The 72,089-nt window shown below is 46.6% G+C and overlaps 1 protein-coding gene across 1 annotated transcript; it reads right to left on the bottom strand.

Annotated features, from left to right (window-relative positions):
- Positions 1-48,769: 48,769 nt before the first annotated feature.
- Positions 48,770-63,903, bottom strand: LOC115328676 (RING finger protein 151-like). The gene is made up of 3 exons (XM_042294855.1): positions 63,726-63,903; positions 55,082-55,334; positions 48,770-48,777 (listed from the first exon to the last, which is right to left on the bottom strand). Exons 1-3 carry the CDS (start codon positions 63,831-63,833, stop codon positions 48,770-48,772), a joined length of 369 nt encoding a protein of 122 aa, XP_042150789.1. The 5' UTR covers positions 63,834-63,903.
- Positions 63,904-72,089: the final 8,186 nt, after the last annotated feature.

Here is a 72,089-nt window from a genome sequence, read left to right as displayed (position 1 = left end):
ACCCGAACCGCACCCCCCAATATTCTCAAACTATTGTATCCGCATCTGACCCGCAATCCGCACATTCATGCTTGAACATAAAATAAAGCTTGAATGACAAGAAGAAGAAAAAAAAGCATCTAGATGGTACTTTATAACTTATCAGCCGTTTGCTTATTTTGTACAAACAACTCTTCGAGTCAGAATACGGTGAAAGTAATCTTTTGATTATAATGCAATCAAATGCAAAGGTGCAAGCGAGCCGGACAAGAATGACGCTCCACCTGTAATGGAGGGTCCCGGGTTCGATACCCGGACCAGGGTTTTTTTTTCGGTTGCGCACCAGTCACCTAGCTGTGTTTGGAGATTTATGTTTGTCCTTTGTCCCTTTTGTTCCCCTTCTCCAGGGATTATTTTCATCATGAAAGTCATCTTACCGGTTTTCTTCTATCTTCCAAAAAAATGTGCTAAAAATATAATTTTTCGTAACATTTATAGCATGTGCATATTTTATAACCATGAAAATTAATGATGGACAGACTTGTAACTTTGTAATATTTTATTTAAATCAAATATTAAAAAAGTGGGATTTAAATCAAATATGAAAAAAAGATCGAAGTTTTTTGTACTACAGTTCTTGTGATGAAAACAAGTATAAGCGCTTCTTTCGTTGCGGAAGCATAATCTGCTTGTTCGTTTGTTTCGTAGACGTAGTCGCCTCTTCGGTAAACAAATTGGACTATCCAGGCAATTCTGATCGAATTCTAAAGATACAGCTCAGGGAGATGGAAAAAAGATTAGAGTAGTGCAACCTAGGTTTTGACCTGACTTACATGGAGGAAGGACATAAAGTAATTCAGTTATGACCACGAATTAATGTATGCAGACAGCATTGTACTTGTATCAGAAAGTCGTGAGACAATACAGGAACTAATTAGGATTTGCAGCAGGCAATTTGAGACAATACAGGAACTAATTAGGATTTGCAGCAGGCAAGGGGACAGTTCAGGCCTAAACTTGAGCAGTCGGGTAAAATAGCTTTCAACTACGAGAAAGGAGAACCCCTGGAGATACAGGACACAGTGATAGAACACGTAAAAAAGTATGAATATCTGAGAGTATGGTTAAATGAGGCAAGAAAGGATCTAAAAAGAACATGAAGATACTGTCATAAACCAGAGGAAACGAGATTCAGCTATTATGAAACACGGGGCACTGGAACTATAATAGATATGAAGTCGTTAGGGGTGTATGGAAGGGAGTCATGGTGCCAGGACTGTCATTTGGGAATGTATGAGGTCCGAAATCCAGGCAGGTTTAGAGATACAGCAAAGGAGTGTGGGTAGGCTGGCATTGGGCACACCTGGGAATACACCAAAGGAGGGAGTACAGGGGGTAGGGGTTGGGCATCCTTTAAGAGCGGAGAATCAATCGGTAAAGTAAACTTTGAACAAAAGCTAGCCGAATTTAAAATACACGGTGGGTAGGGAAAGTCTACATCTAAATATTGAAAGTCTAAACACTAAGTGGACAAACCGAACCCACAAGCTGAGATTTAAGTACATTCAACGAGATGGGGCCGATCAGAGCATATCGGTAGAAAATGGAGTAAAGGAAATCGAGAGGAAATTGTGAGAAGAGAGAAAAAGCAGCTGCTTTCTCTAAAGGAAATCAGCTTCACCAATATACAGGGCACAAAAGCAAGAAATAAAGAAGGAACAGTTGATGATACCTTTTTGAGGAGCTCATTGCTGCTTGAAGCTAGAACGGGGGTGCTAAGAATGAAAACATACAGTCACGTCGCCAGGATTTTGGTTCGGGGGGGGGGGGGGGGGCGCCCTTGATAAGTTCCTGTATGAGGGGGAGGGGAGGGGGAGAGGAGGTCCCAGCAAAATGAAAGATTTCGGGGGAAGCCCAGGCCCCATGGGCCTCCCCCCTGGCTATGTGAACATATTGGGCTAAATTCCAGGAAATAGACACTGTACGCGACTTACGCAACCGCGAAAGGGAAACTATAGACCTTTCCATCGCTTACCACCCGGGCGAAAAATACTGAGTCGCTGAGCTGTGGGCGCATGCGCAGCGTCTGATATGCCTCACAACAGGGCAACAGCGCATGCTCAGAAGGGGTTCCACAGACCAGAAGACAAAAGATGGCGGCGCGCAGAAGGCGATTTTTGCAAAGGTCTATAGAACATGTAACTTTAAAATGACAAGGCTTCGTCCCACTCTCTTGAGGGGGGGGGGGGGGGCGGGGGGGAGAGAAATGACTACGGATTTGGAGGGGGCCCTGGAATTTGCAGACACGGATGGACGAATGGATAGGGAAAGAATTGCGGTAACTAAGAGGAAATGGGAAGATCGGTGGAAAATATCTAGGGAGGGTGAAAATACAAATAAAAATAAGCAATAGGAACACTTTAAAGGGGAAAGGGATGTGTTAGAACAAAATCTATACAAATTTTAAGAATCAAGGGATGACGATATGTTAAGCTAGGGGGTGCAAGATGCCGCCCATTACAAAGGGCCATTAACATCCATCCATCCATCCATCACCTGCCCCATACCTTCCCAGACAAGCCATGTCACATTCTTGATCCACGTGAACGTAATAACATTATTGAACGCTCATATTCTATAGGCTCATAAATGCTCGTCATTCTCGCACGCTACGCACTATACGCCGCTGCTCTCATTTTCTCTCCTTCTAGCCTGCTTCTTGCTCCTATTGGCGGTGTGTGCGAGCTACAGGGGGCGCTTCTCTAGCTATAATCAACATTGTTTGTGATGTCACGGGTTGCAGACTGGGACAGACCCCGCAAATCTAGGATCCGTCGGCTCGTCAGCTCGCTTCATGCGATGTTTGGGTAACGCGCAGCAAAGCATTTCACGCATTGTGTTTATTTGGTGAAGTGATATTTGCAGAAAGACATTTTACCAAAGCTCGAAACCGCACGTGGCACGCGCGCAGTCTTGCTATACTTTGTCTCACCTATGTATGGACTATTGTTAGCCGTGCGTGCTAAAAGCGCGAGCTATAGCCGCTTTGAATGAAGCCGCGGCGGCTGCACGAGCGCTCGTGCAGCAAGTGCTCTAGTCAAGGCAGTCAAGGCTGGCCGCTCGCACTAGCACAGCCTTCGCGGTTAGTCCATGCTAGGGTGAGACGAAGTATAACAAACACTTTTGGCGCTGAGGCGCCGAAGCGCTCGGATGGTGGTGTGCTGTTCTCTACCCCAGTTCAAAAAAGCTGGATGATAAAAATACAATATACAGCGCTTTATCCCACTACATCTACCACGGTGAATAGTGTGTATTTTTTTATTACAATTCGGTCAAAACAAAATTAACAAAGGAATGCCTTATCAAACTGAAAATAAGAAAGCAAAATTCTAGAACCTCTCGCGGGTGTAGTAAACACTTCAGTGAAAGCGATTCCGTGTATCATGTTGCTTCCAATGTGTTCTGTGAGAGATGGTTTCTTATTAGTTCCAAGTTGATTCCTTTTTTTAGTTTTGTAAACTAGTAGACAAACATTTTCTCAAAAACACAGGCCGAAAGAAGCGGTGGCTGGCTTCCGGAGTCGTTTCAACTTAATCCCTGCTTATTCACCCGGTCAACGAGGAACGTGCGAGACCCCCTCGCGATCGAAGTCTTGAATCTAGTAAGTCGGTGACACTTCAGTGCCTCAGAAAATGAGGAATACACCTGCCATGAATGACCACCGTTTGTATGTTTCATTTTCGCGGACCCAAATGCGAATAATACGTGATGCGCTACTCAGTGAGCGATTTTAAATTTGTAAACAATTCTTAGTAAAAATGCGATAGAACAAATTAATCAATCGCCTGAATTTGCCGGGCCATGGCCTACAATTTAATAATTTATGAAAATTTCTGCTTTTCGCTCGAGCCAAAGTCGTGACGTGACAAGGTTCTTTGCCACGTATTCGATTCGGGAAGAGCGAAACGTCAGTTGCTGGCGAGCATTTGCTCGGCAGCAACTGTCAAGTCAGGCTTGGATAAAAGCTACAATACCGGCAAGCACAATGTAGCTAAAACAAGTGTGCTGCGCTTTGCAACACAACTGTGCACCGCACTCATAGCTAAGAGGACAGCACAACATTTACTCTGGTGAATGCAAAACTTTATTCTACAGCAGCCTCCAGAGAGCAAAAAAAAAAGAGTCAGAGAGGCTGTGAATAGCCCCGCCGCACGCCGCACAAGCTGTAATATGAAGCTCCAGGCTTGTTTGCGAAAATTTTAAGGTTTTTCTAAGACAAAATTTAGCTTCGAGGCTGCTGTTATTCATTATAAATATCACTCACAAAAACGTTATACACGTTTTATAAATAAATAAACCGTTTTTAATTGGCATAGATGCGAACTAACATAGCCACTCCGTGCATCGACATAGCGCGTCGTCTGCTCGCATCCTTGCAGCTGCGTCGCAGGAGGGCGCCCGTGAGGTGGCGCCACCAAAACATCTCGTCGCCAATAGTCTTTCGAAACAAAGGATTCCATTAATGACGTCGGCGATGTCGAAGGCTTTGTCGGCTCGAAACGCGGGTGGGGAATTAGGAAACTGATGGCTGAAGCAGACTGAACGAGGTAATAGCCAAGTGGCGAGTGCAGACAAGAGATGGTCGGAGTTGCGCCACCGTACCGCTAGGGGCATTGGCAGATATGTGAACGATACATGGAGATGCGATGCAGACTACGTCACCGACCCTTCAAACATGGCGGCCTTCCACGAAACTGACGCATTGTTTACAAAACAAATTTATCAAATTGCCCTATATATATGCAACATGCTTAACCTAACCACTAATAGTTTATCGCACGGTTACTTTATTAAATTCACTATAGAAACAAGATAAAGATTCAGTACACACCTTGACATTTCCTACCATGTTCGGATAAGTGGATGGGCGGGCACGACGGAGGTAGCCTGCACAGACGAATCCCGGAGAAAAGCTCACCGGAGAAAAACCCACCGGAGAAAAGCTCACCGGAGATAAGCTCACCGGAGATAAGCTCACCGGAGAAAAGCTCACCGCAAAACCGGCGGATGCGGAGAAAAGCTCACCGGCCATTGAGCGTATGCGGAGAAAAGCTTACCGATATTTTTTCTTCTTTTTATATGGAGGCTGTCGGATAATGCGTAACATACATCAATTTATAATCATTCAAATTCGTCAGCTTTGTAAAAAAGAAAATGTCCTTTTTGTATTATTTGCTAAGCGTATTGGGTATATTGCTCCGAAATTAATAATTGCGGGCGAGTGTTTTCTGTGGTTTACTCTCTAGGCAACAAAAGCCTAACTAGAACTTTATGAACTTGAAGAACAGGAAAAAGTTGAAAAATTTAATGATGTCTGCCTAAAACCTTAAAAATCAAAGCTGTAACTGCCGAAAATTCAAAAGTGCATGCGCAACAACGCGGTGCCTGAAATTCTTTTTGAAGCTTTTGTTAACCATTGAAAACAGGATAAAACAGTCAATAGGATATCGAGGCTTCTTTCTTCCACGGACATGCACGCTTTCTAGCCGTTCGTGCTGGTATTTTCACACGTTCCCTTTGTGTGATACTGAGTGCCCTTCTACGGTGAGCCACCCATGACCTTCGGAGCTGCGCAATGGCACCGTTGTTACTCGTGAATCCCGGACAAAAGCTCACTGGACAAAAGCTCACCGGACAGAAGCTCACCGGACAAAAGCCCACCCATTTTTTCACAGACCCGGACAAAAGCTCACCATATGAAAATTTAATGTGTGTCTTAAGACGAGTGCGCACAACTTAGGTGCTTGCCTGCGACACTAAAATGCAACGATAAATTTAATCTGACAGGCGCATGGTATGTTGATTAGAGTAAAACAAGTTTATTTATCGATTGGTTAGAAGCGAATGCATTTTCCTACTAGCGCCAGCAGTCTTGGTAGATCAAGGTGCACCTCTTCGGGTTCAAAAACTCCGGTTCGCGAAGTTTCTTGGGCGATACACGAGAGTACTCCGACATACCTTGAAAGTTAAGTCAAGCAAGCTTAATCTCAGCTCCAATCACTTTTGGTTATCTTAATTTTGGTCCCAAAAGTTGTTTCTCTGCCTGTTATGGCTTATTTGTCGACACCTTTGCATGGGATGGGGTACCACTTCTCCTAAAAATGGTGCCATGACCATCGCGTCCGCACGTTATCCAAGCCCTTGTTTCGCCCGGGTAGCGAAAAAAAAAGAAGAGGTGAGCTTTTGTCCGGGTCTGCGAAAAAATGGGTGAGCTTTTGTCCGGTGAGCTTCTGTCCGGTGAGCTTTTGTCCGGTTACCGTTACTCGTAACCTATAGAAGAAGTAGTCTTCTGTTATGCAGCGAATAGGGCGAATCGGTAAACGTTATACATGATGAAAACCGCTCAAACGACGACGACGGTGTGAAGAAAACAAACACGACAAGCGAAGCTGTTCTCGCAACTAAAGTTTTTTTTTGTGAAATGAACAGAAAGAAAACAGCGTAGCTGACACTGATAATATCAACAAACACCTTCTTATTCATTAGGCGCTACACAATATTTGGAGCTGAACTGGTTCACACACCGCTATTCATTATAGCTCGCAAAGAACATACCTCTTTATCTGACAGAGCTAGCGACAGCGCGCTGTCAGCTGTCAATAAATTGTTGCCTTTTTTTTATCGGTGTACGATGTTTTGATTTTATGCTTGAGGCTTCATTAATTTCTTGAATGGGTGATTACTAATTTCTGAGGAATTGGTAAATATGCCCAATGAACTTCAAGAATATTACAGAAAAGGACGTATTTTTAATGAAGTGACGAATGCGAATTGCGTTAAATTGCCACGTTCGAAGCAGAATCAAGCTAAGCTAAAAAAATATCGGTGAGCTTTTTTCCGCATCCGCTCAAAGGCCGGTGAGCTTTTCTCCGCATCTGCCGGTTTTGCGGTGAGCTTCTCTCCGGTGAGTTTATCTCCGGTGAGCTTATCTCCGGTGAGCTTTTCTCCGGTGAGCTTTTCTCCGCCGCCCGCACAGACACCCGGCACAGGGGACAGGTGCTGTTCGTGCGCAGCCACAGTATGATGCAGCCCCTGCAGAAGACGTGGCGGCAGCGGCACTCCACCGGTACTCGCAGCAAAGCACGGCAGATGGGGCAGGTGAGCTCGTCGTCGGGTGGAGGGTCGCAGTCCTCCGGGAATATTTCGGGAACTGCAGTGTAAGGTCCCTTGAGAAAATTTGCACGCCGCAATTCAGGGGCTCTTTGACCGCTCGCTGTTCGTCTCACTCTAAATACTTTCTTGAATTAATTGTATTATTTGAAAAGTAATTCCCTTTCCTTTGCTACGACATGTTTTGTTTTGTTTGTGGTAGATTATAGCGTTGCGACTAGGGAGGCACGAACTCTCACTTGCTCCGCTAGTTCCCATTTTGTGAAAAGGCCATTATAGGTAACACGAGTTCTATGATGCTGTCTTGTTAATAAGATAAAAAAAGCAAAAGTGAAAAGAATCTTTAAAAAAAATTGTATACTTCTTTTTATATGGGACCGGACATTTCATCGAAGCCGTTTCATCGAACGCCGTTTCGTCGAACGCCGTTTCGTCGAACCCCGTTTCATCGAAGCCGTTTCATCGAACGCCGTTTTATCGAACGCCGTCTTATCGAACGCCAGGGTGGCATTCCCGCTTCCTGAAGCTGGTCGGAGGTGCCCATCTCGGGTTCTGGAAGTTTTTGACTTGCATCGCCACAGTACATCAACTGACGGAAGACAAGCTGGAGGTGATGCTGAGTTCCCAAGAGCCTCTTCGCCAGATGACCATAGCGGCAAGAAATGAGAAGGTCCGCCTTTTTTATGAGGACGGACGGATCATGCCTGTGGAGAACTTTTTGAGAGCAATTGCTCATCATTTGAAACGGTGAATGGCTGTTGCACGAACACATGAACCCCCCAAAGTTTTCAAATAAAGTTTGAAGTGACGTACTTACTTTTGACTTCATTGAGTCTTAAAAAAAATGTTTCGTTGTAGTTTCCTAAATAGCACCTCAGCTTTAGCTAGTGCAAGCTTCGGGCAGTAAAAAAGTATCAATAGAAAGACATGAGAGGCTAGGAGGCTCACATGGCTAAAGTTGTTGTGCCTGCGCAAAACCTAAGTCGCCTTCTGGCCTCCATGAGTTGGAGAGCGCTCTTACCGGTAGTGCGACTTTTTTATTTATTTATTAAAATACCCTCAAGGCCCATCCGGTAATACAGAGGGGTGAACAGATAAGCAGAATGTGCGAAACAAACAGAAAGATCGGTACAAATATCCTCATGAGTTACTTGCATCAAAAGAAATTGTAACAGCTACAAGTTTGGATATTAAAAAACCTGACGATGAAATGGGGGAATGACACGAAAATGCACTCGATCCGTGTATAAAAGAGCATCTTTCACGCATTTTATTTAAGACATTCGATGAAACGGCCGTCAGCGATTCGATGAAACGGCGTTCGATGAAACGTCTATTTTTCCGATGAAACAGCGTTCGATGAAATGTCCGGGAACACTTTTTATACAGCTCCCCAAATATTTTCCTAAAATCACAAATTTCCAGCACAAATATTTTAATGATTTTACCTAAAAGGCTTAACAAAACTAGTACAGTGATGTGATTGGCCTAAGCCGTTTTGGAGAACGTTCTGGAGCAGCCAAAACAGAGTTTTGGAGCAGGACAACTGGATTTTGGAGCAGCTAAAACAGTGGTTCGGAGCAGCGAAAGTGGCTTTTGCAGCAGATATTCTTAGAAGAAAAAAAAAAGATATTAATTTCAAGTGGCGGACAAACGAAGGACAAGTTGCTCGCTGCAATCAACCAATTATTGTCAAGATAGACCACCTGGGAGTCTTTCAACATGTAACTGAAATGCCAATGACATGACACATTTTGCAATGCTTCAGTTAAATAATACAAATATATCGGACCAAACTGCACATATTAAAATTTATTTGAAAATGACCAGCTTAGTAGTAAATATCACATCATTAGGTTGACTAGTGATATAATAAATGGAAGCAGTCTCCAACTGATGAAACACGTAACTATACTGCCGTGCAATGCGAAATTGTCGCGCGAGCGGAGATGGCTGTTCGATCGAAACCATGCTACTCCGCTCGGTCTCCAACTAATTCCCAAAATTGTATGCAAAATGTAACTGTCCAACATACGACAAAAAAAAAAAACAGTCTAGCTGCACGGGCCTGCCAGGCCGGCAGGCGAAGTACAAACTAAACACAAAAAAAAAAAAAAAAAAAAAAAAAAAAACCTGCGCGCATTGATGCAAGACATTCCGAGCCAAGGTAAAAAAATTCTTGGAGCGCTTTGTGCAACGACTCAATTGGAGACAAATAAGCACGCTGTGCGGGTTCCGCATGCGGACATTGCCTTCTTTGCTTAAGCTCTCTTCTCTTCACTATCTTTCGCGGCTGATTTGTTTCACGTACCAGGGTACGTCTCTAAGGAAATACCGAGAAAAACTTAGGTAATCAATACCTCGACACAACAGTTTTTGAGCTAAAGGGATGTTTGTAGTAGCGTATTAAACAAGAACAAGCTTATTGATGAACATGCGGCAGTGCTTACGTTTCAGTTTAGAAAGTGCCATAACTGCAGTAACGTGGGGACGGCCACATCCGACGTCGAGCGACCATGGTGACTGGCAGGCAGGGACCAAATATAGTTTGTCCACGGCCGTTGCTTTTAGGAGCGAGTGCTTCAGCCCATAAAGCAACCCCCGCCGCGCAAAAACATGGTTTAGTTTCACAGCATGACGGCATGGCTGGTACCCAGCACGCTAGCGTCGGAGCGTCCGCACACGCCCACGTCTATCATTGAATTTTTTTTCAAAAAGACGCGAGACAAGAGACGGCGGGAAAAACCATGCAAGACCGGATGAACGATTGATGCAGGGTACTTTGTGTCGGACGGCTGCTTGCACCACCTAGCTCATGTGTGCTCAATTACGGTACTCAGTTTAGCTTCGGTTTTCAGAGGCGACCAAAATTGATCCTTTGGCGCAGGCTTGGTGCAGATTACCCATATTTTGGAAAAACGTAGCAAGATGTAGCAGGGTTAGCCCCTTGGCGCAGTTTGGCGCAATTGGCACAGCAATCACATCACTGCTAGTAGTTCCTTGGCACTTTTTATATTCACGAGAAGTTTCGAACGCAGGTTTAATGTTTGTGACAAGATATTTTACTGAAAACATAGGTAATATTTTATCCATAGTAACCACGAGACGTAGAAAAAAAAAAAAAAAAACGGACAGTACAACGAAGTCTTTAACACAGCTTGAAAATTTATTTAACAACCATCGTCTTATATACATGTCACCGACCTCCAACACAAAGCAAAAGACCTCCTCGCCCGCTTCACAGTGTACGCTCGCCCTCAACATATACCGACGAACGCACACAAAAGCGAACACGCCCGAAACACAAAGGGACACTAACTTCAAAAGAGAATGCCGGAACTTCCGCACTTGGCAAGTTCAGACTGAGCCCAACAACACTTACAAACTCTTTTGTTCCCCTATCAAGAGACAAACAAGGTTGCCCGAAAAAAAACCACAAAAAAACCACACCCAAAGGAAGAGAAGAAACCCGGACCGGCGAAACAACTGACCCATCACTTAACAAAAAAAAAAAAAATTATAAACCTAAAAACTTTTTTGTTCCCTTATCAAGGGGTAAGGAAGGTTGGGATACGGTTCATTCGTCACATGCGCACTCGTCACAGGATGATTGGTCACAGGACGATTCGTCACACAGGAACATTCGTCATAGGATGACTCGTCACGCGGCCAACTGGTCCTACAATAGTTCGACCCCCCAAAAATATATTCTCCAATTTGGTTCGGGCAGACAAAGTGGCTCATCTGATATCTTAGTATGCCTTTGGCTTCTGAAGGGCGAAGAATTTGTAACAAACGTTTTGGCTTCTGGTTCGGTCCCGAACATTGAAAGTTGGTTCGGCCTGACAAAGTGGGTCACCTCTTATCTTAGCATGTCTTTCGCTTGGCTGTAGGACTATTCGTCGAAAGACAATTCGTAGCAGGACAACTCGTAGCAGGGCAATTCGTCGCATAGGGCAATTTGTCATAGGGCAATTTGTCATAGGGCAACTCGTAATAGGGCAATTCGTAATAGGGTAATTCGTCCAGATGACGATTCGTCACCCTATTCATAGCTTCTTATGTGTTTAATTTTCACAGTTTTTCGAGCATATTGCTTCAAATTTATTATTTACGAACGAAGGTTCTTTTTCATTGGTGTTTTGATTCGTAGCATAATGTTTAAGATTTGGCTTAAATGCTCTACTTTCGCAGTAGACGCTGTCTACTTCCGTCGGTAAACGACACAACAAAGTTATAAACATGTTTCAGTAATTTTTATAGGACAACCACACAGGTGTTAGTTCACGAAAAGAGTTTCATTTGCATCAGAAACTCTGCATATAGGTGGTATTCACTGAGCCTGCCGGTTCGAGTTTGCCAGGGAGCGCAACCGTCGATCCGCCATCTTCGAGGTCGCGGTTTGACGTTTGACTGCCATGGGTACACGGTCGTCCGTCGGTTGTGTGTGCTAATTTCATTCCGTTGAAGAAGCTTGGTTGAACAGAAAAGAGAAAACAGTTTATCTCGGGGGTGGGCCGTTTTAATTCCTTTGTTGCCGCCGAGTACCATGTGTAAAGGCTGAACCGCACGTAAGCAATTTAGCGAGCGACGAAAGGAGCGACGACGACCCGTTTTGCTGTCGCTCGGTCACTCGCGCGACGAGGCAAACCGCATGAAAGCGACGGGAGCAGGCGACCAAGGCGATTAGCGACGTTTTCTAGAAATCCAAAAACCGAGCGACGCGACGACGAACCGTGAGAAATCTCCGTCGCTCGTCGCCGATTCCCGTCGCTGTCGCCGTCCTCGCTAAGTAGCTCACATGCGGTTCACCCTTCACTGTCGCGTAGCTATGTTTTTGGATTTCTAGAAAACTTAGCGCACATCGCCTTGGTGCTTCCGTCGTTTTCATGCAGTTTGCCTCGTCGCGCGAGCGACAGCGAAGCGGGTCGCCGTCGCTTGTCTCGTCGCTCGCCGAATCGCTTGCATGCGGTTTTTAAATAGCTTGGACTAATAAAAAAATACGGCGCATTTTCCAGTAGCTGCGCACTCGGCGAGCCGCACGGTATGTTTCTGCACAGGAGCGAACACCGAAGGCACTGCGTACGACACAGAGGCGATGAAGCAACACGGTTACACGACCGTACTACAGAAAATCCGCTGGAGAAAAAACAATAAGGAAAATAGCAAAACAAAAGAGAGTAATCACACCGTGCTACCCCAAAGTAAAGCCCCAAAGTAGAAAAAGTTCTCGCAAAAGAGCTACCGCCGTGGGCACGGCGCGCGACACGGAGCGCTGCGAGCAAGGCGGCCGCGGTGGAAAAGTCTGATAGCGACAAAAACGAACTAGAACACACACAAAAGATATTCCTACGGCGCTTGAAAAGCGCCAAAGTTTGAGAATAACCCCCAGTTTCGGCCAAAAAGACCATTTAAAGTTGTAAAATGCTGCTAACCGACGCTGAAAGGTCCGGCCAGACGACACCTGACACGCACGTGGGATAGAAAGAGACCTCGAAGATGGCGACCGTGGTGGCTGATGCCAGCGCACCTAGCGAGTGACGTCAAGTAACTATCACCTATACATCTGCGTTTACAATGTTACGCTTATAGCGCAAGCCTCGAGGATGTCCCTGTTGTCTGTGTTTATTTGTGACTTTAAAAGAACTGCCACAAATAACCCCGGCTTGACTGTGGTTATTTGTGACTTCAGCAACGTGAAGCTTAGAGACGTAAGTCATGATCTTTGTAGGTCTTTCTTCTTCGACATACCCAGTAGATGCTTTGCTCAGACCTTCGGTTAACAGTATATAAAAATCCTTCGCAAACCAGCATCTCCCCGCCTCTTTCAGTCCTGATGACTTCCATAGCGACTGCCAAAATAAACGCTTAGACCAGTTATTTTATAGCATTTGGCTGGTGTACGAACGTGCCCTCGGAACTAAAAGGATGTGGATGACAAAGACGTTTTATGAACTTTATCTTGTAAGTCTCCAAAGTTCGTTCTGGACTTTCCGAAAAAAAAAAAAAAAAAAAAAAGATAAGCGAAATCTGAATAACAAAAAAATAACAAAAAAGTCGCACGCTTGCTGAACCACTCAAACTGTTGGCCCGGCGAACATACAGCCTCCCGTGCACTGTCGACTTAAAGATGAATAGAGTATCGAAACCGGACAAAGGAACGTGAACTATACAAACAGGATACAACACAGCATGCATGTTTAGAACAGCCTCCGACCTTCCCGAAACTCCAAAAGAACGCGGACATCAGGGCGGTGTTCAAACTTTTCTTGGGAGGCCTTCTGAACTTCATATTTATACATACACGTTCCATCCTCTCCCCCTCCCCCTTTCCAATTCCTCTAAACTTTCAAAAATAAAAAAATAAACTAGGAAAAGAAAACCCAGTTTTCGACTAGATGCCCTAGCGACGAATAGCCCTATGACGAATTGCCCTACGCGACAAATTGCCCTGCTACGAATTGCCCTGTTACGAATTGTCTTTCGACGAACGGCCCGTAGCCCCTTTCGCTTCTCGAGGTAGAAGAATTTGTAACAGACGTTTGAGCTTCTGGGTCCGTCCCGAGCGGTGAATGCGAAGGCCATAGAAAAGAGACTATTTTTGAACTCGGACTACATTCAAAAGGATGGAGGTGATCGCAACACAGAGAGGTGGAGCCATGCAGCTGCACGAGGGGTACTTGTACACATGGAGCAGAAAGAATTCCGATACTTATTGGTTTTCTCGAAGAGGTGTATGCAAGGCAAAGTAAAAACTGATTTGGCTGCCAGTCGGATTATTGCTCGTTCAAGCCAGCAACTTAGATCAACCTGCTGAAGTCGTTATATGATGAAAGGAAAAGCGGATAAGTATTGTAAGATTAGTTTTTCTAATCATTGGTTTATGTCACAGTGGGAAGTCGTGAAACTCCTCATCAGGGAATGTGGGCAGTTGTTGAAATTTACAATTTACTATCGTCCCCTGCCCGATCGATGTGACCAGTTGCCCGCATGACGAGTCATCCTTTGACGAATGTTCCTATGTGACGAATCGTCCTGTGACCAAACGTCCTGGGACGAGTGCACATGTGACTAATCGCCCTCATCTCAGGAAGGTTGACTGATACAGTTCCCGAAGCTTAAAATACGCGAAGTTTCCCTTAACACTCTCCTATGGCTATTCTCTTCATGTAAGACTTCAGTGTCCTCCCCCTCTGGTACACAGTTGTTGCATTCGACTACATGTTTAGCAATTTCAGAGTTCGGTGCATTATATTTAACTGCCCTTTTGTGCTCTATTATACGTTCGGTTAAACACCGACCAATTTGTCCTACGTATGAAAACCCGCACCTCAGAGGAATATTATATACCTTTCTGACAAGGCACCGCTGGATGCCAGTGTTTTTTCATACACTCCAAACACACCCCTGAAAAAGGCGTCAACCTTTCGAGCTTGTTCTGCGCTTTAAACACAACGTTAACGCCAAAATTTGACGCCACAGTCCTGACATTGTGTGAGATGGCATGATGAAAGAGAACAGACACCCTATTTTTAACACTGTTTTCTCCGGAGGGGCAAAGACAATCCGGTCCAACGCTTTTGACACCACACTGGATATAACCACCTGTCTGTAGCCCGCTCCCAAAAGGCGCTCCAGCTGCAATGTACACATGACTTTTTGCAAGCGTTTCCTATAACCAAAGCAATCACGCCTCTCTTCACAGTTTTCGAATGGCAACCGTCGGCGGCCAGTAACAACTTTGCCGCCTCTTTCCCATATCTCCAGCAGAGCCCACTGCTGGTATACAACCTTAAACCCAAATACTGAATTTCGCCATGGACAGGCTGCTCCTCCGCGAAAGTTAACCGAGGGCATTGATTGACATCCGGGTTTCTCGTTTAGATAAAACTTAAGATAATCTAAAAGAACATGAAAAACTGTTTTGATGCCTTATTGCACCAGCTCGTGCGAGGGCGGAAAATTGCTGATTCCCAACGTTCAGAAAATCGTTGAGGGTGGCGCTGACTCCTCTATTATAATCATTGTCAACTTTTTTCTAGCTCTGCAAGCCGAAAATGCTCGCACAGTTTACTGATGCAAGGTGGTGCTGCTTCCTATATACCGATTATGCTGCGCTTTATGAGCAACTGAAAGGCCCATATCATCCTCTCCAACCGACCATTAAAAATATATTTAGCTCCCAAATGTCTGAAAAGCAGATAAAGACACGGGCGCATGAGCATGTAGCACAGTGTAGTGCTTTGTCTGCATGAGAACTCGTGCATATAAGACACTTCCCAAAACCACACACTAAAGAAATTACGTTGCTTCAGACTTATATACCCATGACATTATCCTTTCAGCTCCATTATTTTGATATAATACACACTTTTCTATTGTAAAATTGTGTGCTGTTGCATTGATCCAACAACCTCTATCTTTAAAGGCTGTAAAATTAATGTGAAAAAGAGTGCCATGATAAAGTGAGGCAACCTTTTTTGTTTTAGCTATAGCCTAAAAAAAGCATTGCCTGTACCAAAGCTTTTTACGTTCCGTTCCTTGAATGTAGATATATTGTGCATTACAAGAATTATTGACTATAACGAGGCAATGTACGTGTAAACTTCGAAATCGCGGAAGTAGTCAGCCGCAAATGATGTATTTTTTAATTGTCGAGTACATGAGGCGGCGGAGCTAGCGGTTATCAGGGTCATGATTCCTCTCTCGTGAGCGAGTCCCTACCGCTGCATTTGCTTTTTCTGAGCATGTAACTAATTTATGTGGTGCATGTCGCTCGTAAACTTGCTGCTCCTTAAAAATAAAATCCCCTGAATGACGCTAAGGTCATTTGCCCCCTATATTTAGGGTGTTCGCCAGCATCCTAAGGGAATGTGTAACCCCATTCGGGTGCTATAGCCTTGGAGCACCCGTCACCTAAGGTTACGGGGTAATAATAGTTTGGTGGAAAGTGTTCACTGAGGACGCTCAGTCACTGGATGCTAAGGAACTGGCACCATTGCCTTCCCCGCCTGTTAGCAGGATGCAAGCATGTACAAACATATAGACCACCAAAACACCAAACGCAATTGGCTAAACGGTATTTGTTGCCATAGCAATCAACATTTTCGTCCTTTTGAAGCTTTGAATGGATCATTCTGAACCAGCCGTGCCAAGATCACGATGGCCCGTCACCGTACTGAAAGCGTTCCTCGCCAACGTAAGCGTCCTTGGCACTGTATATGTAATCAACTGATCCATCTCGCTAATGCCCACCAGTGTTGCGGACTTCCACTCCGGAGTTGGAATTATTCCGACGCCGCTTTCTGACTTCCAGATTCCCAGCTGTGCTGGCCAGATTGGCGTCTCTAAAGGCCCTGTCACACTGCAGAAACAGTCGGAGAACTTTGTCCTTCAACACGAGGAAAACATGTTTTCGGGGACCCTGTCACATTGCGGAAACAGCAACAGTCCGGAAACATGTTGCTGTCGTCCGAAAACCATGTTTCCCAACTTGTTCTCCGACACTCGGGGAACATCCTGTCACACCGAGAAAGCGTGTTCGAAGAACACAAATTGCCTCCTCTCCTGCGCGCTGCCTCCCTCTCTCTCTCGCCCTCGTCTACCCGGCCGGCTCGGCTAAGCTACAAGCGCGAGCTCCGGGCTTTCAGCATCCCTGCCAAGCACGCGCGCTCGTGCAGTGCAAGCACTGTTCTGGGCCAGATGTTCGCGCTTGTAGTATCGGCTGCGTCTGGACCGGAGCTGAAACGAAGTATAGGCGGCTAGGCTCAGATCCGCTGGCTCCGCTCGCCCCTTGAATCGTGGCCATTTTGGATCGCCGTCTCATCGCCGTCGCTCTACCGCAGTCGATTCATCAGCCGCGCGAACCATCTCGTGTTCTCTGGATTTGGCGGTTGCGTTCTGCTACAGGGCTAGACCCTTGCAGGATGGCATACGCGCCGGCCACAGCAGTAGCTTCTGCTTTGGTGCTTCTTTAGCTCCTGTCATATTGAGAAAACACGGCGGAAACATCAACAAAACATGTTTCTCAACAGTCGGGAAACATGTCGGCTGTCGGCTCTGTTGCCCGACAACCCTGTCACATTGAGGAAACAGCAACACAACACGGACTACAGCGACAATGTTGTCTCGGTGTGACAGCTTTTGGCAACGGAAACCTCGGCAACTTGTGTCGGACGACACGTGTTGCCCATTTCGGTGGCTGAGCGAATGTTTTTCCAGCAACACGGCAACATCTATATTTTTCTGTACAGATAGTCGTACGAGAATGCTTCAATAATTGACAAGTCGCCATTTCTAAGCACCCCCAGCACTATTGCAATTAGCACATCCCTTCTTGCACTGTGTGGTTTGTCGGAGCGGTCGAGTTTATTCGATCAGTTTAGTAATTCGCTCGAGATGCCGTCGAACCCTTTTTTCGATGCGCGATTTCACCCTTGCTAGGAGATCCTCAAAGGAGCCGGTGCCCATCCGAATCCAACGCCGGTAGGCCTCGGAATCTTCCAGAGCCAGCTCCCGCATCAAATTTTCATAGGCACCTTGTTGATGCACTCTTGCGAGCCACTCGCTGGTCCATTTTGAACGCGGCTTCTTGCGCGGCAGCAGCTGATCGTCAGAATCATCTGAATCGATGGCACAAAGAAGCACCAAAGCAGAAGCTGCTGCTGTGACCGGCGCGTATGCCATCCTGCAAGGGTCTAGCCCTGTAGCAGAACGCAACCGCCAAATCCAGAGAACACGAGATGATTCGCGCGGCTGATGAATCGACTACGGTAGAGCGACGGCGATGAGACGGCGATCCAAAATGGCCACGATTCAAGGAGCGAGCGGAGCCAGCGGATCTGAGCCTAGCCGCCTATACTTCGTTTCAGCTCCGGTCCAGACGCAGCCGATGCTACAAGCGCGAGCATGTGGCACAGAACAGCGCTTGCACTGCACGAGCGCGCGTGCTTGGCAGGGCAGACGAGGGCGAGAGAGAGAGAGAGGCAGCGCGCAAGAGAGGAATCAATTCGTGTTCTTCCGACACGCTTTCCCGGTGTGACAGGATGTTCCCCGAGTGTCAGAGAACAAGTTGGGAAACATGGTTTTCGGACGACAGCAACATGTTTCCGGACAGTTGCTGTTTCCGCAATGTGACAGGGTCCCCGAAAACATGCTTTCCTCGTGTTGAAGGACAAAGTTCTCCGACTGTTTTCTTAATGTGACAGGGGCTTTTGTACCATCGATTCAGATGATTCTGACGATCAGCTGCCGCCGCGCAAGAAGCCGCGTTCAAAATGGCCCTTCACGCTTATTGAAGTATTCTCGTGCGACTATCTGTACAGAAAATTATAGATGTTGCCGTGTTGCTGGAAAAAAATTCGCTCAGCCACCGAAATTGGCAATACGTGTCGTCCGACACAAGTTGTCGAGGTTTCCGTTGCCAAAAGCTGTCACACCGAGACAACATTGTCGCTGTCGTCCATGTTGTGTTGCTGTTTCCTCGATGTGACAGGGTTGTCGGGCAACAGAGCCGACAGCCGACATGTTTCCCAACTGTTGAGAAACATGTTTTGTTGATGTTTCCGCCGTGTTTCCTCAATGTGACAGGGCCTTTAGCGCCCTTGTCGAGCGGTGCGCGTGGTCGCATACGAAGATCTCCACAGCGTTACGGATAAATTTCGTATAGACCAACTCATGTTTACAAACAAACCGGAGCGCCCTCAGCGGACGCCACCGGCGCCGCGCATGCGTGATGGAGTGTGGGCAAGAAGCTCGCCGTCGCCCATACACAAACCATTGAAATGTGATGTTGCCGGCGTCATATGGGGAGTCCCCGTGCTCTTTTTCGCGTTGGAATTGTTGATTCTACGTCTTCCTGGCAATGTCTGACTGCTTTAGTGGCCTCAGTGAAATTAACGAGGCTCGCTACACCGCAGAACATCGCGTGAATGATGCGACATGCCGCGATTCATTCCGCGTGGACGCCGCAGAATGCACGCTAAAGCCTGGTTCACATGGTGCGCTTCCGCTAGCTATTTTCATTCCTGACGTCACTCGGGCTGCAAAAGCCTGAACCGTAGCTGAGATGTCGACGTCGATACTGAAAATCGCAAGCAGAATCGTACCGAGTGAACCAGGCATAACAAGTCGGTGATGGCCACTGGTAACAATTATGAACATTTCCTTATATCTACTGTTTACACCGAGCCTACTTACCCGAAGCCACCTTTAAACGTTCAAACTTAAACATCTTTTGAGTTCTGCACTTCTTATCGCAATTACCAAGTCAACGCTCGGTCTACGGACTGCTGTCGTTTGAACGAGCAGACGACAAGCAGAAACGTTTGAGAGAGCAGACGACAGCTCGAACGATGAGGCGGCTGTTTGAACGTGATGACGCACTGAACGTAGTCCGCAGGTGGTCCGTGCAACTTGACGGTTTTTCCGCGTTCATGTTGGAATAAAACAAATAAATCTGACGACCCCAAGTATCCGTGAATTCAATACAAAGTGCTTCCCGCCCAAGCAATCGTGGTCCGACGGCGTCTGGTTTTCCCTTTTCACGGCACACATCCACGTTCTGGGACGAACCGAGCACATGAAAACTGACCTTCGAACCTTTCTCGACTGTTTTGGTAAAACCTCAGTCGCAGCGTTTTGACGAGAAGGCAGGTGTTTGTCAGGTTCCTTTCAAAACAATGCAGGAATACACGTCTCACATGGGGACACGGGGCCACATGGGCACCTATCACAGTGCACTGTGACAGGTGCCCATGCCCAAGTGGAAAAGACAACAGCTCTGGGCAGATACGCAAACAAAACAGCGCGAGAAATACACGAGGCATTCCGCATAAGAGAGCAAGGGGAGACTCTGTATGAGTACGCCGTCACTACACTTAAAGCCTAGTTCACATGCAGCGGTTTTGGCCCTAGAGCGGCGCGATTTCTGCCGTCGCGGCGCTCTGGCCAGCACGAGCGGTTGAGCGGCACGAGCACCGCGACGGCAGAAATCGCGCCGCTCTAGGGCCAAAATCGCTGCATGTGAAACCCGCTTAACAGATAAAGAGGTTTTCTTTTTGAGCCAACACCCAGATAGACGGTATTAATAGTCAATGTTTGTTTTAATAAACCTTCAGTTGAGAGTGTGCTTCGTCTCTGTCCCCTTCTTCGTCCTTGTTTATTCGGCGCTTTCCATTCAGTTTCAGAACATCGCAGGAATGCACGTCTCCCATGGTGTCTTCCGCACACAGCGCCAGACCGGAAGTGCGCTCGACGCGCCACCACCGCGCCGTGACGTAACAAAGTTTAGTTTGTGTACACGTGGTATTCCAAGGTAAACATAAACAAGTAATTGTGAAACTTCCTGCGGCCGAGGTAACTTCCGGTTGACCAGGTTCTTGTGTATGATGAGCAAGAATGAACAGCGCGTCCTTTACATTTTTATCGGCGGAAAATGTATGTGGAAAACCGGACGCAAGACAGATTGGTGTATGTTTCTGGACCATACGGCTCCAAGAAAAAGCACCGCATCGTTTTCTTTGGCCTCCGTGGCGAAAGTGACGTGGCCCTACGTGACGGTCTGGTGGAAACTTGTGTACATGTGAGACAAGACGTCCACAGATCAACCGAGCCGTGTAATTGTTTCGTGTTTTTCGTGCAAGGGAGAGCAAGTGCGAGTACAACATCACCATGAACTGCGCGCGCCGTCGTGAGTGTTCAAGCTGGCCAAAGCGAAACTACAGGCTACGCCTGCCAAACGTAGTTGAAGGAGGGTGCGAAGTATTGTGCCACTCGTGGTTGGTCGTACCCGGGAAAAAGCGAGCGGTGCATTTTCGACGACGAGTAGAGACATCGTGATAAGGACAAAGCCGTCGCTGTGTGTACGATTGCGCCACTCGTTCCCCGAAAATATCAAACTGCGTGTTTTCGACGGCAAGTGTAGATATTGTAGCGGTGCTGCCAAGGCGCGTGCTTAAAACCCACCGAGGACAAAGACGAAACGCGTGCAGACGGCGCGTGACACACTTCTGGTCTAATTTGGTTATGGACGTCCTCTTGTAAATTAAAAACGTAACAATATCATGATTGTGACAACGTCGACCTGTCGCGACCCAGGCGATAAGATAAGACAACGAGTTTCGCGTCCGACTTGCTACGATCGCGCGACACTCGCATGGGGAGATGTCGCATTTGTTCGTGGATGAAAATGCAAAATAATTAGGTGGTGGTAGCTTCTCGAGAAAGATGCGTTTGCAAAACTTAAATACATAGATAAAACTGCAGGGTTTCTATGCATCCGGTGCTACGGTGTGCGGAAAGTGGTAAATGTTTCAAGACGAAAATTAAAAGAAAGTGAACTTACTTGTTGATATGTTACCTCTTGCTCTCTGAAGCAATTTGCAACAGTTACTTTTTAGTGATTTAACAGTATTTAATTTGAACCACAAAGCACAGAAATAAACGCATACAAATTACGAGCTAAAAAAAATTAGTACAGTATTTGCAATAGAGCATTTGAATTACGTACGAGTCTGCTCCATGTCCATTCTTTGCAGGCTTTCCAAGCTCTTTCGGTATACTTTCGGAGTCGTCCGGTTGCCGGCGGGGGTAAAAGTGGGTGAGGCGGAGTAGCAGATTCTGGGCGCTGAAATCTGGAGTCCCCAGTGAAAGATAGCGAAAGAGCGCGGCAGAACACGAGAGAAAGAAACCAGTGTTGCCAGCTGAAGCACGACAGTCGGAATGGTAATCGGGACGACTGAAAACTCTCAGCAAAATAATCCGTGGTAATTTAACTTTGTAAACTAAAATCTGAGCTACTCTATCGCTTATAAAAAGCAATATACTCTATCCGCTGCATTAACTTCCCTTCTGTCGAAATCTCGGAAATCTGGTGTTTACGCGGTTTCGTTTTCTCGGGGCGCGCCTATCAAAACCATAGCGCGAAGCTGCTTATCTTGTTTAGTTTTGGGTTGACGCGATGCCACACCTGCGAGCTATGCAAAAAGTAAGCTTCTAAAGGAACGCCAATATCTTTCCACCGGTAAGTACGTGGATTGTTCGTTGCGGCACAACTGAGCTGCAAGTCAAAATCGGCGCCATGACGAACGGCAAGTCGTGGCTCATACGTGCTGCAACTCTCTGGAAGTCACTCCCCCCAAAGATGACAGAAACTTTCCCCGACCTCCGTGCTGACATTCGGGAGCTGTGCAGAGCAATCGCGTCCCCCATATAGTGCGTGTGTGTGCATATATGTGTTGCTTAGGTACTGTACATTATGCGTGCCTAGACCTTTTTGTCTGTTCCTGACCGATACTTATCTTCGTTTTTTTATCTTCGTGCAGAGCAATCGCGTCCCCCCCTTTTTTTTAATATTTATTTTTTTTCTTTTTTTTTCCTCTGTCAGGGGCACAAAACGTGTATGGGCGCACTGCCTTTCCCTGCGTACCTGCACACCGGGCGGCACTGTACAATAAAAGTGCAATACAATACAATACAAGTGAATGTCACGTGATACCCGGAATGTGAGGATGCCCGGTTTGATTACGTGGCGCGCGTGATCGCTTGCTTTCGGACGCGGCGCGGTGGTTCTTTATTGTTCTTTCAATGGTGGCACAGTTCATGCGACCGAAAAAGGTGTAAGTATTCATCACTGATCTCTATGCCTATTTGCTGGATCGCGTTTGTCCACTCTGCGAATGCGGCCACTGGCGGCCATCTTTTTGTTAGAGTTATATTACCTCAAGCCATATAGTAGTATGGTGTAGCAAGCTGCCGCCCGTTAGATAGGGTACAGTTTAGGGGTGTCGCAAACCGGTCGAGGTTCGAGTTCGACCAGGTTTGACTTTTCGAACTTCCTGTGAAAAGTTCGACAAAGCGTATTACAAAACAGCGCAAAAAAGACGGGACACGCTGTTTTGTAATATGTCGTTCAACCAACCAGCCCAGCAAGCTAGCCTGTTCGACAAAGGTTCGACTCGGATTCCACTTCTAAGCACATGCGCGACAGGCTTGCCAGTTGGCTTCGGATTGAATGGTGATGGCTAAGGGATGCATTATGGGCAGCACTGGTTGGTTATTTCAGTTAATATACTAACTTCTTCAGTGATTAGAATTAGTTTGTTTTAATTGCAACTGTTCATAAAATCATAATAACCCTTTGTATAAAAAAAAAAAAAAAAAATTCTCCAAACCTAGACATGCTCGTATCAAGGACTGGCCACACTAACCGAAAAATCGAACCTGTCGAATCTGGTTAAAAGGTCGAGAGTTCGACCTAAAAATTCATTTCGACAAAAGTTCGCGACATCCCTGGTACAGCGGGTGCAGTCACTATCACCCATCCATGGCAGACAGCAGTGTGGCAGTTGTGGTGGCAGGCTGCCATAAAAATAGCCATAGGTGATATTTCGTGCTTGAGTGAAATTGTTCGACGAAACGTATTGTTAAAACCCAGCGTGAACGGTAGCCCGATCCAGTGATTTCAATTACAATTGCTGGATCGCGATTCCCGCTCGCGCGAGTGAAGCCACCGACGGCCATCTTGCACGTAGACGATTCGCGGTTTTGCCAGCTTTACAGAGGTTGGCGGCAGCGTGCTGAAGGCACGTTTTCTACTGGTTCGTCGTCATTCGTCGAAGAAAATTTTTAAGACCCTGGGTAATTGTTGGGACTTGCCGTTGAGAACACGTGGAAATCTTTACAAAATCGCAGTGCATCAGGAAAAAGCCACAAACGAAATAAAGATTTTGTCCTACTGATTTGATTACCATAAGCGTCTAGTAAACAACAACAAAAAAAAATCGCACCTGATGCCGCCCCTTTCCCCCCCCCCCCCCCCCCCTCTTCCGTCACCACTAGACGCTGGATCAAGCTCGTTTCTGAACCGCGAGTGCCGCAAGTTACAGATACAGTAGTCAGAGTAAAGTAAAACGCTGCCCAGAGGGAGAAATGGCCTCACGCACATTGCACTTGCAAAACACATTCACACGGCGCCGAAACGAATCTTGATCGGTATCCAATTGCGTGCGAAGGCACAGAGACGCAGCACTTTGGCGTGCCAAGGTAGCTTTGATCTCGCCGCGATACCGGTGAAACTTGCTTTCGACGAGTTGTGCCTTTTTCCTGCGACACTGCGCTTTCGTAAAAGTTTCCACGTGTTCACAACGGCAAGTCTCAACGGTTTCACAGGGTCTTAAAGAACATCTTCGGCGAATGACGATAAACGAGTAGAAAACATGTCTATAGCACGTTGCCGCCAGTCTCTGTAACGTTAGCAAAACGGCAAATCGTCTACGAGCAAGATGGCCGTCCAGTGGCTTCATTGGCGCTGCAGCGAACAAGCGGGGAAGCGCAATCCAGCAATTGTCATTGAGTTCCGTGGCCCGATCCAACGTTACTGAAACACTCGGTTGGGAAACCCCCATAGAGACAGCTTTGAAAAAATGGCCCCAATCTCTCTCCGAGCACCGAGCTAATGACGAACACAGCGCCACCATTTCTCCCGCAACGGCCACTTGAAGAACTACACGTGACTTTTATACAGCGGTAGAGGTTTAAAGAACAGTTTATTGACACTGTAAACTGCAAGACGTAAATCACACCGGCATACAATAGGAACATGTACGCTACAAAGATGCAGGGACGGAGGTAACGAAAACAGGGGTGCCACCCGCGTCTCCCCGGCGGACGCGCCGCGTTCAACTACAGAAGTTAAAATGCACCTAGGGCGGGACGCGCTACCTGAAAGGCCCGCTGAGGCATGGTTGTATGAAAACAATACTAATTGTTCCGCAAAACCCTGCGAACTAAAGATGATAAAAACATCACGCGCCCATCATTTGGTACTAAACTCCATTAAATTTCATACAAAAAGAGTCTTTTCCGTTTGTTTTTACGCAAAAACAGGCTTTCAAAAAGCTCGAGGTGACCATAGTACAGACAAACGAAAAAGAGTGGCGCTGTTGTCGCATTTAGCTCGGTCTCGGTGGACGCCAGCGGCCCAGGTTTCGACGGCGAGTTTCCCAACTGAGTGTTTTAGTAACGTTGGCCCGATCTTTGAGGACCCGGCGAAAGTTTCCCGAAATCGCAGCACCGGGGAAAAACAGCGCAGCTCGGATCGAAAGTCGCATCGAAAGAAGCATCGAAACCAGATGCCGGTACGGCGTCTGCTTTCGATGAGAGCTGTGCGGCTTTCCCCCGGTGCTGCGCTTTCGTAAAACTTTCGCCGGGCCCTCAAAAATGGGGCTATTGTTCACCCGGGGTTAAAAAATCTGCTTCGTCAAACAACTTCAATCAAGCACGAAATATTGTCACGAATTAAGGCGACGAGAAAGCAAAGAGTAAACTGAAAATAAAGGTTTAATGGGCGAACTTGTGCCAACCAAAAATAAGTAACGAAAGAGCGTCGAGGCAGTAGAAAAGCAGGCGGCGATTCGGCGGCGAAGCAGAGCGGGAGCGAGACTGAGACTGACTCGACAAGGTCGCGGGAGCAGCTTATCTACCCTGCGTCACTATCTCGAAAGTTCGGCAAAGAAGGTTCGAGCGTCGCGCGCTCGGGGCGAGGATAAACTGGCACTTTCGAGAATAACAAAGCAGAAGGAAAGTTACGTCTGCTGCGAGAATGACCGAGAATCTTCTAGAAGACCGTGACCAAGCGTTGCCTTCTCGGCTCTGCGGGCGGCAATATCACCCACGGTAGTGTTCTAAACCCACGGCTATTTTTATGGCAGCCTGCTGCCGCAGCGCTGTCCGCCATATTACTATGTTCGTTATACATAATATAACTCTACCAAAAAGATGGCCGACCGTGGCCGCATTCCCGTCCATAGGCTGAGCTGGTCAGACCAAGCTCGTTGGGTCATACGCGATCCAGCAAATAGGCATAGAGATCAGTGTCGACCATCCATATCCAAGAGAAAGACAACTGGGGAGGGCAAAGAGGAATGGGTGAGAGCAGTGGCCTGTTCGAACCACTTATCAGGTGCTTTCACGACGGATCGCGTGTTTTGTCCTATGTTTTGATTTCCTTTGCAAGTGTATGTTTCGTTCTCCGTGCGAATTCCACTGACGGGACTCGACGCCAACGATAATCCGATAACTCGCCATAGTCTTTGCCCCACACCTGAATTCCTTTCTCTGTGTCATCCGTGTCACCTTGTCGTGCTGCAAAGTTGAAAGAACGAACAGAACTTTCTATGTCGTCTGAAACGAAAGGACGCTCTTATGTCTGCTCAACAGATCGGGTCCCACGGATCCCATGTTCGAGCGAGTCTTGCCTTTCTTACGGTACAGTAGCCGCGGCGGAGTGTTGTGGTCGAGGGGAAAAGATTAACTTATGCAGAATGTTTTACTATTTTGCCTACATGTAGACGCCCCTAGATTTTTTTTAAATAAAACGTGTTTTGCTGATTGTTTATGCTCAGTACCAGTGTTAATTATTCTAGACGGCTTATGGCCAGGGCAAAATGTCATTTAACGTTCTAAAATACTGGCTGTGGTCATAGGGTGTGTTGTGTTTTATTGGCAGTAATTACATCTGGACCACAAAAATGTTTTTTTCACTCGCAGGTCAGGCATAAAAAAATCCCACATCTCCTCTCCGGAAGCATCTTCCTCTCCGGAAGCACCTCCGGAAGTATCTTAAAAAAAAATTTAATTACATTTCTAAGTATTTGTACTCTACTCAAGATACTTTACAGTGAAAGAAACTTGAGTGGTATTTCAAATACTTTATGAAGCAGGTATTTAGTAACTTAACTCGAATACTTCTATTGAGTATTTTCTTCAACACTGCACCGAACAAATTCCCCGCACCACGATTCACCAGTGAGACGCTCAGTACTCCGGAAATAATGAGTGAACAACGCAGGGGAAAGTGGCCCCCTATCCCGAAAACAAGGTCAGCTATTCATGCGGGGAAGGTCCACTTCGAAGAAAGGGTCGGGGGCATGCTCTTCTAAGTCAGCAAGGCGCGCCTATACTTCGTTTCAGTAGAATGTTCCCCTTTTAGAACGATGTAGTTTTAACTTAGCTCCAAGCGCAGCCGAAGGCTGGGGGACAGTTCACCCCTTGGAAACGAGCGTTCATACCACTGATCTCTATGACAATTGCTGGATCGCGCTTCACCGCTTGGTCGCTGCAGCGCGAGTGAAGCCACCGAACCGCCATCTTGCATGCTGCGAAGTCGCATTTTTGCTAGAGTTGCAGGGGCTGGCGGCAGTGTGCTGAAGACATGTTTCCTACTCGTTCGTCAAAATTGCCCAAAGAAGTCTTTTTTTTAACCCTGTGTAAGCGGTGAGACTTGCCGTTGAGAACACGTGGAAATTTTTACGAAAGCGCAATGCCGCAGGAAAAAGGCCCAACTCGTCGAAAACGGGTATCAGGCATCCCAGTCACGTGAGATCTCGGGGAATGAATGGGGGGGGGGGGGGGGGGGGGAAGTTCTACGAAACACCTAAGTGTCCCGGGTGCCGGGTGACCTAGCTACGCCACTGCTTGGCACGCCAAAGTGCCGAGTGTTTATGCCTTCGCACACTTGGATACCTATCGAGAACCGACGCCGTGTGGAAGTGTTTTGCGAGTGCACTGTACTCCGACTACAGTATTTTTAACTTGCGGCACTCGTGGTTCAGAAACGCGTTTGATCCAGTGTCCAATGACAACGGATGAGAGGGGGAGGAAGACGCATATGGCCATCAATGCAGTAGAACAAAAATTTTATGTGCACCCCCTCTCTTTTCTACCAAACACATCAACAGATTGCACATGACCATAATATGGGCCGCGCTTCGAAGATTTTCAATCTCGCAGTCTTGTACTTTTGCCTTCCAAAACCTTCCTTGCTCCACAGCGTTGCTCCATTTGTGCTTCCATGTGATTCATTAGAGTAGATTTAGAACATTGCCATGCTTAATAGTGCATAAGAGGAACCCTACAGATTTTCTCCCCTTTATTGATAGCAACTCGCCAACAGCTGGAGGATTCAGAACTGCGCGGCTGATGTATGATGCAAAAAATCTACGCGTGATACAGCTTCGAAACTTTAGTGTGGCGTCGATTCTTTACCGGTATCGAAGCGTGCGGAGGCACAGAGACGCAGCACTTCGGCGTGCCAGGGAATCTTTGATCCCGCCGCAAGACCGGCGAAACTTGCTTTCGACCAGTTGTGTCTTTACATACGGCTTCACGCACATTTTTCTTGCAAAACGCATCCACACGGCGATAATTCTTGATTGTTATCCAAGCTTGCGAAGGCGCAGAGACGCAGTACTTTGGCGTGTCAAGAAAGCTTTGATCACACCGCGACACCGGCGAAAATTTCTTTCGACGAGTTGTGCCTTTACACACGGCTTCACGCACATTGCACCCGCAAACCCCATCTGCACGGCGTCGATTCTTGATCGGTATCCAGGCGCATGGCGGCACAGAGACGCAGCACTTCGGCGTGCCAAGGAAGCTTTGATCACGCAGCGAGACCGGCGAAACTTGCTTTCGATGGGTTCTGCATATTTCTTGCGGCATTGCGCTTTTGCAAACATTTCCACGTGTTCTCAACAGCAAATCTTACCGTTGACAGTGTTTGAAAAAACGTGTTCGGCGAATGACGACGAACGGAGTAGAAAACGTGTCTTCAGCACGCTGCCGCCAGCCTCTGTAACGCTAGCAAAAACGCAACTTCGCCACATGCAAGATGTCTGTCCGGTGGCCGCACTCGCGGAGCGGGGAAGCGCGATTCATCAATCGTCATAGAGATCAGTGGTTCGTACGTATCACGACGTTTTCCGCAAAAGTAAAATTTTAGAAATAGTTTACTGCACAATTTTCCAGTTGTGTCCTGCTAAGAACAAATTATTTTTTTTTAAATAAATGACGCTTCATATTTTTTATAATACAGTAATGAATATGCTTCGGCAAAAAGCGACTACATGCTGGCAACACTGATGCGACTAATGCGCGTTTAGGCTGCCTCCTATGTACCCTTTTGGGGGGACCTCACCTCTTTCGATACTTCCACCCTCCAGGCAATGGAATGTTCAGCTACCAGCGCCAGGGCATCACGTGGTGGCTCCATTTCATCACTTGTTCTCGATGGTTGAACACATGGTGAATCGACAATTGGGACACCTCCTGGGTCACCAGTCAACACAGGATCTCCATCAGACGTAGGGAGTTGGGGCGACTGGCGGGAAAAGTGGGCAGAGAGATGCAGACGACGACGCCGACACAGAAAAATGAAAGGAAATCAAATGAAGGTGGCTTTCTTGAACTTGCAGAGTGGTAGGAAAGCAGCAAAATGGGAGGAGCTTTATGCTATGATGAAGGAAGAGTGTCTGGCGGGAGTGGGATTGGTAGAAACTCACCTCAGGAAAGAGGTGAAACCGCCGGCACACGATAATTTCACATGGGAAGGCCAGAAATGAAGAGGCGGAGAGCGAAAAGGAGGAGGAATGGGCTTCGTGGGAGCAACTACAAACGAAAGCGAAAGGCAAAAAGATGCTATGGTGAGCACCCGTGGATGACGAAGAAGAGAAACGTGACCTTTGGAATAGCGTACCTATGAACTGGAAACAGATGGGATGACACAAACAAGACAATCACTCAGCTGTCTACAGAACGCTATCGAGGAACTGAACCTAGCCGCGATCCTGCTGGGGACTTCATTGCTCACATGAAAGATCTGAAAGTGAAGACAGACAAAACCGGCCAGGAACTGCTGAGTTGAATAGAGAGAAGAGGGTTGATGATGGTAATTGAAACAGTGAAATACAAGGGGAAGATCACATGGGCTGTCCGGGAACTATCGTCCTGTGTAGACTGTGTAGGTACAATGGGTCTTGGAACTGATCACCGCAGACTGACATCGGAGTTTGGGTCGAGTAAACCAAGACAACCCCGGATGTTAGATGCGCCTAGAGGGCTAACCGATAAAGAAACAGCAGCAGTGGCGGAGAAATTAGAAGTAAAAGCCGAGAAAGCACCAATTCAACATACAGGTGTTGTGAACTGGATGAGAGGAAAATTACACATTAAAATCATCTGGTGGGCTAGTTGGCTAAACATAATGAGGAAATTAGCGCAAATACAAGGAAGGAAGGAAGAACGTTAGGACAGGAAAGAGCGCTACTTACAACTGGCTTTAATTATAAGGTGAAAAAAGAAAAAGAAAACAAACCCGGAGAGGGGAACAAAGTACTGACAAAAAAGAAGTGATACAGAGAGCGAAAATAATTAAGGTGAAAATACAAATTAAATAATAAAATAGAATAAAATAAAATAAAGGCAGATCCGGGTTTGTTTTCTTTTTTCACCTTATAATTAAAGCCAGTTGTAAGTAGCGCTCTTTCCTGTCCTAACGTTCTTCCTTCCTTCCTTGTATTTGCGCTAATTTCCTCATTATGAAAATTACACAACCGAAGGAAAACAGGAGTGGGAACCAGAGACAAAGACGAAGAAGAAAGAGGTGGTGGGACGGCGAGATGGCTGAGGCAAGAAACTAGAGGAGAGCGGCATGCAAAAAACACAGTAAAGCAATTAAGATAAAGGTACGGAAGGAAAAGATATCCTTAAGGCATAGAATGAATACAGGGAGAGGAAGATTACTTTCTCGACCGTCGTGCAAAGATAAATGAAAACTGTGGACAAACAGCTACTCGAGGACCCGCGAAACAGTAACAGAGATGCCCCTAGAAAGTTTTGGCAGCACGTTCGAGGGGAGAGAGAATGGGCAGAGCCCGTCTCTAGTACACTAAAGGATCCAGTAAATGGAGCAACCTTGACTGGAATGGACTGCATCAAACATATTACTGCGGCAATGACATAAACCTTCGGAGAACGAAATGGCGAAGACCAGGATGAACTTCAGAAGGATAGCATGGGGGGTGTCAAGCAATGTCTCCTAGTATCGCAGGGTGAGCTGAAGAGGGCTATGCAGCACCTTGATGGTCACACGACAATGGGTCTTGACGGCATCCCAGCAGTACTGCTGAGACAAATTGGGGAACAAGTCCAGGGAGTGACTGCGGGAGGGGCTCTTACAAGTGATGAATACAGGCGAGATACCGGAGGACTGGAGGAAGTCCCTTATCATGATGCTGTACAAAGGAAAGGGAGACAGGCTGATCCTGGAAAACTATCGGCCGATAACAGTGACCTCGGTGATGTATCGGATGCTCACAAGTGTGCTAAAAGAACGTATACAGCACTGGGCAGAGAATGAGGTCAAACTTTGTGAACTGCAGAATGGTTTCTGGAAGGGGAGGAGATTGGAGGACAACATATTAATTCTTACGAAGACCATCGAGATCGCAATCCAAAAACGAAAACCACTATATCTGGCTTTCCTAGACATTTCCAAGGCATACGACTCCGTGGATCATAGACTGCTATGGCTATGGCAGGGGCTTGATCAACTCGATATGCCAGATAAGTGGAGGCAAATGCTGCAGGAAATATACAGGAAAACCAGTATAGTGATGCTGTGGGGTGAAGAGTACACAAATTCGATCAAATCCACAAGGCGATTGAGGCAGGAGTCCCCGCTCTTACCACTACTGTTCATGCGGTATATAGCTGCGATAGAGGGTGCGCTGTAAGAGAGCGGACTCGGTTTCTGCATTGGTTATGGTGAAGATCGAAGGTCGTCAAGTGTTGCAAAGAATCCCTGCGTTAATCTATGCAGATGATATAGTGCTCCTCGCGGAGTCTCTCGAGAAGCTTCAGGGGATGCTCAACATCTGCGGAGAAGAAGTAAGTAGGTTAGGGCTAGTCTTCAACCCTTTTAAATCCGGTGTTCTCCGGATGGATGTGGAGCCTGAGAAGGCCCAGAAACTGAAGGGGGCTTCAGCCGCGGCGACGCATAAGGTAACCATCCATGGCCAGATCATCGACTGGAAGCGTGAATATAAGTATTTGGGAGTGACACTGAGACCGGCACAGCGGTATATGGAGCGACATCATACCGCGGTTCCGGGTCTGACTTTCGCAAATGCTGAGCGCTGTGTTGCGGATTCCAGAACGCCATTTGCACCCCGGCTGTCGTCCTCCGAAGCACGCGCCGGGGAAACCCGAGCCGACATCTCCAGCAGCCCGAGCGCGGCGATGGGGGCTGAAGTGAGGGCAAGACGGGAGGAGGAAAGGGCGGGACGCGCGTGAGTCGAACAAAGGAACTCGAACGGACAAGATCGCAGCGACGCCGACCTGAACAATGACTGTGTATTTCTGTAATCGAGTTGATCTAATATAGTTATTTTTGTTTAATTGGGAATTCCTTTAATTAGAATAGAACCGCGCGCAGCTTCTGCCACACGCTGTGTGTCCGCGCGTACGCGGGAACACCTGGAGGTGAAGCAGCGGGAGGTGGGCCGCTTCGCGCTGTGGACGCACAGAAACACCGCGGGTGACTATGTGCAGGGAGACATAGGGTAGTCCTGTTTTATGGCGCGTAAGGCCACCAGTAAACTAATTTATGTGCCGTTATTATGCACGTTGCCGGAGCGTCGATGGGAACCTGAAAAACTTCAACACCTGATGGGTGAAAAAGGTGCGCCAACTCACAGAGCGTTTTAAAGTACCCCTATAGCTGTACGAGGAAGCGGCGCCAGGCATGGCGAGGAGTGCGAGATCGCGTGGCGGACGTTGAAGCCGCCAGATGGGAAGCCGCGGTTGGAGCACGGCCGTCCATTGCAGTGTATAGAGTGCGGAAACGAAGACCATAGCCCGCGAAGACTTTTTTTTTTTTGATAACTCGAGGGGCAGTGAACTTTTGCGCGAAGTTGGGTCCTAGGAACTCGCCAACTACGGGTCAAGTTTACGGTGGGACTGCAAACATTCGTACTGTGCAACCAGGAGGAAAGCGACAGGCACATTGTGATGGAATGCCAGGCACTTCAACCGCCAATGCCAATCGAGGTGCAAGACTATGCTACTGCTCTGGGGTTGCGAGGGAAAAGACCGGCGCAGCAAGTACAGCTGGTATGTAACGGAGTAGCGCCAACGACCCACTAGGCCGACGGAGAACCCAAGGATGGTGGTGGACGATGTGGCGGTGGAGACCACAAAGAGGCGGTTAGAGGAGGACTGGCGGGGCAAAACTGTAGGGAGGGCAGGAAGATTACCGATGTAGAAATCGGTAGCTTAAAGATTTTTTTTTTTTTTTTTAGGGGCGAAGCTCTTTAGGGTCTAGCCTTGTCCGTCCGTTCGTGTTCACATAAAAATAAAAAATGTTTGCGCAGTCGACAGGATTCGAACCTGTGCGGGGAGACCCCAATGGATTTCTAGTCCATCGCCCTAATCACTCGGCCTTTTTTTTTTTTTTTTTAACCATTCGGCCATGACTGCGGACGAGTAGGGGCTCCGAGATCGAGAGCTGGGGTTTCTGTCATGGATGAAACGCTGCATATACCCACTCGATGTCTATACAGGAGAGGGCATTGCGGTCAAATTCGTATATAATCGCGTTAAACTTTGCATACATTGGCTCAACGTTTATAGACGAAGGGGCGCTCCGGTCAAATGCTCAAATGCGTATATAAAAACGTACCATACCACACATTCTCTTTCTGACATGGAGCGTTGACTTAAGCGGTGGAGATACTTTCCCAAAACTTCTAGCGGATCCAAGCTCATCCGCTAGAAGAACCACTGGCTCTGCATTTCACCGATTATAAAGCAGTAATAATGAAGTTGAAACTCAACCCGGAACTCAGCACTACCTATGAGCAATAAAAAAATCAGCACTACCTATGAACAATAAAATCAGTATCAGCAGCACCACCAGAGCTTCGCCCCAATCAAAATCGTTCACAACGTGGAGATACGGTCTTTTTTTTTTAAGTGTTAATGTTTAGTTCTGATCTGTGATCGCCCGCTACGAAGGGTTTAGCCGACAGAATCCAATTCAATCTAATCGTGTTTGTTTTTCTGTTTTCTTTTTCCAGTTTTCAACGGCCGAATAGTGGGCTTCAAGTTCAACCCTTTCCTCGACAAGTTGCTGGACATTCTTCGGTTTTCTGTTGTCCTAGTTTCCACTGACAACGCAAGAAGAAAGGCACATTTTGGCGTCAGGCACGAGATTGTGATGAATGTTTTCTCTACATCGTCAGCAGTCTGAAATCGCGTCGTACCCCGAAGTTGTTCAACCAACATCGGAGCTAACAGAGGTTGAGAAATCGACGAAAAGTTGATCTGCTTACGGCGGGGAACGCCCTCCGATGAAAACCTTTTCGAAATCGGGTGTCGAAGCGGCGGTTAGACGCAAAACCATGCGGTGTCGGTGGAGCGCCGAGAAAGCGCCTACTCCAGAGTTACCGGAGGGACGCGGTATGCTTTTGTTGCTGTTAAGCGTTTGTGGAGAGCACGCTGCTTTGTTCCAAATCGGAGGCAGGGCGACGGTGTACCCAAAAAGCTCGCTCAACCCTCTTTTTCCGTGGGCTCCGGACGGCACCGCGGCAGAGAGGAAGACCCGTCTGGGCGCCGAGCGTTACCGACTTTCGTGTTTCAGACCCGGCCTTTCTCTGTCAGCAGCAGCGCGACGGCCCTCCACAAAGCCCAGCAGCCACCACAGTGCAAATACAAGAGTCAAAGAAATAATAAAAAAAAAAAAAACTTAGGGACAAGGACAGACAGCAGTGCTGTGCTGTCTGTCCTTGTGCTTAACTGTTTTTATTCTTTCTTTGACTCTTGTATTTTCACCAACACGCTCTTTGATCTTTGTCACCACAGTGAGCCAGTTTTGTTTCAGGACGCGAAATGGCATTTTTAATCACGTAGAAGACCACGCCGTCGATACTCCCGTAGCAGACGAAATGTCTCCGACTCATGGGCACCTCTGGGCAGATTCCGCGTGGAGTGATATACGAAGTGCAGGGGAGTCGCGTCCTATTGCCGTCGCTTTATTGGTCCGGCCAACCGTAGCTTTGGCCATGCGCGGAGCTAAGCTGAAACCAAGTATCGACCAACACACTGTTTACAGAGAAGCTGCCCACTACGGGTGTGGGCACTACGCGTGCGCAGAAACCTGCCTGGGCATCTGCGCATGCGCAGTGCCGACAGCAGCGCTACCGCAGTGGCGTGACGTCAGCGTGGCGTAGGTCTATGCGAAGCGCAAGTTCATATGCTTCTTGTACAGGGGTTGCGATGATATCAGAAAGCCGAGCTCTTATTGGGTGATTGAAACAAATAGTGGGAAAAACCTCAGGGCATCTAGCATTGAGTCTACCCACTATCCTTTCAATCAAAGCTGATCAGAGCTCGGCCTCATTTTGACGTCACCGCAACTCATGCACAAGCAGACGACTTGCTTTCCGCATAGCTGGGCTTTCCTTGTGCTGCAAGTTGAGGGAATCGCAGGCGGTTTTTCGCAAGTCCCTTTTTTCGGTGCCTAAAGTCGTGATGCGTCCGAACATCCACAAGAAAAACCTTCAGTACCAAAATATAAATTTTAATTTTGAATTGTTGATTCACTCACTGCGTAGATTAAACTGAATTTTGGATTGTGAAACAAAATGGCCAAAAGATCATACGTGATCGCCGAGGGACCGCCAACCGTCTCTCAATGTTTCTGAAGGGGGTCGCTCACGAACCGCATCCGCAACTGCTTCGCAAACGCAGCTCAACAGTCAGTGCGAGTCCCTCCGGCCGCTGAAAGTCCGTGTCTCATCCAGGACTCTCACGATGAATAGGTGCAATGCGAGCGAGCGATGACTTTATTTTTATGCAGTGCTGAAGTGCACTAACTGCGTCAATGCGGCGATCCAAATCGAAACGATGCTCCTATCCATGTCCAAGGAGGTCCTATAATGCAACGTGCACAGTGTTGCATGCAGGGATTTTGAAAATTATAGTTTATTCAGGCACCTGAGTTACCTGCCAATCTTTTCTTTGTCTTCTTCCTCAACGCCGTTCACCGTTATTACAGAAATTCCCACTATCCCCAATATCACCAAAATCACCGCAATGACAATTTGCAATAGGACACTGCACTTCCAGCTTTTCCCGTCCGCCGTCGTCTTTTGCAAGAGAGTTAGGTAAACTTTCCAGCGTGTTGTTAGCGTCCTCCGCCTTGCGCTTCCAGCGGTCCCTGTCCGCCGTTGTCTCTTTGAAGCTCTCACGTAGGCTTTTCAGCTTGCGGTTGGCGTCCTCCGCCTTGAACTTCCATCTGCTCTTCTCATGCAACATCTCTCGGAGGGCGTTATCTAGGCATTTCACCTGCTTGCTGCGTTTACTCGCCTCTTGCCTCCACTTCTTCAGGCTAGCCGTTGTTTCTGTAAAGATTGAGGAACACGAATTACGGTGCATTGGACACGTCTGCCTCACTCGATGCGCTCACTGCCATGACGTGACAGGTCCCTAGTCATGGCATGTCAAAAGTGTTCGGGAGAGGGGGAGGTCCCCGTAATTCCCCTAAATCCTTTACTAGAAATGTCTTAAATGCCTCGAGGGTGATAGCCCCCCTTTCCCTGTCTCAACGCCACTGCATCTAGGTAGTGCCTGAAGTTAAAGCAACAGCGTGAACAGAATGGACGACACTGAACGTGTTTCTAATATTTTGTCATTTTGTTTTTAGGTCCAGACTCTCAAAACTTTGTGTGATAATGCTGCCTTTGTGAGGATATGTGTATCGGGAAAAATCTAGCAACCACACAAATGGTCTTACATTACTCATGCGAGTCAAAGCGGTGGACATTCACTCGCTTTTGTAAATCGATATTTCCTCTTTTAGGGACATATTCAGTACATATTTTTTTGCACTTAAATTGCGCCCCATCTGAAACTACACTGATGATTGGCGACATGTTTTTACATAATTAATATCTCACCTTGCGATGGCCCATTATATTACAGTGTAAGCTCTGCAGAAAGTACCTCAACAGATCAAAGGTACTTCAACACATCACTCTTTAGTTTTCAAGTGAGAATTGATGCTAGAAATCGCAATATACAGACCTCTAAGTAGGCTTGCATTTACCTTAATTATTCACACGCCATGAAAAAAATGTTAGCAGTTGGAGAGAACGAAGCAGGTTTAAGATTTTGAGGCTATAACTAGTTCACACTCTAAACGAAACTGAGCCCATTTCATGTATCTCTTTTATACTTGCATGAGTGAACCAGAAAAATAGGGTTTATTGCGTTAATTCCGCGTCCGCCAAGACTGAATAGCCGATTATCACCCTCTATAGGGTTAATCGGCTAGGAAGACCTCCATGATGCTATCCAACTGAAAAAAGCTGAGCTATTGATGAGGCTACTGTGTGCAGGGGCGACATTTCAATGGCTGTTCATTTTTCGTTGTCCATTCCCACTTGGTCGGTAAAGGGTGGCGGAGTCAACACCGATAATAGCAGTGCTTAATTAAATAAAAGCCGCTTGTCATTTATGCCACATACCTATCATGAAATCCCCGAAAACCGATCGCTCAACCTGCAGACCCGGTTGATTGAGCCATGCTTGATTTGGCCCTTTGTCGCGGGATGCCTCAGCGAAGTCGGCACTAACTCAGCAACAGCTTCTCAAGTGGAGAGTAGCGCCAAAAATTGAACAGCCACTAAAGTCTCGTCAATGGTTGAGCAAATTTCATCCGAGCACGGGAAGGTCTAGTAAGCCACGTGCTCGCCTGGGCTTTTGTATTGTCCACGACTGTATCTTTCTAGCGCGCGAGCGGTTGCTCTGCGGAAGAATGTTTCAAAACCGCGACCTCGCGCTCTTGTGCTTGTGGCGTTAGCTTCACTGATCTCTATTATAGGGGGCTGGATGGCGTATAGTCGTTCTCCGAGCAGGGCGCAATTAAGTGAAGCTACCGGAAGTCGGGCGTCTGCTGGGCTTCCTATGTGCATTCAAGTAATGTTTTGGTCCATGCTCTGCTGTCTTTGGGTGGGTTTTCATAATCATGTTCCGAACTAAATCCCGGGAATGAGGCATTTGAACTTGATATATATGCATCTTTGATGAAGTGGAATCTCAAAACGTTTACACTGAATGGCTTCCCAGGATACTTCGACGGCCTGAATGCACTCTTACTGCGCAACAAACAAGCTCTGGAGGTGACAAGCAAAAATCCAGCTCCCGGGCCTCGACTCTTTCCGAACCAGCGCTGGGAAGGGTTATAAAGCCTGATAATTTGATAATAATATTTCATAATATTTATTTGCACTCAGAAGCATACCTCGGCAAACCTCACTCATGAGGGCCCTCACTTACCCTCATCTTCACAGGTGAGGTGAGGGTGAGTGAGTTTCTAAACCAGGAAAATTCATGAGTGTGAGGGTGAGTGAGGGCCGTGAGGGCTGTGTGGGCGGTGAGGGCCGTGAGGGCGGTGAGGGCCGTGAGGGCAATGAGGCGGGCCATGAGGGCGGTAAGGAGTATGAGGGCCATGAGTGCGTGAGGGGCGTGAGGGGTGTGAGGGCCGCAAGGGCGGTGAGGGGCGTGAGGGCGGTGAGTGGCGTGAGGGCGGTGAGTGGCGTGAGCAGGGTGTCGAACCGAAATTTTTATCGGTTCGGTTCCGGTTCGGGTTCACGGCATTCGGTTCGGTTCCGGTTCAGTTCCGGGGAACAAAAAATAACGGTTCAAACCGGTTTGAACCGGTTCGAACCGGTTTGAACCACTAAATTAAGAATATATTTTCCGCGTTGTTCTGGCAATATACACTATTTACGCCGTGAAATGATTAACTTTATAGTTTCTTCGACCGTCCGCGCAATTTACATTTGTTTTTAGGTACCAAAAATATTAAATTCAGTTTTTTTAATTTCGACGCAAGAGTAGATCTACATTAACATACATAACGTCGTGTTCATACGACTCAACATCCCTTTGTTTACCAGTAAAATATATTTTACCTAAGTACAAGATTAAAGAGTTGAGCTTGTTGGTACATACCTGTAAATAGATCAGCCTTTAATTTAGAACTGTACTGTATTTCCTTGTCCTTTCTTCGTGTATAAGTAAAATTCTAAAGTTCAAGCTGATCTATTTACACGGTAAAAAATTTTGTCACGATGTGTGGTAGGTCGTCTGAAATACCCGTGATCGGTACAACTTTGTGTCGCAGTATTAGAAGTGAAATCGTGTCCTTGAACTGAGGAATTAATTACATCTCATAAAATTATCAAGTGAGCGCCTCGTGGCCATATATATCATGAAATAAAATTTACGAAATACACTTCACAATATATATGTATATATAACGACCCAACTGAGCTAAAAGCAATGAAAATTTCAAAATGTAACAAAAGTTTTAGGATAATTCTTTTCAGACTATTTTTTATAGAAACACCGAGTGGCAATCCAAATGTCTGTTGTTCTAACCAAACATTGTTTACACTGAGCACCGCATGCATGCGACTAATCATGGAGCAAGGAGTAATTGCAAATGTTCACTCTAATATATACTCACCTTCGCACTCAGATCGAATCTGGCCCAGAATAGCGCTTGCCCAAGTGAACATATTCTTATACAAAATAAACTGGCATAGCCTGGCTGTTGAGGTTTGTTCTTGACAAGATGCCGGACAGTTTAATTTGCAAATGAGCATCAGCCTTGCTAATTGATGATTTTAACACGATAGCGTTAAGGAGCTCATGTCGCACAAAAGCCGATGTCGGTGGCGTGACTGAAAAATCCTGATTGGTCGATAGGTTCATGACGTCAGAGCTACATACCCTTGCGCAAGAATTTCAAACAACCCACAATGCTTACGTGATACGTGACATCACGCGTGGAATGAGAGTGATTAAAACATGACATGTAATGCGAATGAAAGGTCGCCGTATGTTTCAAATTATTTCAATTTCGAAAGTGATTCTTTTGCCTTAAAGAAAAAAATAAATTAAGAATTTTAGGCGGGATTCGAACCCACAACCCTTTAGTTGCGAGTCAGACGCTTTTCACTAGGCCACGCGAGGCACGCTTGAGCGACAAATGAGAATGCGATGCAAACGAGGCCCGTTGTTGCTATCGCGAAGGGGAAGCTGAAAGGCCGGTTCTCACATGCAGCGAAGCGCTGATGTAGCGCTCCTCACGTGCCGTCAGCTACTTAATAGAGAGTTTTAGTAGATCGTTCCGATACCTCCGATAGCCCCGATAACGATACTATGCATGCGCAAGGGGGGGGGGGGGCGGTGGCGGAGTATCGGGATATCGTTATCGGAGTCATGGGAGCGATGTACTAAAACTCTCCATTGTCTGCCATGAGCAACAGTTTTGACGGTGCGATACAAAGCTGGTGAACGCTGCCGTCAGCACGCGCTTAGCGCGAGGTTAGCGCTATGCTTGTAGCGCTCCGCTGCATGTGTGAACAGGCCTTAAGCGTCCTTCAAGGTTCTTTTTTGTTAAGTAAACCGAAGTAGTATTTCAGGTTCTACTCGACATGGCAGCTACTTAATTGTACACTTTCTGACGGTTTGCATGCGTAATCGTCACAGTTCCGCCGCGCGCCCCTGTTCGCTTTGTATTTGTCCAACCCACAGACACATGAAAGTAATGTTCACCACATAAAAGAGGCAACAACAGACTTCTGTATGTTTGAGAAGTTACATGTGTGAGGAACACATAGTTATTTAAATTAGCTTCAAAATCAAAAATGTATGTAAGGCCGCCCCATATCACTTACAGCGTGCCTGTCCGGGATAAAAACGCCGGAAAAGATTGACAGAACACCTTTCAAATAATTTGGGGGGCATTGGTTTAGGGTAGTCGGCCCTCTATTTATGTTGTGAATTATTCAGTTAGTAATTAAATATATATTATGTTTATCAATAAATTTTACTTTACAAAGTTCACATGACCGCTTGAGACCGACCCGGAAAGACGATACTCGAAACTACACGAGCTGTAGAGTCTGCGTAAAAGTGTTTTTCTGTTTGCTGATTGGCAGTGTGAAACATCGGGTTGCAGGGTACGCTCAAAAAGACTCTGTGCTCACATGATGGATTGGAAGTCAAATACACGAAATGTTCAAAAAAAGAGAGATAATTAATGTTATTTTTCCAAATAATCCCTTGCAGAACGCCTTACTGCAAAAAGTGATGCGTAAAGATGCACGAAAGGAAATTCATGATTTTACATAAATAGCGCGAAAGACAGACAAAGATTCTTAAAATCGTAGTATAAATTACATTTCATCAGCTTGTGTGAGCTCGAAACTTCGCGAAATACTGCCTCGGGAGGCTAATGTTATATTCGGTTTTACCTGCACTCGTTTTGGGCCCTCACTTTACTACACTATGCTAAAGTAGTCGCGCGCTCTAACATTTCTCAAGGCTGCGATATCTCATCGCGAGACTGCGATAAATACTGCACAACTTTACATTTAGGACATCTATTGCTAGTGTTGCGAACATCACATTTCACCTGAAAGCTGAACTGTTTAGCATGGTATGCACGTGACGTCATCACACTATAGGATGGTGGTCATTCTGATTTCTTCTTGCCGAGAAAATCGAATTCGACGGTGCAAAAGGCACGCTGCAGGAGGTGCAAGCTCAGTGAAAGCAAATTATTTGAAAGGCTAGTATTATTATTCTTAGTGCATCGTCGTGAGGAACGGCGCGAGCGTCTGGCACGACGAAAACGTGCTTGGCAAGAGCGCAAAAATGTTCCAAAAGCCGGGATTCATGATTAAAAACAAATACCTCCGACTTGCATAACAATATCAACAATTATCAGACGTTTCGTCTCCTATACGGGAGACATCATCAGTACGGCCTGGGAACACCCGACTAGCTACTACTCCCGTATAGGAGACGAAACGTCTGATAAATGTTGATATTGTTATGCAAGTCGGAGGTATTTGTTTTTAATGGCAAGAGCGTTTTTGCAAACAAAGTAGTTTCCGGGGTCACGCTTTTTGGTCTGCGCCAAAGATGCAGGGAAGAGGAACTTTACAACACAAAATGTTTTTAAAGCTTTCCCCTCCCCTCCCCCCCCCCCCCCCCCCCACACACACACACAGACACACTCCTTTATACAGCGGTGCTGTTAAGGGATATAGTTTCCCCAGTGTCGTGTCCGTCAGAAAACAAATGATGACACTAAACTCTGGAGAGCTACCGCCATCTATAAATGACGACGGCAACCAGACAACCGGCTTGCCGGTTGCCTGGTTGCCGCCGTCGCTCATAGATGGCGGCAACCTTTCCAGCCTTTCCACTCTGACTTGCCGACTTGCGGCCGGCCATTACTTCATTCCCACCATAGTACAGCTTTTCTGGTCTTCCTTCTTCACCAGAGTGGAAAGGCTGAAAGTATTCCTGAGGGATTGCCTCCTTCGTTTTGTGTCTGTTAATTCGACAATTTTATTTGACACTTTGACACCCCGTGAATTTTAAAGGGGTCATGAAACGATATCGGGTTCGAATGTTCATGACTTTTCCGGGACCGTACTGGTCCTCTGGCTCAAGTGTACTCGCATAGGCCGCCACTGACTCAGAAGCTTCTTTGTCGCGGTGAAATGGCGAGTATTAAACTAGACTATTTCTTTTAATCTTGCCTTCCCAAAGATGGATATCGTAATTGTGGGATCAAAACCACCCGCCTGTCGACAGTTGAGCGCGGCTCATAGATTGGACAGGAGAACTGCGTGAGCACCGTACATCGGATCGTAACAATCAATGCCTCGGCGGACATTTGGGTAGTGGCTCTTGTGCCACTACCCAAGTTCGGCTATTCTCATCACTGCGTGTGCAACTACCCAAGTTCGACGATTCTCATCACTGCGTGTGCCACTACTGAAGTTCGACTATTCTCATCACTGCAGTGATGAGAATAGTCGAACTCTAACAATACCTGGAGCTCCAGCACGCGTTTTCTTCCTTTAAAACCGAAGCGCGGGGGTATGATTAACGTTGGCGGCATAAGACAGGTACCAGGCCACGTGGCCGCTTCTGGCTCCGAGTTGAGGGGATGAACGATGCTCATATTTCTCTAATTTTTTGGCGACTGCCATTGCCTAGAAAAAAAGAGCAAAGCTAAGTTCAATCAGTTATTAACGTTAGAGAGTGTTATTGAGAAGTATTTAGTAATTTATACAAATATTTTTATAGCTAATTTCAGCAAAATTCAGAGGGGATCGAAACTTAGGCAATAACTTGAAAACGAGGCTCGTGTGAGACTTACAGCGACTGCCAACGTTCGGCTGTTCCTCTGAGGTCACTAAAATATCTCTTTCTTTATGTATTCCTTCCGTAAACACGTGTTCTATGTGACGTCATAATATTAAGTCGCATTTAGTCATTTAAGAACTTCTATTCTCAGAGACATCTTTTAGATGCAGTTCAGCAACAACGAAAAAATGTTTCGGTGCCTCAATAATGTAAAATTGGTCTTGCAACTTTTTTTTGTACTTTCAATAAATAGTGTTAAGAAATAACCCCTGACGTTGATAGCTTGCGGAAACATTCATTAGTTTTCCTTAATAACAGATGCAGAAAAAATAAAGGAGAGAGACAGCTGTCGATATCTCCCCAACTCGCAATTTAACAAGCGGCCACGTGATCTGACGCTAATTATAGGCCGCCAGTGTTCATCACAGTCATGCCCTAGGCAGATAGGGTTTGGAAAGCAAAAGCTTGTGCTGAGCTTCAGATATTGTTAGAGTAAAGCTATTAATTATCATATTTAATTGACATGAGCCGTTACCCGAATGTTTGGCGATGCTGATTGTCATGAGCCCGAGCACTCGAGTAGGGATTATGAAAATCGCTTACGTCATGGTGTCACGTGACTCTCGGTGCGAAATCGGTATGTCATGTTACGTCATGCTGTCAACAAGGTTAATACATCTAATGACTTCCTTAAATTAAATGAGGTTGACGCAGTGAGTCACGTGACGTCACGAGGTCACGTGACATTACTTGACAACGTGTAGTGACACCATGACGTCACGTGACACATGGTTAATCATAGTGCCAATACAGGGGTGCCACGAAAACCTACAATTTATCATTCATTGTAATTCTGTATATGACGATTTGATCAATACATATAAATACAGCCGCCAATTTTTTATTCCCATATGTTTATTTTGTGATACTAACAAAAAAGAAAAAAAGAAATAGTACCTTGAACCGTTTTGAACCGGTTACCGTTATATTTTTTTCGGTTCGGTTCCGGTTCAGTTCCAAGATGGCGGCGAAGATTTCGGTTCGGTTCAGTTCCGGTTCGGCTAAAAATAACGGTTCTGTTCCGGTTTTCGGTTCGGTTCGGTTCCGGTTCGACACCCTGGGCGTGAGGGCAGTGAGTGGCGTAAGGGCGGTGAGTGGCGTGAGGGCGGTGAGTGGCGTGAGGGCGGTGAGGGCCGTGAGGACGGTGAGGGCGGTGAGGGCGGTGAGTGGCGTGAGGGCTATGAGTACGTGAGGGCCGTGAGGGCGGTGAGGGCCGTGAGGGCGGTGAGTGCGTGAGGCCCCCTTCAGATCGAGCATCTTTCTCAGCAATTTTGGTGTTAATAGCGGGTTGTTCTCTAGCTTTCCCTAGATCTACACGAATTGCTGAGATCGGGGCCGGCTCGAAATAAGCAAGCAACTCGGAGCAATTCGAATACGTTTGAAGCGGCTGCATCCAATCAGGGACCCAAAATTTCCACGTGATACCTCGTGCCGGTGATGATGACACCGAAAGACTTGGTTCTGGTTTGAAATCGATCGTTTTTTGGAAATAAACTGTTTCAGGAAGAAGCATTAGTATTCTTAACGAGGTTTAAATGCATAAAAACACGTTTATAACGCGTAATTGTGTCTATATAGTGCAAGAAAAATAAAATTTTATGATGACGATGGCAAATTGCAGCAATTGGTTGCTGCGTGTGATCGCGGGCGGCCCGTGTTGCTGGTGTTGCGACGAAAAGTTTCTGGGCGAAATCGGCCTATCTGAAGCTGGCCTGAGTGGCGTGAGGGCCATGAGTGCGTGAGGGGTGTGAGGGCCGCAAGGGCGGTGAGGGGCGTGAGGGCGGTGAGTGGCGTGAGGGCGGCGAGTGGCGTGAGGGCGGTGAGGGCCGTGAGGGCGATGAGGGCGGTGAGTGGCGTGAGGGCTATGAGTGCGTGAGGGCCGTGAGGGCGGTGAAGGCGGTGAGGGCCGTGAGGGCGGTGAGTGGCGTGAGGGCCATGAGTGAGTGAGAGGCGTGAGGGCCGTGAGGGGCGTGAGGGCGGTGAGTGCATGAGGGCCGTCAGGTTCAGTGAGGGTGAGTGAAGGGCTGAAGGTGAGTGTGATTGTGGGGGTGAGGGTGAGTGAGGGGTTGAAGGTGAGTGTGACTGTGAGGGTGAGTGAGGGGCTGAAGGTGAGTGTAGCTGTGAGGGTGAGGGTGAGTGAGGGGCTTAGGTCAGTGTAGCTGTGAGGGTGAGTGAGGGCGACCTAAAATGCCGACCTCTGCTCAGAAGGAGATGCCGGTGAGAGCAGAAAGACCGAGGGTCCATGCCAGAGGCCTGCAGCATCAAAAGGAGAAAAAAAAAAGGGAAAGAAGGAGGACTGGGAAATCCCTATAGTGAGTCGTGGCCGACACCGCGGAAGCCCCAAAACCAGCCAGCGGCGCAGGCGCCCCACTGCACCCTACAGTCAGTGGTCACGTAGGGCGCTCTGCAACACCAACCTGCTCGATGGTCCGCAGCCTCCGCCACAACCCACCCCAGGGCAAACCGGGATGCTACATTACACTTTCGGTTCATTCAGCACGCAGGCGTCTGGCGATGGCACTGCAGAACGTCCTACATTCATCTTTATTTGTGGCGAGATTGTCCGTCAGTTCAACAGGGCAGTGAGCGCCATAGGTCTACTGACCGCACCAGGAAAGAGCCTCTATGACGCTCTGTGCGAGATAGAAGGGGCTGTAGGGTCCCTGTACGGGTTTTCCGCACTTGCAAAAGAGGCAGCGATTTTTCGTCACATTGGAGAACGAGAGCCAGGAGTCGCATCGAGGAGACTTTCCGACGAGTGGACAATGGGGTCCAGTGAACCGCGCGCAGCCGTTGGGCTGTTCCGATATCCCGATAAGGGGGTACCAGCGGGGACTGCTGGCGAAGGCTGGCGTATGCTGCTCGTCGCTGAACACTCTCCAGAGCAGCTACTAAGTGTACTTGCGCAGAATTCAATAACTATTTTTGTCCTTCAACGCAACGAACCGGACCTGTACCGGCACCATGGAACGCTGACTCGGCTCTTCCCCTCCAAAACTGTATGACAACTTCAATTTTACTTTTGATATATTTTTTTTCTTTCCTTCTTTCGACTGTGTGTACGTCCTGTGCGCCCTTCCCTTACTTTTGAATTATTTTATATAAAATACTGTTCTTAACGTCGGCATGCTTTGCTCTCAATTCCTCCTGCCTCTCAGGATGTCTATCGCCAAGGTGTGGTCCTAACACCTGGACAGCGGTCCAAGTCAAATTCTAAATTTGTTTGTTTCAATGGGATCTTTAACATCCGAACCTGTGACAAACTGGCGTCCGCGACAGGACCTGCTGTCCACTGTGACGATCTATCCTGAGAGGAGGAGGGTGAGCGAGTGAGTTGGCCACGCCGTAGGGAGCGCGTTGTGAGGCTGACGCCGTTGCGGGAGCACACAACCCGGCTTACCGATCGGGAGCAGAGGAGAGGTTTCAGAGTCAGACTATCCAGCAAAGGGTCCGCGCGATTTCAGCCATGGTGCTCCACGAGCTAATGGCCTGCGGAAAAGAACTCGGGCTCAAGGGTTCGGCCCTGAGGGAATGGGTGGACCAAGAGAGAGAGAATACGAGAGCCGCGAGAGCGCAAGAGCAAGAGAGGAGTGTCAAAGCGGAACACCGAACCCTAGAGCTGAGGATCAGGCTGCAAGAATTACAGAACGCGTAGCCGATCCCTGTTACCAGTAGCTCCGCCGAAAACGGGACCGGGACAACACTATAGAAGAGTCCTCAGCGTTGGCTGCCCACCTTCGACGAGAAGAAAGACGACCTTGATGCCTACCTGATGCGCCTTGAGAGACTAGCGAGCGGGCAGATGTGGCCTCGCGAACACTGGGCCACAGCGCTTAGCGTATGCTTGGCAGGGGAGGCACTTGGAGTCTTTTCTAGGCTAACCCCGGAGGATTCTGTCCAATACGATAACGTAAAGAAAGCGCTCCTGCAGAGGTTTCGGTTAACTGCGGACGGCTTCCGAGACAAGTTTAGAAGTGCTAAGCCGGAAAAAGGGAAAACCGGTACACAATATGCGGCGAGGTTGTCTAGCCTGTTTGACCGTTGGTTCGACCTGTCCGGGACGGCGAAGGATTTTGCCGCCTTACAGAATTTGCTGCTCACAGAGCAGTTCGTTCGGAGCGTTCCGTCAAAAATGTCGCTTTTCTTAAGAGAAAGAAAGAGCAAACAGCTAGGCGAAATGGCTGACCTCGCAGACCGCTATCTGGAGGCCCAAGAACAGGAGCCGGCCAGGAGAGAGGAGGCTACACCAGAGTCTGCGGCAAGTGAATCTCGACCGACATCGAACGGTCAACAGTACAAGGCCAGTAAACTTCTTAGAAAATGTTTTCTTTGCGGCAGAAGTGGACACCTAGCGGCACAGTGCAAAAGCGGTCAGAAACCGAGCAGCCAAGCTGGGACCTGCCGAAGTTGCGAAAAGTTCGGTCACACGTCCAGTCAATGTTGGAATCGGGACGGAAAATCTCAAGTTTCCTGTGTTCAAGCAAGCAGGGACGAGCTGGACGCAGTATCCGGTCATGTGAAAGGTGGCTATGTCGAGCTAAGGGACGGCACCAAGGTGCCAGTGGTAAACGCAGTGTCCGGGACTTCTCGCCTGATGGGGGACATGCCTGTAGCTGCCGGAAAACTACACGGAGAAGCTGTCACTGTTTTGCGTGACACAGGCTGCAACACTGTCGTAGTGCGCCGAAGCCTCGTACCAGACGACAAACTGACCGGAACGTCGAGTCTCGTGTACTTGGTGGACGGGACTGCGAGGGTCTTGCCTGAGGCCAGGGTGCATGTTGAGACTCCTTTCTACAGTGGGAACCTCGCGGCTCAGTGTATGGAGAACCCTTTATATGACCTGATTTTGGGTAACCCCTTAACGTGCACGCTGAGAGCGAACCGGAAGCTGGCTGGTATAGAGCGGAGAAAACTGAAGTAGGATTGCCTCACGATGGGAAGCAAGATGTAGAGATTCGTGCCACCGCAGCCATGGTAACAAGGTCCCAGAGACAGGCGGCAAAGAACGCAACCCCGCTGAAAGTGCCCATAATTGAAGGTGCACCTGCGAAACCCGAGGAACTTGCGACACTACAAAAAGAAGACAGCAGTCTAAAGGGGCTCTTCGACCGTGTCGGAAAGATAGCCAACTGCAGAAACTCGGAGGACACAGAAGAGTTTGTCATGCACCGGGGACTGTTGCACCGAGTTTTTCGGACATCAGAGCGGGAATTCTGCCAGTTGGTGCTCCCTAGGAACTTACGAGACGGAGTGCTTTGTATGGCTCATGACGGCATTCCGGCTGGACACTAAGGGGCAGAGAAAACCGCACTCCGTATCGTCAGCGAGTTTTACTGGCCCGGACTCCAGGCGGGCGTCAAACGATTTGTCAGATCGTGTGACAAGCTCCAAGACAACGAGCAGTTATTTCTTGCATCTGCATCGGCACATCAGTGGAGGGAGGAGAGTGCGATAGAATCGGCTCGTCTTCAGGCGGAGTTCAATCGCCTGGAAGAGATGATAGCACTTCTGAAAGCTGAGGAGGACCTACAAAAAAGTGCTGATAAGGCATTTGAGGTTTTCACAGCACAAAGTGAAAGCTCCCAAAGGAGGGACGCTTTGGTGCCGACAAGTGTCAACGGTTTCAATCCATAGGTAAAGATTGGTGGGCAGATGAGAGGCGCGGATGCGTCCTTTGGAGATTAAGAATTCTATCCCAGATCGACTACGGAAGCTGAAGCTTCAGGACTGACGAACCCAGGGGACACTGAGGTGCACCCCGTGGTTGTAGATAGAAATCCTAAGAAAAGCACAACGAGTGCTAGGAGAGGGAAGCATGAATGCATGAATCTATGGATAAAAAAATTAAGCGTGAGCTTCGTTTGAAATGTAAGTCAAACGCGCAAAGAATGTTGCTCAGGCAGCGCAAAAAAACGGTCATCAGGCGACGAGACCGCTCGCCGGTCAGAGACCGCCATGCAGTGGAAAGTTCATCCAAAAGACAGAGCACGTGCTATGCTAACGTGAAAATCTGGATCATCTGGAATGGGAGAGATCATGCGAAGTTTACCTTTAATTCTGAGATCTGGTTGAGAGTCACAGTAAGCGGGGAAGACAGAAGGCCAAGGCTTGGAGGTTAGATGAGTAATCAGTGAATTGCATATCTCATCGAAAGATTAAGACTGGGTTCTCTCGTAACCGGTTGTGCTAATTACTCGGAAAATATTTTTTTTGTTTTCGCTTTCGTAAGTTCGTGAATTTTTGTTATGGTATTGCAAAACTGAGTGTTATCGTTGCTTGTCAAACTTTCGGATTGCTGATGTGTTACGCAAAGACATTTGAAAAGCGAATCGGAGTTTCTCGATAGCTGGGTCACGAAGTGATTTTTGATACATTCGAATCTGTGTGGGTACCTAAGTGAAGTGTCTTCTGTTTGGTCTAGAATTAGTGTGTACTGAGAAAGCTGTAGAGTGAGTTAGTTCTTTAGCAGAGTTCAAACTGTTTCTTTTTATGTGGATTATGAATATATTTTGAATGGTTGGGGTAAATTACTGTTACTGATTGCATTGTTTCAGGACGTGCTTGAGGAATAGCAGTGGTAAAACGTGAAGAGATAGTGCGCATTGAATTTTGTGATTTTTTTTTTTTTTAATATTCCTGCGTGAATATTTTTTGAAATAAGGGGTAGTGTCACAGAATTCAATAACTACTTTTGTCCTTCAACGGTTATGGTGTTGTCCGTTCCCGTGTATGTGAGTTAGGTGCGCGAGCGCCGAGGACAGGAGCGCGGGCTTAGAATTTTTGTTTTCGTGCGAGATCGGAGGAAGAGAAAAAAAAAAGATGGGATCCCGGGCGCGGGAGGGTTATGGATCACAAACCGCGGAGCACACTCTAAGAAAAAATGAAGGAAAAAAGTAGCAACGGCGCGTCTTCCTCCCTTCTACCGACGCGCCCCCAAGCGGACACAAGTGGAGGAACGAAACGTTTTTCTCCTTCTCCAGGCAGACGGCAGAAAGCTTTCACCCTCCCGACTCATCGTCTTTCGGTTTCGTTTTTCCAGCAGGTCGCGCACGTTGTTTAATAAATAGCTGTTGAGTTGATTGAGCTTCAGCGGCAGCGAAGGCCGCCTGTATTTCCGTCTTCCAGTCTAAACGTGCAGAACGTTTCGGTTGCATTGACGTTTTTATCACTAATTTTATCAAATGAGCAAACGAAGCCGCTAGAAACAGCGATGTTCCGGAGCAGTGCCAGCAGCGCCACGTACACTGGGGGATGGCCGTCTTTGGATTGCAGGCATGGAGAATAGAAGGGTAGGAGAGGGCATGACGTCAGCCGCGTAGCCTCCACAAGCCATGCTCCCTTGACGCCTCGCCTCTTTCGCATTTTCCTTCTTACTCTCACCACATCACGTGACCGTAGCTAGCCTTCGTCTAGAGCCATTGCCCTTCGCTAGCTGTGGTGTACTAGAATACACCACAGCTAGCATTCGATCTGATAAAACCTACCGGACGGAGCGCGCGCAAGCCTGCAAGGATTCTCCTACAATCAACCATTTATCTCGCACGTGACATGTCACGCGCTCCAATCGCCAGACAGATCTGCGGTCACGCTGGGCACAAAATCGTTTTAACTTTTTATGACTAGGCTGGGTATCGGTTGTCCCTGTTTAACATCGCAGTGCTGTCGACGAGAAGACTGAGTAACTGCTTTCGAAACGGAAGTTTCTGTACCTGCGGGGGGAATCTGGCTTCGGAAATAAACACACTTCGCGCAAAGCTCGTGTTACGCTTTTATTTGCAGCTCCTCTCGTCCCGTACCATAGACGTACTCACTGAGCTCGATTTCCTCGATTGAGGTCCGCCATAATAAGGTGCAGGCGACGGAAGAACTAGTTGATCCCCTGCTTCAGGGACGAAAGTTTCTCCCTTTCTAAAGGAACATAGGTTACAAGACCGTCCCTCCCCTTAGGAAGGACTATCGATACCTTTTTTTCAAAGAGTGCATGCCTGATGTGGCGTCACGATACGACCAGCCCTGCATAGCGAAACTTGGCGTGAAGTTTTGTATTGATGTTAATAATTGATTTCACAAATATTGGGGCGTCTTTTGATCAGAAAAATATCACATCTGACTATATGTGGGCTCTCTCTACGTCACCAGCGCAAAAACTCAGTAACTTCAGGTTATCTTTGGACAATCCCTTTAAGAGTGAACTGAGTATGTATCCAGATCCTGTTTCGAGGCTTCAGGTGTCGTTCCTGAACACTGTGGCAAACCCATTTCATAGGAAGTTTTCCTATGTCGTTTTAGCCGCCACGCAACGCTCTCCGCAACCAGCTACTAGATACGGAACTTTGCAGACAAGCATGCGCTATAGCGGGCTCTCCGTTGCAGAGAGAGCAGCGGAGGGAGAAAAACGGTCTACAAAAGCTACCCTTCAGTTTATTTTAACGGTTCAGGCTCCGGTTACGGTTCATGTAAAAAAAAAAAAGGAGTTTTAGTAGACTGTTTTGATATCTCCGGAGTGATTGAAACGATCCACTAAAAACTCCGTAGTGTGTCATTATCTGGTATTGAGGAGTTTCAGCGACGGTGTCACCACCCTGGCGGCCGGTTGCCGAAAGAGAACGAGGGGGATAGGTTCGCTGGGCGTTGGCTTTGTTTTAATGCGTTGGCCGCGAACGTAGGCTTATAAACTTCGGCAGCAAGAATATTGCGCGGCTCTAATGTTCCCGTAGGAGCAACAGAGGTGACACGGTCTGCTACGACTAGGTACGACCACCCGCCGCAGCGATGCAGGCGTCGAAGGAGCGCTACCTGTGTACTACGCAGTCAGTCGCCGTCGCAGGTCGTTTGGCATTCAGGGCTTTCCGTCCCGGGTTCTTCGCTTGTTGGAACCGAGTATTATTTCCCGTGCTTATGTATGTGCTCAGTGACTGGATATGGACCTCATAGAGCGGTTCTTCAAACTCAACAGCGACTCCAAGCTGACGGCGGAGGGGCTTGCAGCAACGCTTTCGGTTGGTGCACGGGTGCGACTACACGGATAAATTTTAAGATTGCTGCTAGCAAGGTGGGCCATAGTTGCTTTATGTTGACACGATTTTGAGTGTAAGTACTCCGTGCAAAGGCGAATCTATCGCGTTTCTAATCCACCTTTGTTTTTGTTGTTGTTTCTAGCACCCACGACCGACTGCTAAGCAAATGCTTCTGTACCGATCACGGAGTGAATGACTTCGGCCTTACATTGCGGTACGCCCAATAAAAAGTCATATTCGTTCAGAGAGAAAACTTCCCTTTCGGGTGACCTTCTGATTGGTAATTTCTCCTGTACTTAAGTGCTTTAATCAACACACTCGATTAAGTTTGCTTCCCTGGTTAGGACATTTTTGTGCCACATGCGGCACTAATGCTTGGCACGATTTATGCCACTGGTGGTATTGTGAATTGGTTTACTTCCAAAGCTAACATTGTGACGGGTGGGACCATCCAATTTGCTAAAAATGTGATATGGAAATTTTGTTGCATAACTAGCGTTTTACGTTTAAGATTGATAAGAAACATGCTCATGTGATGGTGCATGTCTACAGCATAAGCTTTGCAGATCCAGAATGGATGTGCTATAGGCTACAGCCTCAAGATATTTAATGGACCAAATTCGTGATTATACGGCAAAACATATTGTGGTGGAAAACTGTGAGTTTTGATCGTGACCGTTGGTGTGCTGTTGGCAAATTAGGCAACAGCACACCTTTTCCCTGACCATCTGGCTACAAGGGACATTGCATCTAGATGTGCTTAAACAGCTTTATTTCAAGGTTCAGTGGACCCCTCCGCATCATTACGGGAAGGCAGCCTCAAGCCACAACAAACAGCAGTGAATATTCAATGCATAATAACCGGCACCAGTGTCTAGGCGTATAGTCCGCAGAAGCCAATTTGAGCCTAAAAATGTTTTTGTTTTGTTTAGATAGTTTGCATTTGGTGTATAATCCGCAGGGCCCGATTTCCGCGCCCAGTGCATAGTCCGCCAAGCTGGTGCGTTGCGTCTTCATGCTTTTTTTTTCCTGGGTTGCATTTTCTTCAGAAGTTCTTCGTCGAACACTATTGAGCCTGAAGAACTGCTCTCGAGGCCCATATCCAGCCACTGAGCACACACAGGCACAGAAAATAACACTCGGTGCCAAGTACAAACGCAGCATCGGGGCGGAAAGCCGTGAATGCCAAACGAGCGGCGTCGGGTGACGGCGACTGACTGCGTTGCGCCCGTTCGACGCCTGCATCGCTGCGGTGGGTGGTCGTAGCTAGTCGTAGCGAGATGATCTTCACTTCAAGCAAGAAATCTTGCCATACCATAGTCAAGATATGTGTGCAAGTGTTCGACGACGAGGGCTCTCTCACATTGGTGCAGTTGTCATCAAAAAAGGTACATATCAACAATGTTGCGAGTTTGAGGCTGAAACTATGACGCATACTTATCTAAACCTAAATTTATCGGTCTGCGGCTGCAAACATTTTCATTGACGTTGCTTAGATGATGCAACCGTTGAGGCCTCGCATTAAATGGTGTTGCGAACTCTTCGGTTGTGTATGAAAACCTCATTTTGCCCTAATAAATACATTTAAAAAGGACACGTGTCTTCTGCTGATACATATCTTCCAATTTACAATACAGAGGCAAACGGAAAATCAACTGCGTACATCTACCACATAGCATAAGCACCTTTTGCCATTCATTCTTGAGCACACTCAAATATCAGCTTAGGTTGCTCTTGTTTTAGAAGCTTTGCCCTGTTCTGTAAAAAAGAAAACAGTTAACGAAGCTTTACGTTCATTTTTTTCGCATTTAATACAGACTTGTTTGTCAGCAGATCACACACAGCAGATATCACCGTGGCACATACAATTCGAATGACCGATGAGACTATTGATATTACAATAAAGCTCTCCACAAGAGCCAAAACGAGGCTTGTAGGGTGCACAAGCACATCGAAATGAGATTGGCGCTTCCGGGGCTTGTTTACATTATGTGTAAAAACAGGACGATCGGCGACAAGCTGATCGCAATATAACACCAAGGGTACTGATGTTTCGATACACGGAACGCAGGATAAAGACCTCAATCGTCCCTAGTATGCTGTAGTTGTCATACTTTCCATCCAACCGCTTTTTAGCACAATTAAGTTTTAACTAGAACAACCGAAGAGTTCGAAACACCTTTTAATGCGACACCTGAATGGTTACATCACCTAAGCAACGTCAACAAAAATGTGTGTAGCCGCAGACCGATAAGTTTAGTTTTAGATAAAGTATGCGTCATAGTTCAACGCGCGAACATTGTTGATATGTACCTTTCTTTGGACCCGCGTACATTCGGTTCAACTTGATGACAGCTGCACCAGCGTGAGAGCTCACGTCGAACACTTGCACACATATCTTGAATATGGCAAGATTTCTTGCCTTCGACTGGCTTGAACACTTCATCTGTAGCACCGCGGTAGGTCTTGGTTGAAACGATGATCGTCTTGCACACGGCAACAAACAGAGAACGACACGCTTTGTTTTATTTATACGCTACCGGTCTAGGGGCGTCGCAAATCTATCCCCCTCTTGTCCGTCATGTTGGATCAATCGGAGCGCCCCCTATACTCGCTGAAACTCCTCAATTGTTATCAGATGTATTGGAACAATCTGTTAAAACCCCATTATAAACTCCATTCCAATTACAATTACAAAAAAAAAAAAACGCTCCTCAGCAGTTTTTGATTTAGGCTACGGTTTGAGTCCCTGCAGTGTAAACAGAGTTGCTTGCCTCGAAGTCGGAGCTTCAGCATACAGCTGTGATTCTTCAGCTGGCCCGCAGACATTTCCGCGCCACAGCCCAGTTCGCAGGTCAACATCCGGTGCGGGCACGTCTTGACGTGGTCCTCGAGGGTGCGGCGAGGGCAGCGGTGCTGGCACGGGTCGTGAGGGCACGGCACCTCTTTGAACTCGCACACGCCCAGGTGCGTCGTGTAAACGCTCGCGGCAACTCTGGCACTGCACCCAGGACTGCGACACTTCACCTGTGGCCGGAAGGACGACGAGGCTTTAAAGAGACCAGGAAAAAGAAGCCGGCGATGCGATGCCAGATGATTTCACTAAAGCCCTGCACGGAAAAAGTTTGATCATCCGCATCCGCGGACTTTGTATGAGTACCCGAACCGCGTCTGCAATATTCTTAACTTATTGTATCCTCATCAGGTCCGCATCCGCATATTTTATATCCGCATCTGACCCGCAATCCGCGCATTCATGTTTAAACGTACAAAAAAAAAAAAAAAGACGTGAATGAGAAGAACGGTGATGTGATTGGCCTAAGCCATTTTGGAGCACCTTTCGGAGCAGCCAGAATAATGTTTTGGAGCAGCAAATGTGGTCTTTGGAGCAACCAAAATATCGTTTTGGAGCAGCAAAAGTGGCTCTTGGAGCAGCTAAGACAGTATTTCGGAGCAGCAAAAGTGGCTTTCGGAGCATATATTCTTAGGAAAACAAAAATATTCGTCTTAAGTGCTGTTCAAACGAAGGGCACTTTGTGTTATGTTGCGTTCTGATGTGACGCGTTGTGAAGGAACTTGCTGTTTGTGTTTTTACTGTAAAGACATCCCACAAACAAGCGTACAGTGGGTGTAGGCATTGCCGAGCAATTCCGAAAAACCGCCTGCCACCGTTTTACTGGTTCCCGACATGCCAGATTTTCGTCAAAAGTAAGCAAACGTAAAACAATGGATTGCAAGCGTCCCGGCTGGTGCCTCTGTCGTTCAATCATGTTCGCATGCACGTGAAGGAAACTTCAGCAGGCTTGCAGTTGCGCGTGCGTCGTCGCGCGAGCGGAGACAACGGCTGTTGGATCAAAACTGAAACCATGCCACTCTGCACCGTCACCAAATGATTACCAAAATTGTCTGCAAAATGTAACTGTCGAGAATACGACAAAAAACAGTCCAGCGGCGCGGGTGACAGGCCGGCGAACACGGTACAAGCTAAACAAGCACACGCACACGCACGCACGCACACAAACACACACGCACACACACACACACACGAGAATCTGAGCGCATCGTTGCAACACATCGCAAGCCAAGGTCAAAAAGTTCTAGCTTTCTGCAACGACTAAACTCGAGACAAACAAGCGCGCTGTGCGCGTTCAGTGTGCAGACATTGCCGTCTTTGTTTTGGCTCACTTCTCTTCAGCAACTTTCTTTCGCAATAGACTCTTCACGTACCGGGGTCCCTCTTGGAAGAAAGCCCACCGAGAGAAACCTAGGTAATCAATACTTTGACACAGCAGTCTTAGAGTTAGAGGGATTTTTGTAGTAACGTAGAATTTAAACAAGAACAGCAATGTTGATGAACATGCGGCGGTACTTAGTTTCATTTTAGAAAGCGCCATATCTGCAGCGACATGGGGACGGCAAGACCCGACGTCGCGCGACCACGGTGACTGGAAGGGAGGGACCAAATATAGTTTCCCCAAGCCGTTGCTTTCAGGAGTGAGTGCTTCAGCTCAAAAAGTAACCCCCGCCGCGCAAAAACGTGGTTTCATTTCACAGCACGGCCGCGTGGCTGGTACCCGGCAGGCTAGTGTCGGAGCCGCCGCACACACCCACCGTCTATCGTTGAAAATATTAAAAAAAAAAAGGCGCGACATGCACGACGAGAGCGCGAAACGTGAGACGGTGGCAAAACCATGCAAGACGGGATGGACAATTGACGCAGGGTACTTTGTGTCGGGCGGTAGCTTGCGCCAGATAACACACGCATGCTCAATTACGGTACTCAGTTTAATTTCGGTTTTGAAAGGCGACTGACATTATTATTATTATTATTTTTTTTTTGCGCAGACTTGGCGCAGATTACCCATATTTTGGCAAAATGTTGCAGGATGTAGCAGGGTTAGCCCCTTGGCGCAATTTGGCACAAGTGGCAAAGCAATCACATCACTGCAAGAAGAAAAAAAGCACTTTATAACTTATCAGCCGTTTGCTTATCTTTGTACAAACAACTCTTAGAGTCATAATACAGTAAAAGTATTCTTATCGGTTTTCTTCCATCTTCCGAAATATGCGCTAAAAATATATTTTTTAAACAGTTATTTTAAGCAGTGCATATTTTATAAACATTAAAATTTATAAGAGACAGTCTAGTAACTTCGTGTTATTTTATTTAAACCAAATAATTAAAAAAGCGGGATTTAAACCAAATAATAATAATAAAAAAATATCAATGTTTTTCTGTACTGCAGTTCTTGTGATGAAAACGAGTATAAGCGCTTCTTTCGTCGCCGAAGCATAATCAGCTTGTTCGTTTGCTTCGTAGACGTAGTCGCCTCTTCGGCAAACAAATTAAGTCAACCCTGATGGAATTCTGATGATTCACCTCAGGGAGATGGAAAAAAAGATCAGAGTAGTGCAACCTAGGTTTTGACCTGACTTACATGGAGGAAGGACATAAAGTAATTCAGGTATTGCCAGGGTTAATGTATGCAGACAGCATTGTATTTGTATCAGAAACTCGTGACAAACTACAGGAACTGATCAGGATTTGCAGCAGGGAAGGGGTCAGTTTAGGCCTAAATTCCAGTAGGGGTAAGTCAGGTATAATAGTTTTCAACTACGAGAAGGGGGAACCCCTGAAAATACAGGACACAGTGACAGAACACGTAGAAAAGTACAAATATCTTGGAGTATAGTTAAATGAGGGAAGAAAGCATGTGATCAGGACATGAACATATTGTAATAAAAAAGGGGAAACGGGATTCAGGTATTATGAAACACAAGGCACTCTGGAACTATAATAGATACGAAGTCGTTAGGGGTGTATAGAAAGGAGTCATTGTGCCAGGAATGACATTTGGGAATGCGGTATTGAGTATGAGGTGAGAAATCCAGGCAGGATAGAGGTATAGCAAAGGACTGTGGGTAGGTTGGCATTGGGGGCACATGAGAATACACCAAATGAGGGAGTCCCGAAGCGATCAGTAAAGTAAACATTGAACAAAGACTAGCTGAATTGAGGATACGCGGTGGGAACGGAAAGTGTACAAGTATCTACATATAAAAAGTCTACATCAGGGGTGGCCAAGCTGCGAATCGTGAGCCGCATGCGACTCTTCGGCTCGCGGCTCCCTACCGTATACCCCCAAAAACTCTAAATACTAAGTGGACAAACCGAACCCGCAAGCCGAGATTTAAATACATTTAACGAGATGGGGCCGATCATATTAGTAGAAAATGGAGTAAAGGAAACTGAGAGGAAATGGGTAGAGAGAATGCAGGGGAAATCAGCTTTAGCAATATACAGGGCACAAAAGCAAGAAATAAAGAAGAAACAGTTGTTTGATAATTCACTGGGGAGCTCATTGCTGTTTGAAGCTAGAACTGGGGTGTTAAGAACGAAAACATATAGGGCTGAATTGCAGGAAATAGACACTATGCGACGTATGCAACCGCGAAAGGGAAACTATAGAACATGTCATTTTAAGGTGACGGCGCTTCGTCCCACCCTCTTGGGGGGCGGAGATGACTACGGATTTGGAGGGGTCACTGAGATTTGCACACACAGATGGACGAATGGATAGGGGAAAAAAGTGCAGTATCTAGGGAGGGGTGAAAATACAGATAAAAATAAGCAATGGGAACACTCTAGAGAGGGGGGGGGGGGGGAATTGTGTTAGAAGAAAAGTTATACATATCTTTAAAAAAACAAAAAAAAAAAACAAGGGATGACGAAACGTTAGGCTAGGTGGCGCAAGCTGCCGCCCGTTACAAAGGGTAGAGCCATTACCATCCATCCATCCATCCATCACCTGCCCCATACCTGCCCAGAGAAGCCATGTCACATTCTTGAACCACGTGAACGTAATAACACTGATGAACGCTCATATTCTATAGGCTCATATACATGCTCGCCATTCTCGCAAGCTACGCACTACGCCGCTGCTCTCATCTTCACGCCTTCTAACCTGCTTCTTGCTCCTATTGGCGGTGTGTGCGAGCTACAGGGGACGCTTCTCTAGCTATCATCATCATCGTTCGTGACGTCACGGGTAGGACAGACGGGGACAGGCCGCACAAATCTAGGATTCGTCAGCTCGCTTCATGCGATGTTTGGATAACGCGCGGCAAAGCGTTTCACGCATTGTGTTTATTTGGTGAAGTGATATTTGCACGAAGACATTTTACCAAAGCTCGAAACCGCACGTGGCACGCGCGCAGTCTTGCCAACAAACACTTTTAGCGCTGAGGAGTCGAAGCGTTTGGATGATGGTGTGCTGTTCTTTAACCCAGTTCAAAGAAGCTGATGAAAATATAATTTTCATCAGCTTCTTTGCTGAAATTATATGAAAATAGAATTTCATCAGGATCAAACTAATCTGGACAGCACTCTACAGAAAATTGGGTCATGGTGCCAAGAATAGGGGATGGTAATTAATATTGACAAAACTGTACTTCTAAGGATATCAAAAAAGAAAAATTTTCTACCTTATGTATACACAGTTAGCGGGTCTCCTTTAAGAGAAGTGAATAGCTATAAATATTTGGATGTAAGAATTGAAAATAACTTAAAATGGGGGAGCCACGTTTACAACATCTGCTGTTCTGCTAAGCGTACATCAGGATACTTGAAAAGGAATTCTAGATATGAGTGCCAAGCTTATGGTCTACAAAACAGTCTTACGACCAGTATTAGAGTACGCAAATGTAATATAGGACCCCCATCAGAAAAATCACATTCAAAAATTAGAGAACGTACAAAGACTTTCAGCTCGATATATACTATCCAGATATAGACGAACCGACTCTGTCACTGGCATGTTGAAACAGCTTGACCTTATACCACTTTCCGAGCGTCGCAGGAATGAAGACTAAAGTATATTTTTATAATGCATCATGGTTTTTTTAACATTGAATACACCCTGTATTTTAAACCCCGTATAACTCGCATTCTAAGAAATAGCCATTCTAAAATAATCCAGCCTTTTCAAAGTAGAGTTATGTATTTCACTGTTCTCTCTTTCCTAAAACAATAGATGAATGGAACCTTCTAGCGCATTAAATTGTAAACTCAAGTTCCCCTACAGAGTTTTTAAATAATTTGAAGCGCTTGCAGAACTAGTTTGTTCATTGTTAATATTTAGTGGTGCATGCCGTTTGCTAGTTTAATAATGTTGTCTTTGTAATATCATTGCAAATTATACTTGTTGATGCGGTGTTTCTCGTTTTCCTGCTGCTGTTTATTTCTGTACATTTTTACACTCTCCTGTAATGTATGCGGTGTTCTTGTTTTGCTGCTGTTGTTTATTACCGTTCATTTTTTTTTTACCTTCTCCTGTAATGACCCCGAGAGGGGTTAACAGTATCTTGAAATAAAAAATTAATATTTGCAACGCTTTATCCCAATACATATACAACGGTCAATAGCGTGTATTTTTTTATTATAATTCGGGGCAAAATAAAACTGAGGAAAGAATGCCTCATTAAATTGAAAATAGGAAAGCGAAATTCAAGAACCTCTCGCGGGTGTAGTAAAGACTTCAGTGAAAGCGACTCCGTGTATCCTGTTGCTCCCAATGTGTTTTGTGAGTGCTGGTCTTTTATTAGTTCCAAGTTCCCTTTTTTTTTAATTTTGTAAACCAGTAGACGAACATTTCCTCAAAATAACTGGCAGGAAGAAGCTGTGGCTGGCTTGCGGAGTCGTTTCAACTTAACTACTGCTTATTCACCCGGTTGACGCGGAACGTGCGAGACCCCCTCGCGATCGAAGTCTTGAATCTAATAAGTTGGTGACACTTTAGCGTCTTAGAAAATGAGGAATACACCTGCTATGAATTAGTGATGTGATTGGCCCAAGGTGTTTTGGAGCACCTTTTGGAGCAGCCAATACGGGGTTTTGGAGCAGCAAAAATCGCCTTTGGAGCAGGTAAAACAGTGTTTTGGAGCAACAAAAGTTGCTTTTGGAGCAGCCAAAACAGTGTTTCGGAGCAGCAAAAGTGGCTTTTGGAGCAGATATTCTTAGAAAAATAAACATATTTGTTTTAAGTGCTGGACGAACGAAGGACACTTCGCTCGCCGCAATAGACAAATATGATCAAGTTCGGCCACCTGGGAGTCTTTCAACATGTAGCTGAAATGCCAATGACATGACACATTTCGCAATGCTTCAGTTAAATTATGCATATATATGTGCCTTTATAGATAAATTAGAACGAAACTGCACATATTAAAATTTATTTGAAAATGACCAGCTTATTAGTAGATATCACAGCATTAGGTTCACTACAGTAGCTATATAATATAATAAATGGAAGCTATCTCCGACTGATGAAACACGTAACTACTGCACTGCAATGCGAAATTGTATACAAGACAAAGGTGCATTAAAACTACCGGGCGCTTTTCTTTTTGCTTTTCAAAACTTTCTACAAGGCTGCTGCAAGCCTCGCTTTGCCTTTGGCTAGTAATGAATTACCACTTTCAAAGTCTCCAAAGAAACATTGAGACATCCCACAAGTGACCAGTGCTGTGGCCGTTGCCGAGCAATTCCGAAAAACCGCTTGCCACCGTTTTACTGGTTCCCGACGTGCCAGATTTTCGTCAAAAGTAAGCAAACATAAAAAAATGGGTTGCAAGCGTCCCGACTGGTGCCTCTGTCGTGCAGTCATGTTCGCATGCACATGAGGGCAACTTCGGCAGTTTGCATTTGCACGTACTTCGTCGCGCGAGCGTAGATGGCTGTTCGATCGAAACATACACCATGCCACTCCACCCCGTCGCCAACTGGTTCCTAAAATTGTATGCAAAATGTAATTGTCCAGCATACGACAAAAAAAAAGTCCAGCGGCAAGTGCTTGACCGGCCAGCAGGCGAGGTACAAGCTAAACACACCGAAAAAAAACAAAAAACCTGATCGAGTCAGGTCAAAAAAAGACATCGCGAGTCAGGGTCAAATATGTGCTTGGAGCGCTTTGTACGACGACTGAAGCACTGAAGCGTCAACACACGCCCACGTCTATCGTTGAAATAGTTTTTAAAAAGACGCGAGACGAGACAAACGAACGACGAGAGCGTGAAACGAGAGGTGGCGAGAAAAACTATGCAAGACCGGATGGACGATTGATACAGGGTACTTTCTGCTGGGCGGCCGTTTGCGCTACCTAGCTCATGCATGCTCAATTACGGTACTCAGTTTAGTTTCAGTTTTGAAAGACGACCAAAATTGGTCTTTTGGCGCAGGCTTGGCGCAGATTACCCATATTTTGGCAAAATGTAGCAGGATGTAACAGGGTTCGCCTCTTGGCGCAGTTTGGCGCAATTAGCGCAGCAATCCCATCACTGGAATTACCACCATTTTTATGTTTCATTTTTGCAGACCCAAATGCGCATAATGCGTGATGCGCTGCTCAGTGAGCGATTTTAAATTTGTAAACAATTCTTTGTAGAAATGCGATAGAACAGATTAATCAACCTCCTGAACTTGCCGGGCCATGGCCGACAATTTAATAATTTATGAAAATTTCTGCTTTTTTTTCGAGCGGAGGACGCGATGTGACAAACTTTTTATGCCACGAATTCGACTCGGGAAGAGCTAAGCGTCAGTTGCTGGCGAGCATTTGCTCGGCAGCAACTGTCGAGTCAGGCTTGGATAGAAGCGTCGGTATCGGCAAACTCAATTAAGCTAAAACAAGTGTGCGGCGCTTTGCATGCACAGCTAAGAAGACAGCACATCATTTGCTCTGGTGAATGCAAAACCTTTTTCTAAAGCAGCCTCCACAGAGCCGAAAAAAACAAGAGTCAGAGAGGCTGTGGATAGATAGCCCCGACGCACGCCGCACAAGCTGTTATGTAATAATGTGAAGCTCCAGGCTTCTTTTTTTTTTTGCATAAATAAACAGTTTTAATCTGCATAGATGCGAACTAACATGGCAACTCCGTGCTTCGACATAGCACATGGTCTGCATGCATTCTACCAGCTGCGTCACAGGAGGGTGCCCGCGAGGTGGCGCCACCAAAACATCTCGTCGCCAATAGTGAGTCGAAACATAGGATTCCATTAATGACGTCGGCGATGTCGAAGGCTCCGTCGTCTCGAAACGCGGGTGGGAAATTAGGAAGCTGAAGGCTGAAGCAGACTGAATGAGCCAAGTGGCGAGTGCACGCAAGAGATGGTCGGAGATGCGCCACCGTGCTGCCAGGGGCACTGGCAGATATGTGAACGATACATGGAGAGGCGATGCAGACTATGACACCGACCCTTCAAACATGGCGGCCTTCTCCACGAAACTGACGCATTGTTTACAAAACAAATTGATCAAATTGCCTTATGTATGCAACATGCTTAATCTAACCACTAATAGTTTATGGCACGGTTTCTTTATTAAATTCAATATAGAACTAAGATAATGACTCGGCACACACCTTGACATTTCCTACCATGTTCCGGATAAGTGGATGGGCGGGCACGAGGGAGGCAGCCTGCACAGACACCCGGCACAGGGGACAGGTGCTGTTTGTGCTCAGCCACATCGTGATGCAGCCCTTGCAGAAGACGTGACGGCAGCGGCACTCCACCGGTACTCGCAGCAAAGCACGGCAGATGGCGCAGGTCAGCTCCTCGTCCAGTGGAAGGTCGCAGTCCTCCCGGAATATTTCTAAAAGTATTGTAAAATCCCTTGAGAAAATTCGCATTCCGCAATTTAAGTGCTCTCGGACCGCTTGCTATTCGTCTCATTCTGAATAATTTCTTCAGTTAACTGTTTTATTTGAGAGGTAATACAATTCTCTTTCCTCTGCTATAACTTGTTTTGTCTTGTTTTAGGTTGATTATAGCATTGCGAATAGGGAGGCGCAAACTCTCACTTGCTCCACTAGTTCCCATTTCGTGAAAAGACCATTATAGATAACACGAGTTTATGATGCTGTCTCGTTAGGAAGATATGACCAGAAGTGAACAAGGGCTTTAAAAAAAATTTTTACTTCTTTTTATACAGCTTCCTAAAATCACAAATTTCCAGCACGAATATTTTCTCGATTATATATGATAGGCTTAACTACACTTTTAGTTCTTGGCACTTTTTATATTCACGAAAATTTTCAAACGACGGATTAATGTTGCTGACAAGATATTTACTGAAAAAATAGCACTATTTTATGTTTTAGATGATGGGAGTTCTCATTTTGTTTAACGGGCAATTGAACGATGTGACGAGGTGTAAAACCCGTAAGATATGAGAATATGTGAATGAGGGCTTTCGTTAATTCTTGAAGTAATACTGCAGCAGCTTGTCAAACTTTCCAGCCCTTGATGCACTTGCTTTATGGACATTATAGAATCAATGGCATCTAATGAACCGGGTTGTAATAAATAGACATACCGTAGTATTACAAGAGATGGGCCACCTAAAATCGAAAGCAAATCGGGTGAAAATAGAGTAGGCTAACTTTCAATATGCGATGAAGCTTGAAAAAAAATCATCCCAGTCACCAATGTTCGCTTATCTCCCTCTATGGCCAAGTAACACCATTTCTGCCGAGGTCACCATTGGCCAGGCACCTGCAAATACTACAAGTGTATTTCGGTGTCTTAAAAAAAAGAAGAAAAAAAAAGCAAATTAGGTTAGAAATAGGGGTGGGGCATTTCTCGGGAAATTACGTAATGTTACTATATATATTTCCCTCGTGATTGGCATCCGGGCTTCTCGTTTAGATAAAACTTAAGGTAATCTAAAAAAAACAAGAAAAACTGTTTTTATGCGTCATTGCAGCAGCTCGTGGGAGTCCGCAAAACTGCTGATTCCGAACGTTAAGGAAAACTTTGAGGGTGGCGCTGACGCCTTCATTATCCTCATTGTCAACATTTTTCTAGCTCTGCAAGCCGAAAATGCTTGCACAGCCAACCTGGCGAATGCGCTTTAATAGTTTAGGTTTATTATGGTGGACAAGAAAAGAGAGGTGTGGGACCAATAGCAAGTTGCTCGTCCCAGTGGCCATAAACGGTCTGACGCTTCATGCCACATGTATCACTATGACCATGGTACCATCTTTATGCTGGAAGCTGCACCGCATGCAACTGCTAATACCAGGTTAATTTTTCGGAAATTAGGCACCAAAAAAAGATGGAGCAGGAACAAAAAACACACAGACAAAAACCATAACGGCTTGTGTTTTCATTTGCAGCTGAACAATACCTCTAAAGAGTGGGACAGAATGTTCAATATGTCCATTTTCGTGAGGGTTTCATTTTATTCTGGTCCTGGAATGCAAGTATACCGATTATGCACCTATTTATGGGCAACTGAAAGGTCTCGTTATTATACTCTCCAACCGATCATTAAAAAAAAATATTTAGCTCCCAAATGCTTACAGTGCAAGTAAAGACACAAGCGCATGAGCCTATAGGGAGTATTCACCGGCGGCCATATCCGTGTGCGCTACTGCTGAGCGCGTGCTGACGGCGAGCTTCCGCAGTCCTTTTTGGAGCGTGCCTTTAGCACCATCAATGTTGTCGGTCTTAGCAGGCTATTAATTTGAGCTCGTTCTGAGCATGCGCTCTAAACATCGCCCTCAAATATGGCGTCCAGTGAATACCTCCTATACCACAGTGAAATGCTTTGTTTGCACGAGAACTCGCGCATATACAGGAACTCATCTCTGTTACGTCACGGCGCGGTGGTGGCGCGTCGGGCGCACTTTCGGTCTGGGGCTGTGGGCGGAAGTCGCCATGTGTGACGTGTATTCCTGCGTTGTTTTGAAAGGAACCAGACAAAAACCTGCCTTCTCGTCAATAGCCGCGACTGGGGCTCTACCAAAAGAGTCGAGAAAGGTTTGAGAGTCAGTTTTCATGTGCTCGGTTCGTCCGAGAATGTGGATATGTGCCGTGTGCCGTGAGAAAGGAAAACCAGTCGCCGTCGGACCACGATTGCTTGGGCGGGAAGCACTTTGGGTTAAATTCACGGATACTTGTGGTCATCAGATTTATTTGTTTTGTTCTAACATGAATGCCGGAAAACCGTCAAATTGTACAGACCATCTGAGGACTACGTTAAGTGCGTCTTCAAGTTCAAACCGCCGCCTGGTCGTTCGAACTGACGTCTGCTCTTTCAAACGTTTCTGCTTGTTGTCTGCTATTTTAGACGACACCGGCCCGTAGACCAAATGTTGGCCCGGTACTTGCGATAAGCAGTGAGTGCAGGCCTCAAAAGCCTTAAGTTTGAAGGTTGGTAAGCAGGCTGGATGTAAACAGTAGATACTAGATGTTGATCATAATTGTTACCAGTGGCGATCACTGACTTGTTATGCCTGATTCACTTGGTGCGATTCTGCTTGCTATTTTCAGTATCGACGTCGACCATCTCAGCTACGGTTCACGCTTTTGCAGCCCGAGCGACGTCGCAACTGAAAATTGCGAGCGAAATCTCATCTTGCGAATCAGGCTTTAGCATACATTCTGCGGCGTCCACGCAGAATGAATCGCCGCAGGTCACATTATTCACGTTAGGTTTTGCGGTGTAACGAGCCTCAGTAATTTCGCTGAGGCCGCTCAAATAGTCAGACATTGCCAGGAAGACGTAGAATTAACAATTCTAACGCGAAATAGGGCAGGGGGACTCACATCGACGCCGACAACATCGCATTTCAATGGTTCGTCTACGGGCGACGGCGAGCTTCCTGCCCACACTTCACTGCGCATGCGAGGCGACGGTGGCATCCGCTAGGGGCGCCCAGGTTTGTTTGTAAACATGAGTTGGTGTATAAGGCACTTTCCAAAACCACACACTAAAAAAAAAATGAAAGCCGTTTACAATTCCCTGTAACGCCGGTTAGAGCGCAGCTCTTGAGGAGGAAGATGGAAGCGTAGTGAGGGATAGGTGACTCCTTGAGGTCACGTGACCTCAAGGGGGTCACGTGACTTCAGGGGGTCACGTGATTTCAGAAGTTCACGTGACCTTTGGGGGTCACGTGACCTTAGGGGGTCACGTGACCTAAGGGGGTCACGTGACCTCGGGTGTCACGTGACCTGAAGGGTCACATGACCTTGGGGGTCACGTGATCCCCAGGTCACGTGACTTCTGGGGGTCACGTGACCTCAAGGGGGTCACGTGACCTAGGGGTGTCACATGACCTGGGTGGGTCACGTGACCTCGGGGGGTCACGTGACCTCGCGGTTACGCCGACGCCAACGGCGACGCCGACGGCGACGCCGCTCAAGCCGGAAACGGGCCCCTAAGAGCTGCGCTCTAAAATTATGTTGCTTCAGAGACGTATACACCCATGACATTATTCCTTCCAGCACCCTTATTTTGATATAATACACACTTTTCTATTGTCAATTAGAGTGCTGCTGCACTAATCGAACACCCTTTATTTTTAAAGGCTGTAGAACTAATGTGAAACACAGTGCTATGATCAATTGAGGCAGCCTTTTTTTTTGTTTTAGCTACAACCTCAAAGAAAGTATTGCCTGCACGAATGCCTTTTACTTGGCGTTACATTCCTCGAAAATAGATATATTATGCATTACAAGAATTATTGACTAGAACAAGGCACTATACGTGTTAACTTCGTAATCGTGGAGGTAGTCAGCTGCAAATTAGTATTTTTGAATTGTCGAGTATATGAGGCGGTAGAGCGGTCATCAGGGTCATGGTTCTTCTCTCGTGCGTGAGTCCTTATGTCTGCACTTGCTTTTTCTGTTCATGTAACAACTGCATGTGGTGCATGTTGCTTGTAAACTTGCTGCTCCTAAAAAAACAAAAAAAAAAACATCCCTTGGATTTTGCTAAGATCGTCTGCACCATAGATTTAGTCTGTTCGCCATCCTTCAAAGATGGTTGCTTAACACCATTAGGCTGCTAGCCGTGGAGCACTCACGCCCATGCCTTAGGCAGCACTCAAGCTTAAATCATGTTCTTAACCCGTTATGTACTATATAATAGGAAACTAGCACCATTTCCTTCATTGCCTGCTAGCAGGATGCAAGCATGTACTAACATATAAACGAGCAGAACCTCACAAGGCGATTGGCTAAACGGTATTTGCTGCCTTAGCAGCCGACATTTCGGTCCTTTCGAAGCTTTGAAGGGACCATTCTGAACCAGCCGTGTCAATATCGCGATGGCCCGTCACCGTACTCACTATGGCGCATGCCATTTCTAGCGCTCGAGACATGGGACCCGGGACTCGTAACCGCTTGCCTGCGGGCCGCCTCCCAGCGAGTCGCCTGTTTGAGACCCCTGCTTTAAACCAACGGTACGTCAGGCTGACACGGGGCAGTTTCTTTAAAAACACACTCTGTTTAATTACTTTTTTGAAAATAAAAACATATTTTACAAAATTATAGCACGACTTTTCAGACTAATCATGATCTTTTTTTATGCAAAAATGGATAAGTAAACCAATACAGTCTGCATATCTTTTTTACCAGGTGGTAGCTTGCGCCACCTACTTTTAAACTCTTTTCGGCACTTTTTGATTGCTACACTAATTTATTTTCCCCTAAAACCGCCGTTATTATCACAGGGCAGGGGAAATAATCACCAGTCGGTTCAGTTGATGAGGATAATTACGATTATTTTTGTAGCTACTTTCCTTGAATCGAGGTACAGTGTTCTAGAGGGTGTAGCGGCAAGAGCGGCGCCCGCTTACAATGAAGCGCATGAAGACGGTCGATGTAGATACCGCGAGTGGCGCTGGAGTTCTGTGCCCTAGGAGAATTAATGGCACGTGTGCGATGAACGAAGAAGACGACGAGGGTGACTCGGTACGCTTCTCCGAAATGTAGCACCGTAGAACTTCTTTCGCAGCTATTAAGCCTGCAGCCCAAGTGATAGCGTTGCTGAACGATGTGTCAGTACTGGGAAGGCAGTCGATATTAATTAAATAATCTCCCTCAAAACACTGGAATATTTCAAGTAGAGGATAGCACACACTCTAGAGGCATTAGTCCAAAGGCAGAACTACAATTTACAATAGGGAGTGCTCACTGGACGCCATAGTTGTGGGTGCTCTTTAAAGCGCATGCTCAGAACGAGCCCACATTAATAGGCTGCTAAGTCCGGCAATCTTGATGGTGTGAAATGCACGTTGAAAAACAACTGTGGAAGCTCGCCGTCAGCACGCGCTCAGCAGTCGCGCACACAGCTATGGCCGCCAGTGAATACTCCCTATACTCCGTTTCACCTTATGTTGTTCCGCAGCGAAGGTTAGAAGCGCGAGCTCATAGCGTTGGCAGCTGCTCTTAATTCACAAGAGCGTGTGCCGCCGATATGTGCCCCAGAGCAAAGAGCTCGCGCTTGTAGCCTTTCCTGCGGTACATCATAAGGTGAAACAGAGTATACAGAACAACATTAGCAGTTGTTTTGCACCGTCAAAAGCTCCAGTCAAATCACAGTAGTAAGCGCCTAACAGCGCTGATGATGGGGCTGACGGGGGCGCGCTCCTAGGGCACAGAACAGCAGCGCCATGGTGTCATCTACGCGCAAAATCTTCACAAAGTGGCCGCCGCTCTTGCCACTACAACCCCCTCTAGAACACTGTAATCGAGGCAACGCTCATCATGCCAACTGCGAAATTTGTTGTCTTCTGCGAATACTTTCTAGCTTGCAAAAACTAGCTGACACCAGCGACCAACTATACTCCGTTTCATCTTATGTAGTACTGCAGCGAAGGATAGAAGCGCGAGCTCATAGCGTTCGCAGCTGCTCTTGCTGCACGAAGGCTTTTGCTGCCGAGATGTGCTTTAGACACGGTGGCCTTAGAGCAAGGAGCCCGCGCTTGTAGCCTTTACTGCGGTAGATCAGAAGGTGGTGGCCGAATGGGCTAGCACACACAAGCTCGGAGCACGTGGAGCGAAAGCTAGGGCTGCACAACCCATGAGATCTTGTGTTCAATCCTCACTCCTTGCCCCTTTTGATTTAGATGAGCATCGTACTGGCGTGCGGTCGTGTATCACTACTACGTGGTGCACGTAAACATCCCAGGCTAGCAGTCGTGCTTACTTGCTACATTGCTCAAGTTGAGGCCTGAGAGAGTTGGTACGACATACTTTGGGATGAAAAACAACGCAGAAGATGAAGGACCAGACGAAGAAGTAACACGGAAGAAGTAACCCGGTCATCTACAGTGGGTAGCAATGTCGCCATGTTCTGGCAGACTAAACTCTTGCTGTATAAACAACTAACAACTAGTTTGTCTTTTTGCTTGACCAACTAGCCAAAAATTTGCGGAAAGGTACTTCATAAAATAGTTTGATGAAAATGTGAGCTCTTCACGTGCGAGTGTCCGGTTTTCTGATGAATTTTGTATAAACAACTTAGATCAATCCAAAAAGGAAAAAAAAAAAAAACGCACACACACCAAAACAAACAAAAAATACAAATTTTACCGAAAACACGGGGCATAGGCTAAATAAAATCGACACGTTTTTTTTTTTTTTTTTTTTGCATGCCGTTAATATCGCGTAAGCTCAATGGATCAAAACGATTTTTAAAAAAATCGTCAAATTATGTTTTCCGTGCTATGGTGCTGTAATTCGTCATGAAGGTGCTGCTAAGTGGCGGACATGTCTTTTGAGAATTATAAAATAAATACTTGCCTTCATCAAAAGCTAGAAATAAAGACGCTAATTTTTCTATAAGCAGAGGGGGAAAAAAAGCCTTTCTCGTGCTCCTGAAAAAAAAAAGTTTTTTGTAAGTTTTGAGAGTATTTGAACAAAACAATATTTGAAAGCAAGGTCAAACGGATTTCCCTCCTGCCGTGTCTTTGTTTAGCTCAAACAGCCAACAAGTTTTTTTTTTTTTTTTTTTTTTTCTGAGAGGGAAAACCCTCTTTTTCTGTCAATAGGAAAATAAGCATCTTTATTTCTAACTTTTGATTAAGGCCAGTGTTTCCTTTAATATTCTATAAAAAAGGATGTCCCGCTTTCTTAAAGTGTCTTCAAGCCATTGGGCCCACGCGGTATGCGCAATATACATATACTGTAAATTACGATGTGCGTATATAAAGATGTTCTTAGCGGGACGATTCACAAGATTCACGATTTAACGATTCACATTAAGTGTTTGACATTAGTACACCTAGGCGGTAAAAATATGACGTATGAGTTAATTTTAGAGCGGACGCCCTTTGTCAAGTCTAGCAACGAAAATCTCCTTGACCAATATTTCTGATAACGGCCAATCTGAAGAGGTAAGTGAATTCGGGAATTAAAGTTGGCAGTTGAAAATCAGACACAGCCTGGGAGAACTGTTTTTGCAACGTGAACTTGGACTGCAGTCTTTCATTGCAGTAGCCTTGCATTACACATGTATGCTGACAAGGCTGCACCGCGAGACACCGTTGTGTATTCGAGGGTGCACAAATGAACTAATAAAACAAATTGTTGATATATCACAGAAAACCTTGGGCTTGTTTGTTCATTAGACTTGACGTTGAAAGGCCCAGGGATGGCTGCTGTGAGTTGATGCATGGGTGGTGATCCTATGCGTAGCAGGGGATCTCAGCTAGGTTTATTTTCCATACCTGGATCCAGGCATCTTGGCCTTGGTTCCCTACTCTAGTTTTTTTTGTGTTTTTTTAATCGATTGCTTTTTTACAGGCTAGAGGAGAACTGGCCACGCGGTACTGGCCACGGGCCCGGCGGTGAGCCTCGTCGTACACACTGAGTTCATCCCTACTGCCATCAGTTCACGATTTGTTCACTTTGCAAAGTATCAGTATCTGTAGTGGCTAATCAATTTCATTAAGAGTGCTGTTTCACGTATTTGCATCGTGTGCTACTTTAAA

This window comes from Ixodes scapularis, unplaced genomic scaffold (genome assembly GCF_016920785.2).
Source record: "Ixodes scapularis isolate PalLabHiFi unplaced genomic scaffold, ASM1692078v2 PGA_scaffold6__148_contigs__length_123643588, whole genome shotgun sequence".
NCBI lineage: Eukaryota > Metazoa > Arthropoda > Arachnida > Ixodida > Ixodidae > Ixodes > Ixodes scapularis.
The sequence above is the reverse complement of the archived record's forward strand: the minus strand, read 5'-3'. Positions and strand labels throughout refer to the sequence as shown.

What these genes read in the sequence shown, in the direction of transcription:
- LOC115328676 (XM_042294855.1), bottom strand. Translation starts at nt 63,833, where the DNA reads ATGTGGCTGAGCACAAACAGCACCTGTCCCCTGTGCCGGGTGTCTGTG. An exon ending in ACATGGTAGGAAATGTCAAG is followed by an intron (nt 55,335 to 63,725) that starts GTGTGTGCCGAG and finishes TTCCGGCCACAG; the next exon opens with GTGAAGTGTCGCAGTCCTGG.